Source organism: Hydractinia symbiolongicarpus, chromosome 3 (genome assembly GCF_029227915.1).
Source record: "Hydractinia symbiolongicarpus strain clone_291-10 chromosome 3, HSymV2.1, whole genome shotgun sequence".
Taxonomy (NCBI): domain Eukaryota; kingdom Metazoa; phylum Cnidaria; class Hydrozoa; order Anthoathecata; family Hydractiniidae; genus Hydractinia; species Hydractinia symbiolongicarpus.
In genome coordinates, this window is record NC_079877.1 from 27,075,010 (window position 1) to 27,136,190 (window position 61,181).

The 61,181-nt window shown below is 35.4% G+C and overlaps 3 protein-coding genes across 3 annotated transcripts; all 3 read right to left on the minus strand.

Moving 5' to 3' along the window:
- Positions 1–21,096: 21,096 nt before the first annotated feature.
- LOC130636567 (uncharacterized) lies at positions 21,097–35,006 on the minus strand. Its single transcript, XM_057446325.1, has 2 exons — positions 34,947–35,006; positions 21,097–23,438 (listed from the first exon to the last, which is right to left on the minus strand). Exon 2 carries the CDS (start codon positions 23,426–23,428, stop codon positions 21,563–21,565), a length of 1,866 nt encoding a protein of 621 aa, XP_057302308.1. The 5' UTR covers positions 23,429–23,438; positions 34,947–35,006; the 3' UTR covers positions 21,097–21,562.
- Positions 35,007–42,149: 7,143 nt separating this feature from the next.
- On the minus strand, positions 42,150–48,461 carry LOC130636568 (chymotrypsin-like elastase family member 2A). Its single transcript, XM_057446327.1, has 6 exons — positions 48,103–48,461; positions 47,721–47,846; positions 44,623–44,817; positions 43,514–43,696; positions 42,948–43,286; positions 42,150–42,427 (listed from the first exon to the last, which is right to left on the minus strand). Exons 1-6 carry the CDS (start codon positions 48,137–48,139, stop codon positions 42,189–42,191), a joined length of 1,119 nt encoding a protein of 372 aa, XP_057302310.1. The 5' UTR covers positions 48,140–48,461; the 3' UTR covers positions 42,150–42,188.
- Positions 48,462–54,647: 6,186 nt separating this feature from the next.
- Positions 54,648–58,124, minus strand: LOC130636569 (alkyldihydroxyacetonephosphate synthase, peroxisomal-like). Its single transcript, XM_057446328.1, has one exon. The coding sequence runs from the start codon at positions 58,063–58,065 to the stop codon at positions 56,254–56,256; it is 1,812 nt and encodes a 603-aa protein (XP_057302311.1). The 5' UTR covers positions 58,066–58,124; the 3' UTR covers positions 54,648–56,253.
- Positions 58,125–61,181: the final 3,057 nt, after the last annotated feature.

The following is a 61,181-nucleotide window of genomic DNA, read 5'->3' on the forward strand; positions in this document are numbered from 1 at the left end:
TATAGAAATTGCTAAAAACGTAGGTTTTCGGGTGCACAACCAGGGAATGGTCATGTACGAACAAAACAAGCTCGGGCTCTCGGCGTTTTATGACAGGAGGGTTGTGCACGACGACGGGATACATACATCTCCGTTTACACTTTAACCAACTTGCCTATTCAGAAATGTTGTAAGCACTTTTGAATAACTAAATGGTAGTTTTTCTAAGCATTGGTGTAATTTTACTCTATGTCTTGATCGCGTTTTGCTTTTCTCGTTATAAAAGGCTAATAATAAAGATGTCAGAGGTTTCACAAATATTTGACGACACCTCCGCAGAATATTTCGAACATGTCGAAAAACCTATCGATAAACGCCAAGTTTTGAGGGAAGCCCTGCACAAAGACAAGGACATCTTTTACTGAAAAAATGTACATAAGGCTTTGTTGACAAGGCCCCTGATGAATCAATCGAGAAGGTACATGCCGACTACGTTCAAAGAGACCTAACCGAAAAGGGAGAAAAAATGGCTAAAGCGTTAACTACCCACGTAGTCAACCTGTACGCGAACCTTGTTGAAAATTTCGTGGATATTGATAGTGTTTCGGACCTCCGGCAAGATATCGAGGAAGACCCGATAATCGGAGACGCAATGACAGACCTTGGAATTCTAGTGTACTGCACAATTGGCAGGTGTTTAGCGCCTATCTTGGTGCTGGGACATACAGCCAGACATAGGCCTAAGAAAGATGAGTTGTGCAGGGTCACAAGTTGGCGGCACTGATGAAGAATAGGAAGGAAGAAATGAAATAACAAGAGCGTACTGAAGAATCTACAGTCAAAACCTCTTCTGGGGCCAGTTCCGTATAGTCAAACGTCTACATCTACGGCGTGGGGACACTTGCCGTGCTCGCGATAGGGGTTGGAGTATGGTATGAATTTGGAGGTAAAAATGGTGGAGAACGTCACAATCCCGCGATTCGTCCCGAGCCTCAACAGTGCAAAGCTCAACTTTAAATTGGTATTTTTAAAATGCACTAAGTAAATGACTACAAGCAAAGCAACACCTCACATGACAAGCAACATAACTCCTCAGGAAAAGAAAAAATTAGATGTGCTCTACGAGACCTTGGTCGATCTAAGTTTCACCTTTGTGTATGCCCTTGCAGGTAAGAAATTTTTAGGCATTATGAAACCCTCTGAAAAATGGACACAAACAACGTCATGAAGATGACGGCCTATCTTGCCGCTGGGGTAGCTAGTCGCGAGATGGCTGTAAAAAAAGGGTGGATCCCCGCAAGTATCGTTCCGAAAAAAAAATGGTAGAAATTGTCAGGATCGATAAAGAAATTAAAGGGTTCCGACAGGACGAGTTTTACCTGCGTTTCTACACCATGTTTTCCCACGACATTGTGACGCGGTACATTGAGCTTTTAAAAACACCAAACCCCGTCTCTCAGGAAAAGCCGCGCCTCGTCAATAGATATCGCAAGGTATTGCGGTACCTAGATGGTAAGATAGTGTTTGTTACAAGACCACGTACTGCCTCGCCTGTAAGGGGTCTCTTGTCAACAACCATGGCAGTGCGTGTATTTGTTCCAGTTGCCTTTCGATATACCCGACAACACATGAAAAACAGGGTGTCTAATAAAATGCTAGACATCAAGGAGCCCCACACCTTCATCTTTACAGGTCCGACGAGTTGCAAGAAAACGCGACGCATTCTCGACCTGCTGGAAAATGAGTATAAGCGACACTACTACAACATAGTCATACTATGTCCGACTATACAATGGAAGAGCACCTACCTTGAGAAGTCCTCACCTTGGAGGGATGATTACATGTTCCTGATAAACCCCAAGGATCAACTTTTCGAATGGGTTCAAAAAATTGTCGTCATTGCTGGCGGGCGAAGAGACGTTGTTTGTTGTGACGACTGTATAGCTGATGAGAGCCTCGACAAGGGGAGACAATCCCTGCTTGAGCTTGCCATCAGTGGTAGGCATCGCAAGCATAGTCCTTGGCTATTAACCCAATGTTACACGGCTTTCCCAAAGAACCTCTGAAGGCAGAAAAAACAGCTCTTCATGTGGTACCCCCATGAACGGTCAGATATGAAGCTGATCGATGAAGAGACTAACATGATATCCGATTGGGAGGGGATCAGGAATGAATTGAAAAAGTCCAAGCATGCATGCCTGTACGTAAGATTGGAGCACCCTAGTAGCTGGAAAATTCTCGAGTGACCATACAAAAAATCCGATTCTACCTGAAGATATGACAAAGGTGTATTCTCAAAAGCTTGTTACGGTGCTTATCCTACACGTAGAAATAATATACGACGATTGTGAGGCCCCATGGTTTAAAAAAAGTCATGTTGTTTATTATTGTCAGATTATAAACATACGATTATACAGAAATGTTAAAGGAAGAAGCAGATATGAACTTTTGCGATCATCCTCGTCCCGATGAGGCATGCTAGGAGGTGGGAAAAATGGATACGACATACTTATTTCCGCTGAGGAAATCTTGGATGCTATTAAAATTGCGAGGCGTTGCGGTATTGAAATTCAAAACATAAAGCTTTTATCTAAGAAGGAAGGCACCCTTAACAACATCCGGACCGCTTTTAATGGTGAAGATATGGTGATGCAGCATCATGTTGATGGATATAGGATTGACTTGTACTTCCCAAAGTATAGGCTAGCTATCAAATGTAATGAATTTGGACATGTTGATAGAGATACTACGAGGTAAAGAGACAAAAACATATCGAGAAAGCCTTGGGATGCACCTTTAAACGATATAACCCTGATGCCCCCGACTACTCCATTTTTCACATCATTAACAAATTTAATCGCGATATTAGACAGTGAACACCCTACCCTGGTATGGTTTTATGGATCAATGTGGTCCAAAAAACTACGGCCTTAGTAAAGCATTGGAATAAAAATACTCTGGCCGAGCCCTCGTGTATTTAAAATGTCTTTAAAACTTGTTCAACGCCGTACCCACAGGAGCAATTGAAACCCTATTTGACAAGCAAAATAAACCTCGTTTCAAGCGTGCTGACCTGGGGAAGTTTTTAGGAATTGCTGACATTTTCAATATTTGGCCGATGAAAATACAACAAGACAAAATATACAGGGGTGTGGTGCCACCCCCATCCCTTTCAAGGGGAAAAATCCGCATGATGTATTCGTCACATTAGAGGGTACCCTGGAGATAGTTGCCAAATCAAAAAAGCCCAAGGTTGTAGAGCTAATCAAATGGCTTGAGAAAAAAGGTGTCGAAAAGTTGAAAGGTGAACTTAAGGAGCAGCGCCAGACCATCGAGGAAAGGGATATTGCCCTGGCACTCCTCAGAGATGATCTAGACGGCAGAGACAAGCAATTCGTGGCGCTGGGGGACAAACTTGAGGATAGGGATCAGCAACGCCTGGTGCTCCAGGACCAAGTAGGAACATTACAGCAACGCACCGTGCCTTACCTTGAAGACCCTGGAAAAGATAACGGTATAGTTGTAATCCAAAAAAACAACAATGATCCCTTTCCATGATTCGACATCTGTGGTCAACAGGGGTATGTAGCGCAAAAGATTCGGAATAAACTTGTTTACTATCCCAACGGTGAAATTGTGGTACTAGCAGAGCCACCAAACGCCATCATACACTACAACTGGCTTCGAGAGCGTGGATGTATTGAAGTCAACCCGGATTTTAGAATTGGCGAAAACTATACCCTTTAACGTCTCTTAGAACTTGCGGAATAGGCGACGCAGGTCTCCAAGGTGTGGACGCACGGCTTTGCTGGTCTCCAAAGTGTAGGGCACCACCCTACACTTTGGAAAAGGAAAATAGACATTTTAGACTCGTTTGACCTCCTAATAGAAAACCCTTGAAATAACTAATATGGAAGCATACGTACAACAAGAACAATTTAAAAAAATCTACAATATCCATGTACCTGTACTACGATGTTGTATCAAGGCAGCGTCAATGACTGGTTATTGACCACAATACTTGGAAATATTTAGGTTTCGAAATGGCCCTACTACAAAGGGTTTGAGCACCCCAATGACGAAAAGCTTTCAAAAAGGGTAGCATAGGACTCTACAAATGCTGTAAGCGTGTGATGGCATTTGTTGGTAGCCCGCCTAATCTCCACGTCTTTTGCTTCTAACAGTTTCGTCACATCTAACTTGAATTCGCTACCATTGTCACACTGGAAGGGTTTAGGATAAAGAAGAGGTCCCGCTTTATAAATGTCCTTGATCATATCCGCAACCTTGCTAGCTTTTTTCGTACGTATGGGCCTCGCTACCTTGTACCTCGAGGCTACAACAATGCCCGTGGGAATGTATTTGTAGATGCTACCGTATAGCTTGTCATTGTGCATATACAAGATGTCAAGCTGATGCATCTCGTTGGGTTTTGTAATGGTAAAATGGGAAAAATCGTTACGTTTTGGACCCCGAATATGCCGGAGCCAGAGCAGTTGACGAGCAGTTGGATAGACTCTTTGAGGATAGGAATTTGATGGCTTTCCGTCCGGTCCAGAGATGTTCCGGGGTAGTAAATTCTACTTAAATTCCTCGCCTCTTCTTGGGTAACGATATGTGCTTTTGACATGTTTATTACATGTCAAAAACGTTTTACAAATACTTGTAAGCAACAAACCCCAGAAGAGCCAAGGAGCCAACAATGAAGGTGAGTTACCGTCTTGTTGTTGTTTGAAAGGTGTGTAAAAATCTGACAATTTCGGACCCTTATCGTTCGATGCGATGTAGTACTTGTACATATCATCTTTCGAGCTCTCTAAGGCTTTCCACAGCCCGTCTTTTCAGCTCCTGTTGCTTGTTGAACAACTCGATTTTAGCCTGTCGATCCCTTCTCCATTGTTTCTGGGCTGCTTGTAGTTGTTCAACCGCCTTATTGTGCCTCTTGTGCTCTTCTTCGCCGAGCCCCGAAAGTTTACTAAACAGGAAGTTCGTGCCACTGAAAGCTAACGCGTTAATTGCAATACTCCACACTGTGAAATCTACCATCTAAGACCTTTAACGGGGTCGAAACCATTGGTCGAACTTACGCATTTCCGTTTTCTATGTGTATTATGGAATTTAAAGTGCGTGAGTCAGATCACAAAATAAACACACAAAAAAACGTGACTTCAAATTTTGATTCGGATTTTGTTGGTCTGTGTCTATTCATTTTGTTTTTTATGCTTTTTTTAAACGTGTTTTTTTTAGCTAGCTAGCTAGCTATTTTATTTTGGTAGGTACCAATTATTTGGAGTAGCTAGATATTTTTAATATTTTTTCAAGGTTTTTTAGATAGCTAGCTATCTATCTTTTGCACCTTTAGAGTCAGCGCAGCTTAATCGCACCATAAATTCTAGAACAACTGATAGTATATAAAAACGCCGGGGAAAGTCACAAATCAAGGTGTGACCCCGACGAAGAAATATGAAGACCGAAACATGATGGCCATTTTAGTTTTTAAAGTGATGGTGATCAGTGTTGTTTGTAGGTCTTTCACCTTTTTGTCTTCTATAACCCTTTTATTTTTGTAATATTTGCTTTTTGTATGTTCTAAAATGTTAAGATAAATATATTGATACTGTAGCCATTTAGCTTATTCCTATGTTTGGCTAAAAAGTGGGAGTAAAAAAATGCAGTTTGGCTACTGTAATATTCTTAAGCAATAATTCTTATGCTAAATGCAGTTAGCTAGGTAGCTACATCTTTCCTTATTTTCCTGAAAACGTTTTCTGCAACTAAAATGGCTGAGCAATTCCTTTAGCTGGAAAGATAACGACAAAGTGTTCCCTTTGTTTTAATTTAAACCAAAGTTGCAATGAAGTTTTTTGGAAAAATGGTATTACGCTTCTATATGCCTGTTCAGCTCTGTTTAACTGTACTAAGTGCTTATCCCAGTCTTCTTTTTTGGTAAAGGCTGTTACACCGATGGGCATGTGCAACACGGTTTACCTGTACTAATTTTTTTAAGATTTACGACATACTGTATACCTGTACTAAAGCGCTCCACCTGACCGCGTGGCACAGTTTCGGCTCTTATTAAGCGGTCCACAGAGTGTTCAACGCCGGGTCACTTTCCTGGATGTTAGTGGGTTAGGTCTGGATTTTATGATAAGAAAATCAGCGGGAGTAAGTCTGCCGTAAGTCCATTTCATAACTAAGGGACTAATTACATGGAGAATTTAAGCGCTGGCTGAAATTTCAACTTGTGTAGAGCTAACTAACGGGGCTAAGATTTTCGCCCCGATGTGGAAATGTCATATAATCGCAAAATCATTTTTAATTGGGGTTGAAAACAACCATGGGCATGTGCTTGATCTCCATGCAGTAGCAAAACTTTTTTTTGACGTGTGATAACTCATTACACTACAGCGAATTCGAGGACACTCGATCCGCCATCTTTGTTTGGGAAGTTGCAACCGTGTTCCGCTATAAGGCTCTTGTTGTGATATGAACGCAACTAAATTTTGTTAAGAGTTTGTTAACAACACGAGATCTCGACTTAATATCATGCTGAAGCATTTACCCGATCCCCGAGGAAATATTTCCCATATGAACAGCCCCTTAGTAACTTTACGCGAATAATTTATCGTCTAAAAGAACCTTTATGCTCGGATAAAAAACAAAGCTAGCTAGTAGCTACGTATAATGTAAAAGACTAGTCATACGTTGATAAGATAAAAACGAACAAGAAATTAATTGGCTAGCAATCGTCAGACAAAAAGTACTTTAGAAATTTTACGTGGAATAAAGGTTATTTTTAAAAAAAGTCATTTTTGTCAAAAATTATTACCTTAATGAAGGAAATTTTAGTAAATTAATTATCAGGAAATTATCGCAGAATTTCAAAGAAATTTTCTAATCGCATTAAAATAGCATTGTGAACTACTTTTGAAAATGGCCTCTAATTTTCAGATTTGTTGTTTGAAAGATTTTCTAATAGCTTTGATTCGCCAAAATTTATTCTGCGAAATATGCCTTTCAGTTTCAATTTTGCGAAATTTTCTTCCCTAAAATTCTAAGAATTGAAGTTCAATGTTTTAAGATTATAGGCTAAGTCACCCTCAGTTATTCGAATTTTTCTTATTGGGAGATCGTCGAGTAAGAACATTGATTTTCTGCGATTAAAACACTTTTTTTCTTCAAAAAATCAGGTTTCAATATTCATGGCTATTTACACTCTTCAAGCAATTTCTTCAAAAGTTCAATATTCTCCTTCGGTCCAGAGAATTGAAGCAAACAGGGGATCCTCAATCCCTTATCATCTCCAAAGTTAGTTCTTTTCCCTGTCACTTTTACTTTGCAAGTACACAACATCTCTGACTTCAAGATCAAGGATTCAAGGATCAAGGACTTCAGGATCAAGGTGTAATCCGAGCATTGAAGGCATATTACCGGTCAAATCTTGTGAAACGTCAAATAAAGTTCATTGACGGCGGTAAAGAGGTCCCTAAAATTAACATTCTTGAAGGGATGCAAATCTTGGTCAAATCATGGGACGCTGTTTCAAAAGACACCGTTAAAAACTGCTTTAAGAAGGCAGGCATCTCAAAAGAAGCACAGAACACGAGTCTCAATGATGCTGATGACCCATTTAAATCTCTTTCTGACAGCATAAGCGAGTTGAAAAAAAGAGAAGTTGACGGCGACATCTTTAACGCAGATGATTTTGTGGATATTGATTTTGAGGTATGCACGAGTAAATCAATTGAATTGACTGATGAGGAAATCGTGGAAATCGTACTTAATGAGGACAAAGATCAAAACGCGCCGAATCTCGAAGATGACGATGATGATGAAATTGAGGCACATGACATCCCCCCGAAGAAGCCAAAGCAGTCAGAGTTGGAAGAGGCCATAGAATTGTTGGAAAGATGGTCTTTGTTTGACGAGAATGGTCTTGAAATCAGAAAGCAGTTAAACATGATAACACGTACATGTCAAAAACACTACATCGATAGTAAAAAACAATGTAGCATTAAAGATTTTTTTAAAAGTTGAACTCCTTGTATTTACTAGATACACTTTCTTTATAACTTTCATATTTTAAAACCTGTTAACAATTTGTTCAAATTTATTCTTTCTTCAAAAAGTAAAAATTCTTTGTGTTTACACGCTCAACTGAACCACAATGCCTCAATTACTTAAGAAAAGTCCATCCCATTAAGGTTAAGTTGAAAATCTGGCGGGAAAACGAATTTTTCAGTTATTCGAACTCCGGTTATTCGAAGTAAATTCTTATCCCCCTTGAGGCTTCGCATAACCGGGAGTCTACTGTAGTTGTGTAGGTCACTTCTGGTTATAAAACGAAAAATATCGTTAAGAAAAATATTAAAAAATATCGGTAAGTAATAAGATTGATCCTTGCGGCACACCTGAAATAAATGGCTTGTTTAAGTTCTTTATTCATAAAAGGTGTTTTTGTCAAGTTGCCGTAATTTGAAGTAGGGTCATTTTTATTAAAATCAAAACGTGTATTTTTAACATCAGAAAGAAACTTTCTCTCATCAAACTTTCTGTAAATTCTATAAAAAATTTGTTTTGGTTTCAATCTTACCAGATGAGATCTTAGGAAAGTTGTAATCATCAGATGATGGTCACTGAGTCCAGTCTTAGTAACCATAGTGTTTTGAAAAGACCTTTGCTTATTTGTTAAAATAACATCAATTGATGTTCCTTGTTCACTTGCAAAACATGTTTTGTCTCTGACTAAGTTTTTTAGGTCAAAAGTATCGCAAAGAGAAGTTATGTAATGATAATTTATTATTTCATTTTTATTATGAGTATCAATGTTTATGTCCCCCATCACAATGATGTTGTGATCACAAAATGAGAGTGTTTTGTTTAGAATTTTCTCCAAATCTTCAAAAAAACTTGAATATTAGAATGACAGTGACAATAGTCCATTTTTCGTTTTTGATTTTGAGCTCAGAAAATATAATTTCATTACTTGTAAGGTTAGCTATGTTTATTTGTTTACAAACCACTCCCTTTTTTACATACTCCATTAGCCCACCCCCATTTTTATCCCGATCTTTTCTAGATCTTAATTCATAATCATCAATAATATATTGACTATTTGGAAAAGTACTATCTAATTTTGTTTCAGATAATACAAAATAATCTGGAGCAAATTTCACAAAGATTTCCCTTAAGTCAATTATTTTTTTCCTTAAAGTATTTATGTTCAAATATCCTATCAATAGATTGAAAGGATTTTTGATTCTAATATCACAGACATTTTTCAGAGAATTTTGTAAATTATATGTAGAATCATGTGATTGGTCAGTCTCAAATTGATCAGTTAAGTCCTCATTGCATTCAGAAGAAGTAACCCCATCTGGATGTGTTACACCCTGGGAGCAGGATGCCGTAAGTTCAGTGCTTATCTTATCAGAAATCAGTATACATTCGTTTCTATAAAATCCAGACCTAAAAATTATTTATATAAAATAAGAAATTATTAGCTAACAAAACTTTACCACTTTCTATTAGATATAAAAATATAGCCATATTTCGTTGTCTCGTTCTCAAGTATATGATTTAACGATTTGATAAACTCAAAATCAATACGAGTACAGAAAACAACACTTGAAATAATAACTTTTTCGACGCCATGACTGATGTACACGCGTGATAGTTTGATTATTTTTTCTGCAAATTCATTCACCGACGATTTATTTCTGTTTATATCCAGCAAGTCGTTTATTCCCACATGGACAACTACTATTTCTGGATTTTCATCTACTAAGGTTGGTAGAGAGTAATGACCCATATTCTTAATATTTGAACCAGGAAAAACTTTAAATCTTGCATCACCATTTCTCAAATGATTATTGAACTCTCGAGTATTTATGCCTTTTGCGATGCTATCAATGATGATTCTAATCTTCTTTTTATTTTTACGGGTTTCTTATAGATTTATTTGGTTGTGGTGGTGCGTAACTTTGATTATTCGTAAGTGGTTACGCGTCATAGTGGTTACTGTTGTTTTGTTCGTTCTGAAGTGTACTAAACCGATTTGAAAGACTGAATCTATTATTATATCGTTTCTCTATTTTTCCCGGGGGACCTTTCTTTACATCGTTCCATTCATTGGTTTCAGATTTGTTTTTTATTTTTTCATGATGATTTTTGTTTACGTCTTGTAACAAAACGTCCCTCAACAAACTTTGAGATTCTTTTCTCTCGTTTTTTAAAAAATCGTTTTCTTCCTTCAAGTGAACAACCAAATCATTTACCATATTGCTTCTTAATTTACCGACTTCATACGAGACGTATTCTTTCAGGTCCGATACCGTTTTAACTATTTCTTTTAAAACTTCAAAGTTATTAAGCTGTTGTAGTTCCTGAGCGAAAAGATCTACCTTTTCATCTGCTTCTTGGATATCATCTTCCACTTCTTCCCCATCACCACTCGTAAAAATGTTTTTACTTATCCTATAGCTAGGTCATCCTCGTCTGTTTATGAGAAAAAGTTTATCAGTATCGCAAAGTCGTTGAACAGTATATTTTACCTTTTCTGGACTGAATTCTTTCGACTTAACAATAATACTGTCCATATTTGCACGTTTCTTTCTTCCATGAATATTTTTAATAGATTGCAAAACGTTTTATTCTAACACTTTTATATCTTCGGCGTTATTCACTAAAATAACTTTAGCCGCCGTTATTCTTACCTCGGGAGATCCTCGCTTTGGAAAGATAAATAAATGTGCGTGCACAAGGTAAGAATATGCAGAATATTGAATGATTTTGACTGATTTTAATTTACAAATACTATCGATAAACAAATTTTACATACTTACATGAGTTTCTAATTTTTCACAGTTAGAAATGGTTTGAGTATTGTTTTAGTGTTTTGAATAAAAAGTTTTAAAAAATAAAGAAAAAGCTGTATCTGAAGGTAAATAAGTATGTAATAATACATTACTTTTTACTATCAATAATTTTACATTTTTTAATTGGATTAATCCTATAATTACCCATTATTTTGGTTAAAACATTGAGAGGAATGACTTAATATTTTTTTTTTCCGACAGTTTATTAATTTAAATTAAAAAAATCATCTAGTTGGCTGAAAATTGCCAAAGATCGTCAGATTAACTGTTGGCCATAAATACATAAACTCTACAATTAAAATTTTAAAACTTAGTTTCTGACTTTCTAACTTTCTTGATTTATTTGGTGTTGTATTTGCTGACGTCTGCTTTCAGTTGTTTTTGAAAATACGTTAATTTCGTTTGCGTGATATTTTTGGTGGATAAATGTTAAAGATGAGTGTCATTTGGCATATATAAAGCATAAATCGTAGCCTCGCGTAAATGAAACCACATAGGAGATCAAATCGTACCCACTCTTAAATATGACAGTGCGTTTATTTTTATGCCAGTACAATTTTCGATACTTTGTAATCTACCCATTGTAACCTTTTATAATCTGTTGTGGTAAACCTGAGGTAAACAAAGGGAAGCAATTAATGACTTTTTCTTTGGACGAGTGTATTGAATCTGGAATTTGTTTGAGACAGCTGGTTAAAAGTCGATACAGGTTCATCTGAACTTTGTACGGCCTTCACAAGAATGATTTGAACAATTTCATCCGGTAATTTATTCAATTTATTTAAATCGATCTCAAGTGTTACCATCGTGATCAACGTTTAAAGGCTTCTCATTAGGTGGTGGATTATCAGTTTCATCTTTATTTGTATCATGGTCAACGTTTGGCATATTCGCAGGCTTCTCGTCAGTCCAAACATCAGTTTTATTTGGATAACGTACAGGTATAATTTTAGTAGGCTAACATTATGTTTCTTCTCTAGTACAACACCACGTTCGTTTCGCAATGTATAAAAACCTTTTTTGAAATGCTTTCTTTAAAATATTGTCCTGTCCACTTGTATTTCCACCTTTTCAGTCTATTCCCTTTTGATTTTTTTAACCAAACCTTGCCTTTGGCTTTAAGCGAAGACGGCAATGTGTGTCGACGATTATAATCTTTTCGCTGCTTTTCTTGTGCTTTGGTTATGTTAATACTAGCTTCTTGGTGCGTCACTTCTTATAAGGATAGTGTCATGGAAAGAATCGCATTGCATGTTTTCGTGTTTAAAGGATTTTCCTTCTCATTAACACCATCAGCAGAATTTTAATTGTACTTAACATCAATAGAAAGGGTAGTTTTTCGATTGCACATAAAAAAAAAATGGTGAACACTTTGTTGAGGAATGTATACTCACTCGATAACGTAAGGTCAATCTGATTGCTTTGCATACAGCACTTTCACAAGAGAACCCTTTAGTATTCCGTTTTGATGTTGACAAAGACCATTCTTGCGGAAGATAAGTAGAGGTCACACGTTGATGTACGCCAATCGTTTCATGGAGTTTTGTAATGATCTTGTTAACAAGGCCGTTATGTACCTCCGATAGAACAGGAACACTTTGCAATTCAGGGGAAATCAACGTTTTTACCATGTCTTTGGCACAATTCACATCACTTTAGAAATTCACTAATATCTTCAAGCATGTTGTGCCAAAGAAATCTTTCTGGACGTTTTTTGCAAGTAGTATCTCGTCCCGGGTGTGACATCTTTGCTTTAGCTTTACAGCTATCCCTTGTACCTTGGTTGATATCGCTGATAATCTGTTGTCTTTTATCTGCAGATTTGATGACAAGCCTGAAACCTTTATACATAGGCTCTCACCAATTATGTCAAAGTTTTCGCACGCCCTCCTTTTCTTTGTCACCTTAGAAAAAAAGTTAGGTTAGAAATATCAAATTTTTGCGAAACTTATAAACTAAGGCGTATGCGAGAAAAGGCGTCGTATGATTCTTTTCTATTCCTATACAATCTATATAAAAATGCGCTTAGTGTGTTTGTCTGTGACAGGCAAGTGGATCTGTTCATTTTCCTTTGATATTGCCGAAAAAGTTATGTCTCAAATGTTAAATTTTCTGACGTAACGGCGCGACGTCAATAACACTACTTTAACGTCAATATCTATATAATAATACGCCAGTTCCGTGTCTCTGTGACAGGCAAAGTGGATGTCTTCATTTTTCTTTGATGTTGCCGAAAAATGCATGTCTAATATGTTAAATTTTCTGACGTTACGACGCGACGAAAATAACACTACTTTAACGTCAATATCCTATATTAAATTAATGAAGCCATTACAGTGCACCTAAAACTTTGAGGCCAAATAACTTGGAAACGAGGTGGTGACGTCAATGATTTTTCACCGCGTGGGTAACTAGGGACCAACTAGGACCAATTTGGGTAATTTTCCCAAACCTGGAGCCCCGAATCTGTTTCGGAATGGACGGGTTGATGACATCATCAAACAACCTTCAAACCCTAATATCTCTGCAACCGTTTGTCAAAAGTGCATGATCATATACATTTTCTTGATCAGCGTTTCAAGATCTATACGATGAAGGCAACAGGAGTGCAAATTTCTGAAAAAAAAATTGGGGGTCTAGACGAATTTTTTTAACCTTTATATCTCATTAATCATTTATCAAAAGCACGTGATTACATACATTTTCTTAATCAGCGCTTTAAACTCCGCACCATATAGAAGCAACGTAAAAACAAGGTTCTAATTTTTTTGCAGATGGGTTTCTGACGTCATCAAAATTCATATGACGCTTATTTTTCAATTTTATCCTGCCTCAGTGGATTTTTCCACGGGCTTTATCGACTAGTCTATATAATAATACGCCAGTTCTGTCTGTCTGTGACTTTTGCAAAGTGGATTATATTCTTCACAATTTCCTTTAACAAATTCTATAAAATATCGCCTATAAAATTGTTCTGTAATTTACCAAACTTCAACGTTAAAATAGTATTGACGTCAAAGGAAAGTTAATTAAGATTAGTGAAGCCATTACATTGCACTTTTAAATCTAAGGCTAAATAACTTGGAAACGGGTGGAAATAACTGACGTCATCTCCTGCGTGGTTGACTAGGGACTACCTGGGACCAATTTGGGTAAGTTGTCCAAACCTGGGTCACCAAATCCGTTTCGGAATGGACGGGTTAATGACGTCATAAAAAAACCTTTAAACCCTAATATCTCTGCATCCGTTTGTCACAGGTACACGATCCTATACATTTTCTTGATCAGCGTTTCAAGATCTATACGATGAAGGCAACAGGTATACACATTTCTGAAAAAAAAAATTTGTGTTCTGACATGTCTCTGCTGACATCATCAAAATTTAAATGACGGTTGTTTTTCTCTGTTATCCTGCCTAAGTGGATTTTTCCACGGGCCTTTTCGACTAGTCCTATATATTAAATTAATAAAGCCATTACAGTGCACCTAAAACTTTGAGGCCAATTAACTTGGAAACGAAGTAGTGACCTTAATGATTTTTCACCGCGTGTGTAACTAGGGATCACCTGGCATCAATTTGGGTAAGTTTCCTGAACCTGGGTTCGTTTCGGAATGGACGGGTTGATGACGTCATTAAAAAACCTTTAAACCTTGATATCTCCGCAACCGTTTGTCAAAAGTACATAATCCTATGCATTTTCTTCATCAGCGTTTCAAGATATATACGATGAAGGCAACAGGTATAAACATTTATAAAAAAAATTTTTCGGTCTGAATGGGGCCTTTGCTGACGTCAGCAAAATTTTTAAACCCTTCCTTATATCTCATTAACCGCTCATATCAAAAGCACTACAATCTCTACACAATAGATGCAACGTGAAAACAAAATTCTAAATTTTTAATGGATAGGTTGCTGACGTCTTTAGAATTTTTATATTGCCTCAGTGGATTTTTCCACGGGCCTTATCGGCTAGTTTTAATGAATAAATAAGTAAATATTAGTTGACTAGGACTTTGTCCGAATTTGTTTAATTCGATTTCCATATGATGCACCATCTCCCTCAACACAAATGAACGACATGTGTTTCGAATAAAACAATCCGCAATGATAATCGAATGTTTCGAGTTTGATTTGCACTGCAATGACATCATTAAGGAGTTTTTATCCAGTCTATAATTTTTCAGGACCGAGTCCTTGTTAACTAAATAGTGGAGTCACTAGAGAAGTCACAATTTTCTAGTTCATTGTGACTCTGAGTTATTTTTCTCTGGTTTATAATGACTGGGAGTCGCTATTTTCAGGTAGACAATATAATTTGCTACATCGGGGGTTGTGTAATCAACAAAGCAACTAGCTATAATCGCACGCGAATAATCATTGTAATAACAATGTACCAGTACAAGTAAATTTCATTACTTCATGCTTCAGGCAACAAAGGATGGGCAAGATAGCGATGCTGGAAAAATGTGTGTTCATATGTGAAATTTTCTATGGGCGAACTGCTACAATTAAAAATACAATATTCATTCTTTTTAAATTATTATCCATTTTAAGAGCCACATCATCTAGTATATTGAGTATTTGTGTTAACTACCATTTTTATTATTTTTAGATATCTCACCATGGCGATTAGTTTTCCTATTTTTATTTTGTTACTTTGGCCATCTGTTAAAGCAACACCAGAACGCAATCTTCAATCACTTTGCGATACATTTGCTGAACTTCAAAAAGAACACAGAGAGGCCGCAGGGGCGTCAACAGCAGAAGTTTCACAATTCGCCGTAGCGTATATATCCAACAGCGCTGGCGATGTAGATTTAAAGCCAGATCCAAAATCATTTGATACAGATAACATGGTAGACGGAGAAAATTATATTGCTGGTGTCATTGATCAAGGTGAGAGAATGGGAGCAGCAGCAAGTGGTGGGTCCATCGAACACACTGAATCTAAAATTCTTTCTGGTATGCTGACAAAAGCAAATGATTTCACCAAAAAATACAAAACCATTCCAAACATATACTTTCTGACATTCAACTCTCCTTGCTGCACTAACGATGACACTACTGAACCGGAAATCTGTGGACCACGGTCATGTGCGAATAAAATATACAATTTCATTAAAGATCATGGATCGAGTTTCGACAAAATGTATTTAGGTTGGAATCAGATTTACTCTGGAAGTTTTAAACCAATATCGCAATCGTTTTTTTATACGATGCATACTATATTGCAAGCAAACACAGATACCGAGAAAGTTATTTTGACGCTGAAACCTCAAGGCTATGTGTCAACAACACGAGCTAAAAATAATTGGAAACAAGGAAGCGTTGTTGAGTGTTTAAAAAAAAAAGTTCAACATAATGTGTTCAAAGATGAGAGCCAGTTTGAAGAAAATGTGATCAAGATGGTCAATAAAATCATGTGGGACTGCGCTACAAGCACAAAAGGCGGGAAAGACGGCGAAGTCACTGATCCAAATTGTTGGGGAAGTAGCGGTTTATTGGAAAAATGTAGAAAAATGCGTGAGCAAGTTGTCGAATGCGTAAAAGCTCAGGATTTCAGAAGCAAAAAAATGGGTCCACCTCTATCACCGGTGGATAGCACAAGGGTTAGCAGTTCGGTTGTTGATCTTGAGGGGATGTACGATATCCCACACTCACAATATGAACAAAATAATTGTGATTAAACAAGGGAACACGAATACGACAAATGTTGTCAACCCTTTATGTGAAATTAGTGAATTAAAATGTCATTACAAAAATTTGATATTTATGATTTTAAACTTTGCAAAAGACACTGGCTTAATTGTACTGTATTTATTTAAATGAACGCCCTTGCTCAATAGGGCACCTCATCTGAAAAGTAGCGTTTTCCCTTTTAATAGCAAAACGTTAATGAGACCTCCCTCGAATAAACGCCCCTTCTATTTACAAAAATGCGCTTATTTAATAAAATATGTTGAGTGTGGAGCTCCTGGGAATTATTTAATCAAGCTGGAATCCTTTATAATTCGCAAAATGGTGCCCAATAGCGACACCCACGAAATGCAGTATATAAAGTTATCTCTGCGCAAAATGTTACCACAGTAGCAATATACATGAACTGCGAACCCGTGAATTTATCCACGGACCCCCAACTAGTCTATTATAATAATACGCCAGCTGTGTCCGCGTGTCTGTAAGAGGCAAAGTCGATTATAATTTCGACAATTTACCATCCAAGCGTCTATAAATCATCCCTAATGACTAAAAATGTAGTTTTTTGGTAACTTTGTTTTAAAAAATGCATTCAATTCAAACAGGTATAGCGCTTGTGCCCTTCACTGCATTCGCGACATACCATATACCTGCATGTGAGATGACAGCGGCATGAGGGCTCCACCTGGCTGCGCGGCACGATTTACGTACACGTTTACCTGTACTGAGTGCTCAGCTCGGTGTTACGTTTAATTTTTAAACTTTTACAGGAACTTTTTCAGAAAAATAAAGCAATGTCGCATAATAGCTTTTGCTATGGCGGGTAACAACAACAAGTAGTAAACAGGGTTTTTTTTTATTTCGGCTAAGTTGAAGAAATTTTTTGAAAAATACATTATACCCGAAACAAAATGTTGTGTGCGCTTCACTCGATTTACGGCATACTGCATACCTGTACTAAAGTGCTCCACCTGATTGCGTGACACAGTTTTACCCGGCGTCCTTATGCCAGATCCCCCGGCTAGTATCTTTAATAATAGCCGTATTCCGTCGATGTGTTTGTGCGCGAGAAAAAAGTCGTGTTACAAAAACACGAAATGCGATAAATAAAGAACGAACGAAAAATTTATCCACCGGCTACCATAACAAACGCGATATACTTTTATAGGCTCTGTTGCAACGTGAGAATCTCCGTGGATTTTTACCGTGCTAATGATTATCCTCATAATAACAGTCGTATATCGTTTGTCCAACATGGCTGCGCATAGCTTTATTACTGGTACACCGCAGAGTAAATAATTTGCTGATAGGGCACCAGTGGATATTCGCACGGATTAGCGACTAGTTTTTTCGTAAGATCTTCGTCCATTACTATAAACTTGGCAATTACGGATAATTCGGTCACTGAGCCACTGATGAGGCGACAGAGTTTTACTATCTTCAAACAGTGATGAAGATTTGCGTGAAAAAAACACGACTTGTATCTTTAACGAAGAAGTTTTAAACGATGTAAAATTAGCACAGAATCTATGCCATCTATTGTACCAATTGTGTTAAAAATGCACAGATTTTTCGAAAAGTTTCCCGAATATAACAACAAACTCTACCTCTAAAAGTGACAATAAAAAATATCGAGGCCAAGCACAAGTTTGGACAAAGAAAAGCACGCTTTTAAAGGTTTAAAAACTTCTTTAAACCTCCTTGCTCTTATATAATCGTCCGAGTTCATCCCATAATATATGGATGTTTCTAAAATAAAGGCATTAGAAATTTGTAATATTTTTTTAACAATTGGTAGTGCTTAACAAACAACCAAGAGATGTTAGCATTGGTATTAAAATCCTTTTTATGGCAAAACCTGTCCAGGATAAACAGTTCCATCAAATAAAGTAGGAGCTATGCATGCTCATTGAAATGTTTGTCCCAAACAAAAGAATTTTGAAGACACATGTTTTCAGTATCCAAAAATGTTATTTTATAAGAATTTAAAACTTAGAAATTAAAGGTTTGTATCATTTAAAAGAAATTTTGCAACAGGACAACTACATGCGCAAAATAAGCATAAAAGATGCCTATTTAAATTTGCTACTGCATACTGGTCATCACGTCTGGTTTGTCTGTGTGGTCTGTTTTTTTAAAATCAGACCACACTTTCTTCAGAATACCCCTCAAAACAGAAAAGGCATTTCAAAATCTTCATTGAATGGCTTCTGTGTTTTCTGGTGTTCAAAACTATTTAGCAGGAATTAAGTCATCCCGATATGAACATCGACATCCGTGTTACTAAGAACGTGATGCAATTCAGCATGCATGGAATCTCCCATATGCGTTTTCTAGATTTTCCCTAATAGGAAGTTTACAGGCCACGGCAGAGGGAGGAAGTGCGCTTGATTTTGATCATACCTACCTGGCATACCCAAATGGTAATTTTCAAAGTTTTCGGAGAGTAGGCTAATTTAAAGAAATTCAGTATCTGCGAAAACACAAATCGTCACAAGAAAGAAAATTCACCATTGTCGCTCAAATCATAACTAAGTTCGATTAAACTTGATTGTACTTGTATAAATGTGTGACTGAGGGGCTTTTCTTTCAGTTTGTAGATCATTAACTCCCTATCCAATGACCCAACTCAAATTTATCATCGGTAGCGTTGCTACTATTCAACGCTATCGTGGATTCCAACGGATGCAGCATGTCTTTATACTTTATCAGTCATCCACTGAGAATGACGCTCCGCAGGCTGATAACTAAGATAAAATGAATGTACAACAGACCACGCCGTCTGTATTGCAATCTTGACTTTTTATTACGTTTTCTAAAAAAAGAAGTCAATAGGATAATACAAATCTCGTGGCTAATAGACCCTTTAAGTCTAATTTTTTTTAGCAATACAGTACTAGAATTACATCGTGAATCCTAACCAGAACCCTTATATCAATTTAACAAACACAAAAACAAAGTAACATTTTTCTATTTGGCAACTTCCATTGATAAAAAATTGGAATCCTATTTTGAGAGTTGCCACGGCAACCATGTTGTTAAATGTGCTCCCAGAAAAAAACTGAATTTGCGAAGGGAATATCTTGGCAAACAAAATTAATGAAGAGAGCAATCCGGAGGCAAACAGGTTCTCAGAAAAATATTGACGTCAGATTTTTATCCATACCAAACAAACTTATTTCATGCTATATTTCATACTACATTTTTTCAGTATAGCTTAAATTATTCAAAAGGTATTTAAGGTGGTTAACCTCCCCAACCTCCACCCTGAGGATATTTGATACCATAATACCCCCGTGAAAATAAGGGTAAAAGACAAAGCTTTTTTGATCCTTCCCTAAGGATTTCTGAAATAGTAAAAAACCCTTTAAAACCCGATGAACTACCGTGTGGCGCCATACCAAAATTTTTTGACTATTTTAAAAATAACTAAAAATTATGAAATGTTACCAAATTTCAAGCTCTGAAAAGGTATGCTTCAGAAGTTATGAAAAATTTGAGGGGAAGAGATAAGCTCTTTTTTTGGTTAAACAACCCAGGTTCTAGGGTTACAACTTGTAATAAATGGCGTACAGCGTAGTATGTTTGTGTTTGGTTCAAGCCTAAACAGAACAGCTACATTCATGAAGATATTATACAAGTTTTTCTATTAACAATAGATAACGGATGATAGACAAAAAAAATAATGTCGTTGTTCAATGCCCTAACATAGAAAAGAAATATATTATAATCTATCAAGAGTACTTTTGCAAGATATAAACGTAATGGAATAAGGAATTTTCCGAAGTATGGCCACACATTTTAAAAATGCACGTAAGAACTCTATAACTTACGTGAGTACTTAGTCAAGAAACGTTGATTTCTTGATTTCTTAACAACATTCACGGACCGTGGAAGATATTATCAGGATAACGAAGTTTAGCTATAAAAATTACGGAGATAGAGAGTTTGTTAAAAGAAAAATGGCAGAATCTTTACAAACACTGATGCCATATTAGTTGTCGATACTTTTTAACTCGTGTTGCTTTAGAAAAGTAACAAAATTAATATGGGTTATATTGTTGTTTATGTGTGATCCAGCTCTTCCTATTGTATATTTTATCAAATTTTAGAATCAGGTGGCTTGAAATAGCAAAAAATAACATTCAAACTATAACTATAAATATAAATTGATAGAAAATATATAAATATATCTTGCACTATCTACGACAAAAATTATAACATCAAACTCATGTAAAGCGAACTATGTAAGCCTCCCCCCCCCCCCTAAAAAATGCTCTACAAATTTAACTTAATTCGACACTGATAGTTCTGAAACCTGTTAAAAAGGGTCTGCTTTCGTTTTTCATTATGTTTTTGAAAATGGGGGCAAAAAAAGCCGGCAAAAACGGGTGGCAAAAAGGGGGTGGTTAACACTATTAGGGATGGGTTTTTATTGTGTTAAAAATGTGGGGCGGTAGAGGGAGGCGCTTTAAAACTTCTCACAGGGACCTACGCTAACAAGGACTTTATAAATTATAAGATAGGTTGTGTGAGCTGTTCTAGAACGCCCACACGGGTTATAAAACACAGCGTCTAACTTTACACCCCAGAGGCGTTTTAAAATACCCCCATATATGTATGTTATAAAACACCCAATTAAATTGCGTGGCCATCCAGGAGTACCTTGCGGGTGTGTTAGAGCATCCTAAAATTAAGAAGGTTTTTCCAAAACCCCTCCTATAGTCAGACAGTTCGATACCAGAACACAAAAGTGTTCTCTTGATTAAACACTTTAGATAGGATTTTGGGAGCTCCATTGATAAACCAACCCAATAACACATGGCGTACTATCAGGGAAGGACGGTAACAACATTCTTAAATATAAATACATGTAAATATATATATAACAATAACAAAAAAAGTAACAGAAACCACCCTCCACTCCTCTCCCACCAAAAACTAAATAAAGCAACCAAACAAGCAAACGTCTATTAAAGGCACTTGATCCAACCAAATGGTAACTACATCATAAAAAATTCATTTTCTCCAATGCATACGAACCACGCCTTTTCGCCTTCATCAAACATTCCGCCGATGACGTCCTCTTTTTGATTGAACCCGATGTTTTTTTCATGCTGTTAGTCTTACGGAAACGCTCCGAGTTTCCAACATTGTTTCTGAGACTGTTATCAAACGCTACATACGAACCATAATTATCAGTAATTTTTGATTGCAAGTTTCTGCTTAATAAATTTGCACATGCGTCCTCATCTTTTATTGACTGTGTATACACTCGTCTATTATATGATTTCATGTTACCCTTTTTCATCCTAACAGCAATTGAGGAGGCAGATTTAGATGATTTGTCACCAAGTTTAAAGCACTCCATAGAGAACGTCACACGCGAGCTCGCATTTGAGGTCTTCTCTTCAGACTCAATATTTGGTGTAACTTTAATTTCTAAATTTCCATTAATTTCACACCCTAATGGAGAACCCTTCTGTTTTTTCTCTTTTTCTCGCTCCCTCCGCCGTTGTTTTTTGTTCCAACTTTTCATGTGGTGTTTAAAACGCTCATCTATTGAAATAGTATTCAAGTCTCTACATACAACAGACGAAGGAAAGCTCCGTTCAGTCTTACTTAAATCTATTTCACTTTTCTTGCTTTTCTTACCCTTTTGACAGTGTTGAATAAATTTAGTTTTGATTGGATCGTTTTCCTTTGCTACATTTGCATTATCAGTGTCACTCAGGAAATCTTCAAGATTCAAAATGATTTTTCTTCTTCGCTTTTCCGGAATCGTTTTATTTATTTCAACGTCACACGAAGTTTTATCAAACTCGTTTAAGGACGTGCAAACATCAATATGATGATCCATATTGTCAGATATCAACTCATAATCGCTGCTTTCAGAGTCAACAAAGTATTTTTCAACTCGTGTTTTTCGTTTACTCGATGTATTTATCCGGCTAGCGATACTGTCGCCTTCTTCAAAGCAACGACGTCGTCGACAAGTCATCTTTCGCAATTTGTCGTAGCGCCTTTGATTTTTCAATTTCGTGACAATTTTCGGATCAATTTTATATCGATATTTATCTGAAGTGGAGTTTTTAATTTTGTTAACACAACCTGCACCGCCTGTATTATTCTCTTCCGCTTCATCCGTGGTTACTAAATCAACGTACGTTGTATCAGGCGGGCCTGCCACTTGCTGACTCACATCGTCCTTTTTCACAAATAAACAAGAGCCAGTCACCATCCTATCACCGTCGTCATTGTTAGATTCCGTCTTATTATTGCTACCTTCCTCATTCCTTTCAACAACAGATTCTGTCGTACTATTATTAGCTAACAGTTTATTATGACTGTTGGAAAAACGTTCTTCCTTAAAATTATTACAAATCATTCCGATGGCAGTATCATGCGGTTCTTTCTTGATTATTTCGTAAGTAGAACACTCAAAACTTTCTTTCTGCAACAACATACTAGCAGGTACTAACGGTGGAAGGAAAATATTCATGTTTTGACCTGTTGTGAATTTTACACGAGGACCTTGTTTTGGTAATTCTGGTTTCCCTTCATTTGATACAACAGTGGCAGTATTTACAGAACAATTGCCTATGTTGTTTACTGCAGTAACGTTGTTGTTTAAATCCATGTTATCCTGAAATTCTGTTTTTATTTCTTCCCGTGATGACTTACTGCACGAATTGTTCAGATTTGAAGGAGAGATATTTGATAAAAAGATATTACCTCCATCATACATGTCCAAATTACATGTAACGTCAGCCAGTGGTTCCATTACATCCGGCAAAGGACATGGAGTTGCTGCCATGCTAAAAGCAATAGAGCAGTCTATGTCTGGACCTTTAAGGACAAGCAGCTCACTCATGTTTAGAAATCTAAAGAAAACATTTAAGCATGATGCTTGTGATAATTAGGTTTGAACAAAACATAAAATAGAAAATTTTATTGAATCACAAAAAGTAAAACATATTCCATGCCTAATAAGTACATCCGTGCAATTATTTAAAACTTTGCTGAGATCCGTCTAGTTAAACTGTGACCTCGGATCAATTATAACAATAGAGTAAATTTGAAGCAGAATCCATTGTAAATTACAAGGTTGAGCCAGATTATCGCAAATATTTGCTTGGGAAAATAGATTACATACATAGCATGCTAAAACACATACAAATAATGACTGATTCTTCAATCTGAGATGACTTGCCGTAAAAGCGCAATTTTATCGGAATTAAATTTCGTGGATTGTAAATTTTGTTTCGCGGTGATAACATCGCGCAGATTAGAAATTTTATTTGCAAAAAAGGCAAATCCACGAAATTTAGTTTTTGCGAAAAAATTATTCCTCGGGGTTGACAAAGCATTCGCGAATATTAAGGCGGGAGAGTTAAAAATTTTAGATAACAATTTTAACCAATTCTGTTTTCAACTTTAAGTTTATCCGGATGGTGTGTATATATAGGTGAAAAGATGAATTCACCGATGTATACACACCAACCGGATAAAATATCTGAGTTCATCACTAACATATTGCCGCAGTGGGTTCGTCTGCGGCTACCAGCTCTGAGGACCGCGGATCGAATTCCGCTTACTGCTCGACAACTTAACCGGACGATTGGTAAATATACAAAAACATGATATGTGTCACTAAAGACTTCATGTTTTTGTTACGTTTATTCATATAATACTTCATACTGGCGGTTGGACAATAGACAAGAAAGATAGATGTCATACAGTCTTCCTTTTTTTTAGGTTTATACTTCAGTGACATACAAAATTCTGTCCTTTACTGCTAATGCTACTCTATTCTTTCTGGTCTTACGTCTTCTATTTAATCCTAGTTCTTTTGTCGCGCAACACAACGAGCTCTTCGTCATCTTCTAGTAACACACGCAACGTAACGTTATCCTTGCGACATAGACGGTATAACATTTTAAACAGGAGTAAGTCAATTTGCGCATTGGTGAATTGTTGATATCTGTTGACATTCTATTGTTCATCTGCGTGTTTCCACGCAGATGTTTGAAATAGTCGTCTTATACTATGAAAGTGAAGATTTTAGCTACAATTTTGAAGTTAGCAGAGTTCCAGAGTAGTAAGCCTGCTTTGCGCCGGACTTAGATTTAATTAACTATTCAAAAACCTCCTTCGTTTCGCGTGTTACGCAACCTGGCGTTCATTTTTAGGCCGGGGTATCCACATACGCAACCACAACACAAGGCCTCGAGGACGGACTGGTTTTACATTGCTTTTACAAACTTAATCTTATCCCAACCTTTTCCCATTTTCTTTGAAGCACTTATCTACACCTTAACGGTTCACCCCTTCATATTTTTTAATCCTTGCAAAAGAATGCAAAGGTCAACACATTCTGTGATAGTTGGTCATCACATAACTCCATAGCTAGGTGTATGCTGAATATATTATCACGTTATCTAGTTGTGTATCTTAAACAAAACAATTTTAAGATTTTAGCTAGGCACGTACATTTCGAGGCATTTTTCTAAAGATGGGTAGCTCATACCTAGCCATTCCCATTCTTTTAAAGTTTTTATTCAGTTGGCTAGCTCTTGAGCTACCTCTTGTTAAAAAGTGAAAGTTTTGCTAATATATAAAGTTTTTAGCTACCTACAACAATTTTTAGGATGCTAAATGTAAACGTTCAATCTCCTGTTAACAATGGTCTGTTTTGCATGTGTTTTTATTTAATTTCAAGCTGTGAAAAGGCTATTACGCCTATAATACGCATGCGTGACACAGTTTTCCTCTACCAAAATAAGATAATGTTTACTAATTGTTTTGGTCATTGTAACAAAGGTTGTAAACTGTGCTAAAAGGGTATTAAGCATAAATGCACGTGCAACATGGTTTACCTGTACTAAGCTCAGTCCAGAGTTAGCGATCGGTTGTTTCTGTTTAACGGACGCTGCGTAACATCTAAACGGATGTGCAACAGCGCTTACTTTAACTAAGCTCTCAGCCTGAAGTATTTTAACTTTCGCAGGGAACATTCTCCGAAAAATAAAAAAAGGTTGGCCGACTGTTTTTGGCTATGACGGGGTAGCAACGAGTTGTTAACTTTATTTCAAAAGTAAATATCAACCGAAACACTTAAATGTTGTGGCTGCCTTACTATATTCACAACATACTGCATACCTCTATTAAAACGCCCCACCTGAATGTGTGACACTGCGGTTCTTATTAGACGTTCCACTTGGCATTCAAAGGCAGACCACACAGTGAAAGTTATGTATATTTAAAAAGGTACATATCAACCAAAACACTTATGTTGTCACAGCATTACTAGGTTTACGATAAATTGAATACCTGTACTAAAACGCTCCACCTGAGTGTGTGACATTGTGGTTATTAGGCACTCAACTGGGCTTTCTAAGTCAAACCGCAGTTACCTGTGGCTTAATCCCTTAATGTGTTTTACTGAGTTTTGTTACTTTTCTTGGTATCTGTTGATATATGTATAAAACAGCACAGCATCCCTTTTGAGCCAAAATAATATTGATCGTATAACATCTTTCATGGTCCCTTTTTGTGGTTCACAAAGATAAGGTAGCAGGGGAGTTGATCGATTTTCATACACGGTTTGTTTAAGCATTTGGTTGAGCCTGAAATTTCTTAAAAATTCAATATCTTGAGCCTGGAATGTTTCTTAGTTTTCCTAAAGTCTGAAGGTTTCTTAAAAAAATCTTTTATTTACAATGTTTTTTATGGTACAGGCTATGATTAATGAACGACATATGCTAGGTTCGCACAGTATCATATGGACGTTCATTCATTCGTTTCTTATTTCTGACATTACATTAGTTTGTTTAAAAATAGATGCATGTTTGAACATCCAATTTACTTTTGCCCTCCCTTTTTCTGTTATATGTATAATTTTTTTATTGTTGGAGATTTTCTCAGCCTGTTCTCTTAAAATTTTGACTTTCTAAGCCTAAGGTTTCGTATATACTTGTTTCTTATAAAAAAAACGTGTAGCGGTGACGGTTCAGGTTCCGTCCCAAGGAAAAAACCTACAAGACCGTTGGGGGTTGATTATGGCTGCTTTTCTTTACCCTTCTTACATCCCGCTATCATTTTCGGAATTTCATTTCGGCTTAGCCAAGAAGACTGGTTTGATCCATCTATGTTCGTTCATAAATTAATGTGTAACCTAAATGCAAAACGGTATGCGTACGTATGACTATTTGATTTCTCTAGCAGCGCAGATGTTAAAGACGCATGTCTTCTTGTTGTCTTTTTGCATCGTCCGGAAATTTTGTCTGTTACATGACGAAAAAATGATCAAATTTGACATTTTAATGTCAATGTAAGTTAATTTTAGAAGAGTTTCAAAAGTTCTCTATAAATCTTTTCACCTTTTGCAAATATCTTTACTGATTTCCGACATAGATGTAAAGACAACCATAAGGACGGGTTATACTTCAAATTTAGTTTGCACTACGATCATATATAATTCAAATGACGGACTTTTTTAATTTTTGTTCTTCTGGTTAGGTGGATTTTTCTACGGGCTTCATCGACCAGTCTCTATAACAATTCGAAGCTTCCATCTGACTGTCTGTGCTTTTTGCAAAGTCGATTAAATCTATACCAGTCGATAAAGCCCGTGGAAAAATCCACTTGTGCAAATTAAAAATGAAAAAGAAGCGTCATTTAAATTTTAATGACGTCAACAACCCATCCACAAAAAAATAATTTAGAACCTTGTTTTCACGTTGCCTCTATTGGTAGAGCTTAAATCCTGATCAGGTTTGGGAATATTATCCAAATTGGTCCTAAGTGGTCCCTAGTTATCAACGCAGTGAAAAATCATTGACGTCACCATCTCATTTCAAAGGTATTTGGTCTTAAAGTTTTGGGTGCACTGTAATGGCTTTATTAATTTAATATAGGATATTGGCGTTAAAGAAGAGGCGAACAAAAAACTATTTTGTGGCAGCCAGAAAATAAATTTTAAGCGAGAGAAAAAAAATTATTAGGTATCTAAATCCTAAAATCAACTAAGGTAACTACTATAATAACAAATAAATAATTATATTTCATAACTAAGTGTCTGACTATCATCCTAACAACATTTTTACAAAATCTTCATGGCTGTACAGGGTTAAAATAAGTAGGTTTTGGATGTACTTACCGGTAAATATACTTCTCTGAACTTAAGAAATATCTATTATGACTAACAAAAATATTTTTTTAATGTTTTGAGTGCCTTTTCCACGACATACTACGAGCTTTGAAAGATGAATTTTTTTATGTTGAGATGGCGCCAAATTTGAATAAATATACAGACCCGAAAGATTCAACAACAAATCGAACGCGCAATATGATTGCTTTATCTTTGTTCACGAATCTTTATTTTCTTTATCTTTACTCGTAAAGTAAATATCAATTTGTTCAGTACGTTCAGTAGTATAAAATAAAAAAAAAATTTCTTCAAATGTTGTTCAACATTTTTTGCTGTTTTGCTCTTTAACTTTTTTTACTCATTATTTCGTGCGTATTGACCTGGACCATCACAATCAAGAGAAATATATTCTATTATTTTTTAATTTAGCCACTGGTGTTTTTAAGAGACTGTTTTATATTTTGGGTCTGGTGCAATGTCGTTCTGATGTGTGATGTCAATGATTTAGGTGCAAATTCTTATAACCCTACAAATATTTTCAATATTAAATATTCTTCGTCTTTTTCTTCGGACTTTTTTTGTTATGATGGCTGAAACAAGTAAATTTTATTTATTATAGAGCTGACTGTTAGTCGGTCTGGTCTTAAAAATCAACACAGTAATCATAAACTTTTTATTCCACAGCCGCGCCGTGGGTAGTTCGCCTCTCCTTTGTGTTATTGACGTCGCGCCGTAACGTGATCAAATTTAACACTTAAGACTGCGGATTAAAAATGTGGATGTCGAAACATGCAGCTCGTTGCCATATTGTGGATTAGATAGAAAGTTTGATTAAAAGCATAACTAGAAGACGCTGATTAAATTGTGTTTGCATAAAAAGCTGGACAGCTTACTTTAGTAGCTAAGTCCTAAGGCAAAATTGGTCGTTAAGTTCGGTTCGTCCTTGGGGTCCTGATTTTAACCGCCTTAGTACCTAGTGTGAACGTAAAAAGTACTCGCTACTTGAAAGCTTGTTAGACGCCAATTTTGAAATCAAAATGTTTTGATATGCTGACATCAAAGAAAGTCAACATATTTCTGCATTTCCCCCAAACACTTCTGCATTATATTCTGCACAATATGGTGACAAAAAAAGTTTTGGAGCTAATATATACGTTGGCAGATGTTTATTAGATCAGCGTTTAATTGAGGCGTTAACATATAGGTAGGGATTAACACTAGTTAGACGGCCAGTGGGAACCGACCTTTACTAGGTATAAAAAAATGTGTTAGAAATCAACGCAAATTAAGCCTAAAATTGCGAAATGGCGAAGAACATAAAGACTGTACTGTACCTAAATCGCAAACATTTATGTCGCAGAAATGAATTGCGCAGAGAGCAGAATTTTGAAGTTTTCGTAGAAAGCCAGTGGTTAAAATACTCACATGGAGCAACAAAGACAAAAAAGGTTTAGGGTCAACATTTGCTGATTCAAAATCTAGAATTGAATTATTTTACTTAATGTTTGCATCAATGCACGGCTTTTTGGAACGTGTAGTTAAGGAGATACGGGGTTGGAATCCGCAGTTGCAACTGGTGTTGCTGATCAAAGTTGATTTGTTTTTATGTGGCAACAAGGAGGTGTTACATTTCATGTTTAGTACTGTGGTTCGTAAGTTCGTGTTTTGTACTGTGTATCAAGTGTTAGTATATCTTTGTATTTAGGGAGTTTATATTCAGCATTTGTACGAAGTAGTATTCTTTGTGTAAAGATCATTAAAAGTGCGTAAAATGATAAAAATTTAGCGTAAAATTTAACTCTCCTTCATTTGTGTAGACATGTGTTATCCTCAAATTTTTTTCTATTTGCACAAAAGAAATAGACGAAGTATAACTAACCTAAGTACAAAGTTAGCTACAATCAAAACAATAAAATTTGCTGAGAATTAAAACTTCAAAAGGCATCATTTGCTTTTTCGACCGCTTCAGTTATCCTTGCCGTCTTAAAACCATCAAAAAATAAACCATTGGAGCTTTTCAAGTGTTCGTACATGCCAACAATCCATTTAGCATGTGGAGGTTTTATCTGTCTTAGTTTCAATGAAATTGCAACGTCAGCTTTTTCTTCATTGAGCTGGTTGGCAACCTCTTTATCGTTGCCTTATCTTCGCCTTTAAGTGTCCATGATGACAAGACTGATTTGTTCCGCTGGGTGACCGTGTTTCACGAACAGCTTTAAAAGAGAAAACATTATCTTCTTAAATAAGCCGAGGGATTTTTCCGTATTTCACAATGGTTTCCTGAAAACTTGGTATCAAAAGTTTGTGGAAACTTGTATTTTGACAAACAACGTTTTGTTTTTCCACCACAAATTAGCTGGATTTGAAAACACACGCCGCACATGAATATTGCAAAAATTGCGCTGATCTGCCGTTTATCGGTCTTGATAGGAACCGTTTTAGAACCTATTACCCGGGGTTCACATAAGAGAGTGATGTTTGGTCGAGGTTACAATGAGTTCTTTTGGAATGCAATTATCAAAAATAACACCAGCGATTTTCTTTTGCAAAGTCAGCTATTCTTCTAAAAGAAATTGCTCGAAAGGTTCAATTTACCACGTCGTCGTCCTTTCCTTTTCTCCCAGTTCATTACGCCTCGTGTCCAGTCCTCTATTTACTCTACGATCTTTCAGTATCCTTTAACAATGCTGGAAGATTTGATTTCACTAAACCATTGCCAATAGCGATCACGATTCGCCGTCTCATAGCAGTTCAACGGCTCTGGTACCAATCATAATCGCTTTTATTTTTTTCATCAAATCATCGGAAATCAAATTTGGGCGACCATACTTTTTGAAGATTTTATTCGAGTTCTTTTCACTCTTATCATTTTGCAGTTTTAATTTCCAGTTTTTAACGGATGTTCTAATGAACGTGAGCTTTCGATAAACTTTTTTTATTAATTTATTGATTTTATTGATTATTGCACGCGACTCTCCCTTTGAATTTTCTCAGGGATATCTTTGTTTTGATGTCGTTTTCCATGATGACAGTTCTGATTGAGAAACACCATCATCCGATGCGCTTGAGAACTGCATATTCTGTCTTCTTTTTTGATTTCAAAAAGGAATGAGTAGAGATCACGTTAGAGTATGTCACTGCAATTATTGTTTCCAGAGGTTTTTATATTTGTAAAAACACAACTTGGACGGAAGCATGAATGGGATAGACTGCATGAAAAGAATTGGCAACAGAAAAGCATCATTGGATATTGATCCTTATGCATGTGCAGTCAAAATAAAAAAAAAACGATTCTTTGAAAGTATGACAACAGTAAGACATTGAGACAAATTGTTTATTTCTTCAAAAAATAGAAGGTCGAAAAGACATTAGACATGTGAAGTCATGGATGCACAGACCAACTCCGAGATATCTCTACAACTGGTAAGATGACATTGGATATAAGGAATGGATTTATTAACAGTTTATATGCTTATACTGAAGCTTGTGTAGATAAAAAGATGATGAAAGCAACGAATCGAATACTGATTTCAACATAAAAACCATTGAAGGGGGGGGGGAAAGAAAATGAAGATGAGAACGTTAACAAGAATGTAGACGAAGTCATTATTTTGGACTAATTTTTAGCCTCGACTTTTTCTCCCTAATACGGTATACATCATAGTAGAGGTAATTCTTTTAGATAAGTATATATTAAAAGAAAAGAAACACAATTTTTTGATTTTAGTTTAGATGTTTTTTTTAAGTAAATTAGCGTTTCAGTTCGAAGTGTTTCAGTTCGTCCACCAACTCAACTGTGCATAGCCTCAATCGCAGCGAATGTCCTAAAATCAATTTCTTGTTTCAATTACAATTACGGCGAGGGAGTTTTTGTGTATTTAATTTTTCATTTGGACTTAAGAAGCCGTGCGAACACAACAACCGCACAGCAAGACAAATCTCAATCCTTTTGCTGAACGCTCAACAGAAAGAATGAAACCAACCGACCGAGGTGCAATCTCACGGCTTTCGCAAGGAAGCAACGCGCTTTTATTAGACCAGTGAAATCTAACACGAGGCTGGCTGTTTTTTGTCTGATTTTTTTATATCTTTTCGCTAATAATAAGGACACAACTCCAAAACTTAGCCTAATTTTGTTCTTATAGTTTTTCTTAAAGTTCGATCTGAATTTTAAGTGTTTATATAAGAAATGAGGGTGCTTTTTCTGCTAAAGAAGCTTCGTAATTGTCTGTAGGTGATTTGCAAGCAAATGTAATTAACGGTAGCTTAAAACGAGAGTTGTAGATTTCATATTATCCAAAGCATTTACCACAATAGTACCACAAAGTCTCCCGTAGTTCGGTAGACACACTCTTTTTTTTTTCTCCCTAGACTACATTTTTACTCGACATTTATAATCTATAATTTCTCAGATATTAATATCAAAAAGATAAGCGTCGGAATAATTCTGTGCACTTTGTCACAACGTGCCACACAAATTTAGAGCGTAGTTGTTTTGCGTTTGTTCTCCTTCTTCTACGATTTTATTGTTTGGTTACCTGTTTTAGTCCTTACGTTTTCAGAGATACAAAATATATTAACATTCATTTTTTCGTTATTTCAAACCACCGAGGGTTAAAGTCAGAAAATTGACCTCGTCCTGTGATGACGTCGTAAGCATCTAAGGCCGAAAGGAAGGAGCCCAAAGAGAAAGCTCGTTTTAAAAATGTTTTGACTAGTACTCTAATAATTAGCAATTATAATTAAAAAATTTTTTTGTTTGATTAAACGGTTTTCTGTATCCTTTTAGGTAATATTACTTTCGCTCGTCACTTTAAAGGAGAGGCGAACTGCGCTGCAGCATCGCTGCTAAATAAAAAGTTTATAATAAGTGTTGATTTTAAAGATCAGATCGACTGGCTTGGTCGTCTGCTCCATAATAAATCCCCATTATAAATCAACATTGTTTACCTCCTCCTGAGTGCTGAATTATTTATAATTGAGTATTTTCTTCGCATTTAGTGATGGTCACGGGTCAATGTTCAAAAACAATTAAACAAGAAAAAGTTGAAAATCAAAATAGAAAAAATGTTAAGCAAAATGTGACAAACATATATTTATTATGTTTCACTGCTGAACTTACTGAACAAGTTTGCGAGTAAAGATAAAGAGTGTAAAGATTCGTGAATAAGATGAAGCCACCATATTGCACGTTCGATTTGTTGTAGAATGTTTCCGGTCTGTATATTTATCTAAATTTAGCGACATCTCATCATAACAAGCTTCATCGTTCGAAGTTCGCAGTATGTTGTAAAAAAGGGACTCAAAACATTACAAAAAAATTATTGTTGTTGGTCATTACAGATATTTATTAAGTTTAAAGAAGTTTATAAAATGCTGTTACTACTATCGTACGTTAAATATTCTTAACTAGTCGTTAGCCCGTGGAAAAATCCACGGGGTCGCCCGTCCTTTAAATTAACCCGTTGCGGGACACGGCTTTCGCGGACACACAGACAGACAGACGACGGCTATTATTAAAGAGATTATCTCAAGCCTAAGATCTTACTTTTGGTGTTTACAAGTAGTACATCCAAAACCTACTTATTTTCACTCCATGAAAATTTTGTAAGGATGTCAAATCCAGTTATTTATTTCTTAATACAGTAGTTATCTTAGTAGATTTTAGGATTTAGAAATCTATAATTTTTTTCACTCACTTAAATTTATTTTTTGGCTGACACAAAATAATTTTTTGTTCACCTCTACTTTAACAAAATAACCAAAACGTTCTGTTCGCAAGACCGCAAAGTTATATCCTTTTTTGTTTGGTGAAAAATTCACTTTAGTTTATGACAAATTTGACAGGTAACAACCACCAGCCTTCACAGAACGACCAGATAAACCAGCGGCGAATGGATAGTTTATACAGAACGATCAGAGAACCGAGAGCGAACCAACAGTAATGGTGATAGAACGACCAGTCTAAATTATTAATATTAAAGAAAAAACGTAAAAAAGAAACGTAAAAAAGAAGACATTTAAAAACATTGCAAAAATAACCTCGCTCTAAATCTGTCCACGCGTTGTGACAAAAAACGCGGATTATTTCGGCAATGATACGAAAAATTAAATTAAAAGTAAAAATTAAAAGCAAGCAACTGGGAGCTGAGCCATCGTTTGCTTTCAGTGCAGAAAGTCGTGAGATCACACCCGACCTTGGTATGTCAAATTTGTCCTTCCTGTTTAACGTTCAGCAAGAGAGTAGGATTGGTAACTTAGCCAGATGTCTAGTTAAGCCGTTCTTGTGCTCGCATGTCTTCCGTAGCTCAAACCGGAGAATAAAACACACTAGGATTATAAACTAAAAAGGCTATCCTGTGTGAAAATTTGTAATAACTAAAAACAAAAAATATAAACATAAATAAATATCGCAGGAATTCAATTTCGCCATCATACAATATAACTTAAGTTGCGGGGATTACCTGTTGCAACATTTTCTAAACGAAAATTCACAGGAAAATACAACTTTTACTAAAATGTGTTGCAGTTTAGGTTTTACCTTCTTTTGCGCTAAGGGTTATGGCGATGGCGATTCCGACGACAATTTAGGAAATGAACACTCCCAAGGTTAGTGTTTGCACCCACCTGCACGGAGTTCCAAGTTCTTTCACTGCCAGTTCTCTCGTTCGCTGTGGGTTGTTTGGTTGTTCTGTTCGTTTGCAGCTGGTTTTATGTTGTTCTGTGAAGACTGATGGTTTCCTGTTTAGACCTTAAGGCGTAAATCTCATTTCGGTTATCTTCTTAGCATTCTTATATAAAAAAACGCGTGCATGGGCACTAATTTTACATCGGAATAAACCTTTTGCCATAAGTTGAGATAAATCATAAAGGCTCGTTTCCAATTGACTGCATTTTCCACTTGTTCACAGATACTCACGAGATTCTTTGTTATAACGTCAAACGCATATTTATTTTTGTCACATGTCCAGCCTTTTTCTTATATATATTTTTATTTTTTTTATGCTACATTAATATATGAATTGTAAAACCAAGGAGGTAAAACTGAGGCACAAGTTTTACAAAAACGGAATATTCTGCAGAAATTTCTCCATCTTTTCTTGTCATTTTTTAGGCATTAATCGCATTTAGTCAGCAAAAAAAGTGGGCTTAAAAGCACAAAAATAACTTGATGTAGTGTCTTTGCTGAAAACAGGAAGAAAAAAAAACGATAACAAATATTCTAAAAAACATCACTTACTCTCTTGCTCTGCTTTCTTCCTTTCTGCTAAACTTTTGACGATCAAAACATGCTCGGATGCGTTTTATGCACTCTTCGGCACGGAGTTTTTTTCACATTTCTTAAAAGGAGCTTTACATAGAAACATTTTAAATTCCCTGAGGAGTGTTGCTACTCACGGTTGAATGATTCTTTTTTTAATGAGTTTTCAACAAATATCGCGAGCGTCGTAAACAATAGCTATTTTTAAATTCACAAGAAAAGGTGCAGGTTTTGACATGCAAATTATATGCAAATTCTATAAAAAATATCGTCATTTTTCTTGTGGTAATAATGCAGATTAATGTAAAATTTAACCTTTTTCCCGAGAATATATTCGAAATCAGTATTCTTTCGATCTCACGGTGGTTATGAAAATCACGCTCCTGTACTGAGCGACTGAAGGGTTGATTCCACGACTCTATAATTTAGGCGAAAGCATTTCACTAGAAAAAATTCTGCTGGGAATACCCAATAAATGATAAATTTCACAAAAAGTTGCTCGTTTTCCATTCATAAGTAAAAACACTAAACAGGCAAGTTTAATGTCAGTTGAGTACTCCTCATTTTCAGATGTTGTCGTCGAAAACAAATACAGTAAACAAATCAGATTTAGTATAAATGCACGCGTCTATTTTTTTACCGTTTTCTATCTTCTTCCCGCTCTTTAAATAAAATTAACAAACTGATATTATATGTTCCTGCAAGAATGAAATGAAAAACAAACTTTTGACAAAAACAGAAGTGAATTCTCTTTTTGTTGATTTTTGTTTCATTCTTTAATCTATTTAAAAGTTTTACTTAAGTTAAGGCGGATGCAAATGCGCCGAAATTTTCGTCAAAAGTCCTCAAAATCGAAAGAAACAGAAAGTTTCGACGCATTCGAGATAAACATATTTTCGTTAAAATTAAAAAGAAAGAAAAAATCGAGATTGATAGAGTTTGATGACGTTTGTTTTCGAACAAGCCTTTCATTCGAGTTGTTTTCTTTAATTTTTTTTCTTTTATAACTGCGTTGAGTGCAAAAACATAAAAGATGGAGATGTCTTTCGAATGTTTTTCGCATGCGACTGTTAAGGGGTCATAAGTGACTTAAGATCCACGAACCTAGAGAAGATCTAGGAACAGCACTCAAATTAAAAGTGAATGTGAGATCCCTTTGCCGTTTGTTTCCTTAATAGCTCTTTTAGTTTTTCTGCGATGATATTTACTGAGTTGTTACATTCATCTATTAGACGATTAGACAACTATGCTCAATTTGTAGATCCCATATATTTCAGAAACTTAGATATTGGCCATTGCTGGAAACTTAATTTCTATGACATCCCTTATAATCGGGGAATATTATAAATTTTGTTGGGTTTATCCTTAGTAACTCACTACACAACTTTATTTTATCAAGAAAAAACTAGAAAATTAAAAAAAAAAGGTTGCGAAGCATTCTCGCAAGTTTCAAGCAAAATTTGTTCATCAAGAACCAGAGGCGGCAATGTTCGCGGGATATGGGCTTTGAAGCTGTTAGCACCCTCTCCCTCCCTGCTGTAGTCAGTATTGGACAAAGCTTAGGATCATTTGACACTCAGTTTTGCGAAAACGGCGTACTGATTCTGTAGAGTAATTTTTGTTTTGCCGAAATACAATTTTGCTACACTAGAATTTAATTTCGAGGAGCCATCCACATTCAGGAAAATTGCAAGAACTTATTGAACATTTCAAATCACCTGCTCTGGTATATTGTTTAGGAATTTTTAGGAAATGTGACAGGACTACACACTTTTTTGTAAGAACAACTGTATAAGGACAAAGCCCAAATATTTTCCGATGAATAAAAACAAAACTATTTTCACAACTAACAACCTGAGTCAGAATTTTGTTAGTAAATAAGAACAAACCAGAATCTGAATTTTCTTGCCCTTGTTTTAAACTACGGTAAAGTTTTATAAGTGAGAACAAAGTAGGGCTTAATTCGGAAGTTGTGTAGGCATTAAAACAACGCAAGAATAAATCAGACAAAAACGGTTGCAGAATATAATAGAAGAATATTTATCTCCCCCTCCCTCCCCCCCAAAAAAGAAAAATACCTATAAGACCCATAAGAAAACGACAAAAACTATTTCAAAACATCATCTATGTTACAGACATAATCACACAGAAATTTTAGAAGTTACAACAATGGTTTTTATACATAGAAGTGCACGCACAAGACCTAGTTTCATTCAGTTTGTCTGACTTATTGCAAACAAAAAAACGTGTTTTTATAATAAGAAACATGATCATAAGAAACACCAGGCTGATATTACAAGAACTTTTAACTGTAACTTAATAAAAAAAACAATTTTAAAGCGACTGGTTTTTGCTGAAAAGTATTTCACAGTCGAATGTTCTTCTACAATATTTTCTTTCGTTTTCTCAATTCCTTTTAGAGGAGGAAAATTAGTCCATTAGTTTATTTACTTAGTAATATGCCACAAGTACCATTCTTCTTATAAATTTATTAAATATTTATTAAAGCCTAGTATATTTATTATTGCTAAAAAATGAACTCTTTCCAAGGTTATTTATTTATCTATTTTGTTCCAAAAATTCAAAATTTTAAAAATAACTCCTGCCAAAATATAAAAAACTCAAGACAGTAATAATGATGCACCACAAAAAGATTTTCTGGTACTGAAAAACTTACCAACATACTAATCTACCATACTGAACACAAAAGTTACGAAAAACACGAAATTTGATTAAGATTATGGGGTTTTACATTCTTAAAGGGTCATTCAAGAGTAGTTTTTACGTATCATAACTTAGCTATACCACATTATTGTAAGCTCATAAAACACAATGCAAAAACATAGGGTTAGAAGCGTAAATAAAATGATAAAGCTCTAAAAAAAAATTTATCTTTATAAATATTTTTATACATGTCCAAGCTTAATCTCCCAAGAACAATAATTACATTGACGGCCACCACCATTATCGAACAAAAGTCCACTTGGTCATTCGCGACTTCACACGTCGTGCATAACTTACTTCTTGAAAAATTTATTGCGAGGTTCGAGTGTTGAAGAATTTAACAACATGCGAAAGTAGGTAGCTAAACAAAGTAGAATTTTTAGGTAAAGGCACCGTTTGATAAAATTGTTCAGATTTAGAACATATATCACTAAAAAGACGCTAGTAGAAACAGTGCAAAAGTTTTTAACCACAAATGAGGAAATACCTTAAAGAATGAAGAGGTATATTTTCCCCATGTTGTTTTGGATTGGTGACTTAAATTTATTTCCACGATGCAACAAAAATAGAAGCAACTTGAATTTTAGGAAATATTTAAAAAGAGTATAAAGAGTTTTGTTAATACTTGTGGATTGAATTTTTTTCTTCCGACTGTAGCTAGCTAATGATTCGATGGAAGGATGATAGCAAAAAATATTTTCCACGGTGGCCACAGGCACCAAAAAGTAATTTAGTTATCTAGGTACATCAAACCAAAGAAAAAACGTAAAAATAACTTTCAAATTCACTTCTCTTCCTCTGTATGAAAAGGATACCACAAACATGCCAATTCAAGCTGTTAATTTGGTACCTTACGAGGACGGGGTGTAGGGGGGGGGGGGGGGCACAAAGCCTATTTATTGGCATTTTTAACTAACCTTTATTACAGCTGCTCGGTCCAAACTTATTTGATCTAGTAGACAAAAAAATCACCTACCTTTTTGTGAAAAAATATCAGTCATATTTTCTTACACTGATTTTATATAATTTTAATTCTATCGAAATTTTGAGAATCTCAATAATTCTTTTGGTAGCAAACGTGCTCCACAATTTCGCTTCGCAAAAACTATTATGTTAAGTTTGGACACGTCATTAATCCTATTTCCCAATTTTTTCAGATTTACCCGAAAATCGAGAAAATATGGGGTGATTTTTTGCATTCTTTATAAGCAAATTATATAAAAACTTGAATAGCCGTGTTTAATAATTTTTATATGGCTGCCAGAAACTTTAAACAGGATGGTAAAATTCGTTCTAAAACAAGCAATTGAATTTCAACAAGATAGTGCACGGCGGGCACAACGAGCCGTCCTTTTGACCCTGAAAGTGCGTGTCAGAGGAGAAAAGAAACTTTTGAAATTTTTGGAAACTTTATTTTGGTCTTTTATACCAAAATTACAAAAAATCAGCAACACTAAGTTTCTGCTGTTATTTTAACGAACCCCGCTCCCCCTCCCCCTCTCTCCGCCTCCGCATATTCAGTGGAGCGCACGAAGTGCTATAAAGCATCATTACCCCGGACAGTTATTACTTACTCAGCAATTTTGTTTTACGGAAATAGTTTCCGTGAAACGTGCAAAATTTATATTTAATTTAAATAAAAACATATCCTTACAAAATTAATTGTCGGTAAGGTTAATCGGGCCGAACTTTAGACTTTCGTCAATGTTTATATTGCATTAAAAGGTGTAGCTACCTAACTGCATTTAGCATTAGTTGGATTACTTGCAAATTTTCTTACAGTCAAATTTATTTGGCTACTTTTACTGGGTAGGATTGAAAGGTCTTGTATCAAACTGACTGTAACTCTAAAAAAAGCCATAAATAACGGCAGCGTTAGCTAGCTGCCTTTAGGATGCTCTCTCAAAAGCTACGTTTGTATATGGCTAAAAACGTGACAATATATTTAACATGTGAGAACATAAAAAGTAGACTAGCAAAAACAAACCTAATAAAAAATGTAAACAAACAGAGCAAATGCAAAAAGTCCTAAAAGTAATGTTAAATAAAACTGTAATCATCAAAAAAAAGAAAAAGTATTCTCTTAGTTATCTCAAGAATAGCAAGAAAAAAGAGAAAAAGTTATAAAACTTTTCTTTAAAAACGATAGAGCTGCTTCATTTTTCGAATTTTGACTTTTGGTCTTTTTTTCTAAAAATCGAAACAGCTTTAATTCTGCATTGATCCTTAATTTTAACATAGCTAGAAAATATTAAAAAATCTCCCTTCCATAATGTCATGGGTTTGCTATTTCGTACGTGGTCAGCATGCCCTGCTTCTGGCCGACAGACATAAAACGGATATTAAAAAATTATTTTCAATATTAACTCTTATTCTTATTTTCTACTTTATACATTTTTCCTGAACTTTTAGAAGCAGCACTTTCTCTTCTTGATGACATTTCTCTGCATTCACCGACGCCATTTTCATCGGCGAAAATAAAGTTTTTATACCCATGGCCTCAGATTTATAATTTTTTTATGAAAAGGAAGTTTCTTTTTGGATTTAAATTTAACCCATCCTGTTAATTTTTTAATTGTTGCACAAAGAAGCCCACTATTATGTTTTTATAATAATACATCATTTGTATAGTATAATATAAACCGTAATAAAGTTAAGTAAAAGTAAAAGGCGGAAAACCTCCTAATCAGTAATGATTTAATCTGGAGATACTATCAATGTACAACGTCAAAGACGGACGGTTTATATACCCCTATTTTTTAGTACAATCTCTTTGTTTTCTACAAGAAAGTAAGACCACTCAGCTTATTAATGACCTCCTGAATAGGTATAGACCTAACTTTAATTGGTACATGCCAAAAAACGCTACGGTGGCTTGCTCACGATAATCTCACAATTAAAAATAGCTATAAATAGACTCTCCGTAAATGAAATTGGCAGAACAAGCCTCAGCAATACGGTAGAAAGGCAAGCTGGCACAAGTGAACGAAAGTTTAGTTGATAATGTAAATGCTGGTTACTAAGTTGTATTTTAGATGAAGCTGATCCACTTGACGTTCCTGTTTGCATTTGCAGCTCTTCTCTAATTTTAAAACGTTATTTAGCCTTCTCCCTTTATTTACTACTTCTCTCCTGTCCTTCCCCATCCTGCTCCCAAAAAAAGAAAAGCCTGTTAAACGATTACAGCTGGTAGTCATAGAAACTTAATATTATTCGTTGATTGGACGAATCCTGCATCAATATGGTGCTTTTACTGACTGATTTGATCGACAATAGATTCAATCTAGTGGTGCAGATGACAGCGTGGATTTGTGTGACGTCAAAGGACGTCACGCTGCATAAATACGTCGAACTTTTTGTATGACAGGAGGACAAATAATATCAAAAATAGAACTGCGGTAAAAATTGTATTATTTATTTAGCCTTCTATCTCCATCTAATCTATTTTTCACTAAGCCGACACCACTTTTATTTAAAACCACTACGATTGAATAAGCCCCCACCTCAACCCTTATAAATACCAGAATTTCTCTTTTTAATTAACTACGGGGGAATAAATGTATCGAGATATAATTTCGTACCGCGAACTTATATCTGTGTTATCTTAATACTATGCAAGGCACTTGGTTTCAAAATAAGTCAGTATAACTTTAGAATTAACTTAATATTGTCGTATTAGTTGTTAAAAAATATTTTAATTGAGTTTTAGGTTCGTGTGAAGCATGGAGAGATGATGGATACGAAGATCAGTATCTAAACCCAGAGGAACATGTTATGGAAGAGAATTCAAATGATGGTAATAATGTTATAATAGATGACAATGACATGTATGATAAGTGATGTTTCTAAATTAAAAATTTCTTGATTTTTTTTAACTCTAGATATGTGTTACGACTCGCCAGAAGAGTAACCAGAAGATGCATTTAGGCCAATCCGACAATATAACCATCGTCGAAGACTCTTAAGCCCTCCAGATGTCGTTCGAAGTCGCCGCCGTGTTGGTTAAGGCAACAAGTATAAATTATGCACCTTATAAGGCGATGCTTCGTGTTTGAAGAGAAAATCATGTCAAATTAACATTGTCGTTTTTGAATTCTTTATGTTCCATTAGTTGAAATACAAATTTTGTACGTATACTTTAGGCAGTAATTTTCGCTATTTCCTTTTTTAGCGAGACTAACAAAGAAACAACCTTAGCTTAACGATTACCCTTAGCGTTTGCAAATCCATGATTCTGGGACCATCCTTGTTGACATAAAAGTAATTTTGACATCGCGTTAGTATTAATAACATCTGAATGCATGACAACTTACAAAAGTAATCGTTTTTATTCTTGTGAACTCTAGCAGACGCTACATCTGTACTTATTGCATTTTTAACAGAAAAAATTTTAAAAAACTTACAAATAAATGTAAATCTGGGCTATTGAAAAGCTCCTCACAGCTTTTCTTCAAGGTTAGAGCAAGAAAAAGAACTTTCTTTTTACATATTTTTTTTCTAAAATAGATTGTCAAATAATTTGAAAATAACAAAACTAAAACTAACGTACATATGATAACAATTCACTACGCTACCAGATGTCGAAGATGTGTCATTACCAGATGTCGAAGATGTGTCATTGAAAAGTGTTTCTAGCATCCATCTCTTATAATTTCTTACGTTCGTATACAAACTGTACGCATCAGGTCCCCCACATTTGAAACCGCTGGATATTATACCATTTATATACCATACACCTAAGCAGAATTAAGAAGAAATATACATTACTAGTCAGAGGCCTGTGAAAAAATCCACGGGTTTGCCGTCCTTTTGTACAGCATTGCGTGGGTCTCGCTACTTGCGGTACCATTATACGTGACAAACAAACATATACGGGTATTATAATATGGATGAAGCTAAATAAGCAAGCTGTGTAAGAATGGTAACCAATGGATTTCGTTATGGTTAGTTTAGTTATTTCTTCATTGTTTATTGGCAGGCGGCGCTAAGCAGAGGAAGGATTGTATTGGAGACGCGTTTAATGAAGGGGGGTTATATAATAGGAAGGCGTTTGTTAGCAAAGGCGGTTATTGGAGAGAGGCATATGCTACCGAGGGCAGTTATTAGATGATGGCGTTTAATAGAGAAAGGCGTTTATCAGAGAGGTCTTTCGTCAGGAGAATGCATTTATTAAAGAGGTGAGTTATTAGAGATTTGATTTTATTGATGGGCGGCATTTATTGCAGGGAATACGGTAGAAATTACGTATAAAATTACCATTTTTTTTACAAGCGAGGCTACCTCCACTGTCTTTGTTACAAGGACTTGTTGTGGCATTCGAATCACCTGCACATATCGTCATTGTGCTATTTATAGTATTATTAAACGAAACTTCTTGATTGCATATGCTTGTCGAAACTGTCGTAATTTCGGCGTAATTCAATTCTTCTGGATATAATTTGTTAGGGATGCGCTTAGTATTTAAAAATTTACGCAGTCCCCACCCGACAATAAAGCAGCTGTAATTGTCTGGGATAAGATTGTGCTCGTCAGGAAGACATATAGCATCTTTGTTATCATCCTGTAGCGTTATTGACTCATCTGTCTCGATAATGGCTAAGAAATAATCAGAATTTTTTTTTAGTCCCTATCAAACAGTTTTTTTTATTTCATTAAAAAACAATAAAATTATATGACCTTAATATAAAGATTATAACGTCACAACTATTCTCGACCCCAGAAATCTTCGAGATAAACCTTAAAAGCAGAGCTACTTTCGAGGTTTTAATCACAAAGAGCTCTGGGAACGAGAATGCATAACAACAACTTTGAACAATACATACCTACATCATCAGTTGCCACCACAAAATTTAGGTCCGCCCTAGGGTAAAAATCCACTTTATAACCTCTGTGTCTCATGATTTTCCTGATGTTAAGCAGCTGCTGTTTTACTCCTAAAACTGATTTTTTGAAAGCACCGGCTACGATAGAAAAATTACTTGGTTCTGTGCTGGTGTAATTATCATCTGAAATAAAAAAGAAGGTTAAATAGCAGCCGTAATCTTTTCAAAATGGTTGCATCGCAGCTATATATCAGGCCTCCATAGAGTATTTTCGTTACTTTATTCTAACAGGTAAATTGCACAAAAGACCGATATGCAATAAGTATTTACGACAGAAGGACAGACAACTTCTCATATAAACATCTGGGTTATACTATTGATTCAAGCAAAAATGAGGATAAACAAACCCAACCCCAAATTTGCTATTCTATGAAAAACGTGTCCCTTAAATGACTAGACTATCTATGGTAAAAGAAGACGAGCTTTTTTGACGCAAGAAGATTCCAGAACATCAACCTCGTTTACAGCGCCTGTTGTCTCTTTTCTCCGTCCCGATGTCATAAAAGATACAAGATGTCCTGGGGACGAGGTTGGCTGAACAGCACTTATACATAATTACAAATCTCATCACACTGCAAAAAAACGTGCTCTTGCAACATCTCGACAACAATGGTCGTGATTTTATAAAAACCAAAAAACTTCAATTGAGTTTTTATTATTTTACTTCAGTACTAGTCGTTAACCCGTGGATAAATCCACGGGTTCGCCCGTTGCAGCTAAGCTACCATTTTGCGTGACAGACAGACGGACGGACGGACGGACAGACGGACGGACGGATACGGGCATTATAATATAGATAAATAATCACGTGATGGTTGCTGAGAGAGTTAAAGACTTTAAAAACTTAAAATGTCCTCTAGACTTTAGAATAAGAAATAATTGGAAATTACGAATAGTCTCATCATTATAGGATTTAAAATTTAATTTCGTTCGCCCTGCTTCGCCACTTAAAAAGAGTAATGAAATCAAAAAAAGTACTGATAGTCCCTGAAAAGATACCACGTTTTAATAAGATCGAACACATTACAATACAAAAACAATATACGTACCAAAACAATGGGCGGCTGTTATTAAGAGATGCTTAGACAAAATCGTGGCGCCGCATTCGTGGTAGTCGTTCATACGCAAGCTGACATGCCACGGCCACTGTCCTTCGATACCTGCTCTCCCTCCTACAATTCTCCTGTGACGTCTGCGTTTCAAATATATGCTGGGCTCCCTACCACAATGTAGGAGGCTGCTATCTGGAAGGTAGAAAAATTACCTTAATTGGTAGAATAGCTAATTATCTTGCAAATTGTAATAAATTGATAAATTTTATTACTGGGAGATATCCCAGTCTTGTTATGGCCGGCGTTCCTCCGCAAACTTCGGACTTTATCAACCCTTTACGACTCAATGCAGTTTATGGCTACTTTCTCGCGATTGGTATTTTTTCTTGCAATCGTTAACGCACTCTTTAAAAGGTTATTATTGTTAATCGGAAGTTATAGTTAAGCTGGTGTGACCACGACTTTTTAAAGGTCGTAATACTACGTATAATTTAAATACACGTATACAGTTTGTGGGTTTCTTGTTTAAAACTATTGCCAACCTTTAAAACCAAAGGAACTGCATGTTTCTTGCGTAACTGTATTGAGGAAAAGCATGAAATATATATTAATCGCTTGATTTCATTGATAAATTGGTGAAATTTCTAGTACCTTGTTAGCTGATAAACTTTATTGTGCTTTTAGAAAGCAACGAGCAGCTTGTTGTTCATTAGCTAAAAGTTTTTTTATGATTCATTGAAAGGCTTTATTTTCTCTAGAAGGGCTAAATTTGTGCAAAATAATTGAAAAATAAATTAAAAAACCAAGGAAGAAAGATGAAGCCACCATATTGCACGTTCGATTTGTGATTGAAGGTTTCCGGTCTGTATATTTGTTCAAATTTTGCGCCATCTCACGATAACAAACTTTATCGTTCGAAGTTGGTAGTTTGTTGTAGAAAAGGGACTCAAAACATGAAAAAATATTGTTGTTGGTTATAACAGATATTTCGTTAGTTCAGAGAAGTTTAAATGAAAGTTATAAAAAGCTGGTACTACTATAGTACGTAAAATATTCTTGGGTATTTCAAGTAAAAGATGTTATTTTTGATGTTTACTAAAAAGTACATTAAAAACCTACTTATTTTCACCCCATGCAGCCATGGAGTCTCTGTAAAAATGTTGTTAGAAAGATATATGAGTAGTTAGTTGTGAAATATAGTTTTTTATTTGGTATAGTAGTTATCTTAGAAGATTTTAGGATTTAGAAATCTATAAATATTTTTCTCTCGCTTAAAATTTATTTTCTGGCTGCCACAAAATAGTTTCTTGTTCGCCTCCCCTTAAATGAAGATGGAGCATACAGTTTGGTTAATAAATCTTGGAGTATTGAATCCAATTCCTTACTTGATTCAAGTTAAAGATTTAAAAGATCTAATTTATTATTGTTTCTAATTCAGTCTCTAATTACGTTCGTCTGAGTTATTCTTATCAGGACTCTCCATTCATTCTAAAGGAAGTTCTGGCGCTAACTACATTTTGGCACAGGATGGGTGAAGGGAATGTAATTGTGAATATTAAATGAAATCATTGTTGCTTGTCAGATCTTGTTAATCTTAATATACATTGTTGCTCTCTTTAAAAGTCGACTGGGTTTATATCGGATAATAACCGCTGTGTTAAAAACGGTATGGGTAAAAATGCTAGCAACTAAGTCAGAGGTGAACATAGCTAAGTTCAAAGTGAGTGGGTCTAATATGGCCAAAAAGAAAAATAGTTTCTTGTAGATACATTCTTTAAAAGGAAAAACAAAAAACAAAAAATTCCCTCCGCTTTAACTATCACAAAAATAATGACATTTTATAACTACCTTGCTTCCAGGGTTGCTGCGCGAAACGTAATATGTTTTGGTATATTGACTTGTTTTTTTCTTGTTATTATACTGCAACAACCCGACTTTGTTCCCAGGTCTCTTTGTACGCTTTTTGAAGTATTTTGATATCACGTGTTTAAATTTTATTTGCGCACATGCGCACTTGAACATCTCTTTTGATTTCGAAGTACAAACACAAAATACAGTCAAATCCATAGATGCAATTAGAAAAAAAAAATTTTTTTCTGTTTTAATTATAAAATTGACAACGGTTAGGTAAATGCTATACGATGTCTGTGATGTCACGTGACTATGAAAACAATCTGCAGTTTTTTTAGTAGTGAATTATTTCTGATATTAACTATTAATTAAGCAATATTCATATTCCATGCCTTAACAAAACATTCCTTTGATTTTTTTTCATTCCATTCCTGCAGAAAAAAATATTTTGAGGTTAAATTCTGTTTTCCTTCGTTTTGAATATTAAAGCCATTGGGAATACTGCAACGCTTAGAATATACGCCCCGGCGTTTATCAAATTGTCGATTCTTAGAGGAGTCTATTCAAGGAGTTTGAAAGACGGGGGCATTTTACAAACTTTTATAATTTATTTTTTTCATGTCAATCGAAAATATACTTTCACATTTTATCTACATCATCATCAATATCGTCATCGTTAATCAATAATTGTGCCGCATTGATCATATGATCTTCGGGTATTTTAAATTGATTTTTATGAAGTTCCTTATTCAACAATTGTGTTGGAATTTGCATGAATTGAATTTGTATTCTGTTTTAAATAAACGCTCCTCGAAAGGGAGGGAAGTATTGGAAAGACGGCGGCTATTAAAAGCAAGTTGTTGAAAGCAGAGTGCGTTTTTTCGAAGGAGGTGTCAAAAAGAAGATTGACGTTTATTGGAAGCATTGCAGTCTATAAAAACTTACCAAACCCCTGCATCCCCTGTGTGGGTAGGAAACCCAAACAGGGGATGCAGGAACACAGATTGCTCAATCGTTTTAAACCCCGTTAAAATTGAGTTGAATTAGCAATTATAACTTATGTACTGTGGGAAAAGATATGATACTTTGAGCTGTAATCAACAAGGCACTTACTAGATAGGGCGGTTAATAGATGTTGGGCGTAATATAAAAAAGGCGGTAAATAAACAATCCAAATAGCGGAAATTTTCGGCCGAAACATTATACAATTCACACTTCATTTATAATACAAAAGGTCCACCCACCTTTTGACGTTTGGTCGCACAAATTTGCACAATGTTTCACAGCCAACGGATATTCGCAGAAATTTGGGAAAAACTTTGGTACTTCATTGCAAAGTTCAAGTCGGGTTAGACAGCTAACCAAGTGGGCTAAAAATAAATGTTGTATTTATTTTAAGTTGACTAAGATTATTTTTTTTCGTCGTTTCGTTTCATTCCTTCTCTCCTTATCAATCCAAAAGCATTGGGGAGCTTAGTTTATTGTTATATTCATTCTACTGGGACGCTATAGGTTAGGATAAAAATTTCGTATAGACTTGCGTCTCCATGAGAACCGCACAGTAGTGAAAAATAAATAACACAAAATACAAGAATAAACAAATAAGTCAATAAATAAACAACTTACTGCACATGAACAAGATAAAGAATTCTTGAATATCCATTTTGCATAAAAATACGCTGCTTTTTACCCAGCTCAACTTGTTTTCTGCACTTAAAAGGTGTAATTTTTTTCCATTAAAAACTGTTCATTACTCACTCCACCTATTAAATTAACAAATAGAAGCAAAGAGATGCTATATTGAATACATTTTATTCGACACGACATATGGATCAAGGTTAAAAACCTGTTGTTTAGTCAAGATTAGCTAGTTATATGAGAAGTGAGAAAAATGTGAAAATAAGCTTCATCTTTGAGATGGCGCCAGTCAACTCAACAAGATGAATTAGATGCTATTCTTGAACGAGCATGAAAACAGCAAATATAGAAAAACAGACCTGACGGCGATGAGAAAAAACTTTAAACAGAATGATTTTGTTGTCGTAGTAAAAATAATAAAACTGCTACGATAACAACGGCGACGACCAAGAACGACGGCATCAACAAAAACGCAAAACACAAGACATCAATACACGACGTTGGCGGCAAATGAAAGACGACAACAAATACAGCACAACGAAGACGGCAAATAAATGAAGAAAAACAACAGAAGTACAACGATAACGACAGCACAACGGCGGCGACGACGAATACATGAGAAACAACGACAACTACATAACGATAACGTCGACGACAAGAACAATGACGCAACAACAATAACTATAAAACGGAAAACCTGCGCTAAAAAAACCTTTCTAAAGTTATTTAATTCGATAATCCGATATTTTACGGATAAAAATAAATTTCCATTTTCTCAATAACATACGGTTTGCTCAGAAGGAAGACGTCATTAATACTTTTTATTTTCTTTGTACAGGAATAAAATGCTGATCTTTATAATCTACCGATTATATAATAATGAAAAATGATGATGCACAAAATCTACTAGTATTAAATTCTCTGAGCATACTCAGTCTTGCTCTTCCTCAATATTTTGTTACTCTTAAGTAGCTACCATTCATTTTAGTGAAATGCAAAACCTCTCACTGGTGTTTGAATTCGTTCCATCTGTAATTTTTTAAAGTAACCGCTTAAGGACCTATTATAAACTTCAAAAAAAATGAGAGGTTAAGTTAGAGAAAAATACCGTTGGAGACTCCTTTTAACAAAAAAATTCGAATACTTATCTCGCTGGTGTAAACCACGCCTTTAAGAGCACTTTAGTCAATTGAGCAATCGAGCAATTGAGAAGTTGGCAAACAGTAACTTTTCCAATGTAAATAAAAAGTTAAATATGGCATATGTTAAAATTCCGGACATGTTTCTGTATAAGCTGATCAAAAAAACTATTATTTTAAATGTAACAAAAAGAAATTCGAAACGATGCTATAGCTATCAAATTTCCTACAAAAAAACAACAAAATTATAGACCTAACATCTGAGAGATCTCTTCAACGGTTATAAATAAAACCTTGTTCTTCCCCAATACGAAAAACAACTTTAGGTCATTTCCATAACTTTTTTCTCTCTGTGCATAACATTTTAATGGCGGTATATTTATTTTTATGCATTTATGCTAACCTTCGAATATAATATGAACAATATTTAAGAATAGGTCAATAGACTTAGAGCTATTTTATAATTTTTATGGAGGTCATTAAGAGTAACCTAAAATATTAAAATCATGTCGTAAAAAAGACACTTTGTTTATAGAATAGTTATAAAAAATTAAGACCTTATTATAAAAAAGCGTGGGCTGAAAGTTGTTACCGAGATTGGCACTTTGTTTAAGAGAAATAAATACAGTTTGCTAACAAAAAATGTAAATAAATAATGTGTTAAGTTTAAAATACGTGAATATTATTGAATTTTCTGGTATTCAAGTCAATAAGACTTGTTATAAGCCTATGGAAATTCACGTAATACATCCGGCGCATTATTTTTGGCTTACGAAAAGTTTCGCAATAAAAAAATGACACGCTACAGAAGATGGCGGGAAAGTAAGCAAATCTGCTTCGAAATGGCTGCCTTAATCATACGAACTCTTTCTTTCTTTCTTTCTTTCTTTTTATTTAATAATTTCTATAAGAATAAATATTACACAACTTGTCTTCCAATAATTCTGGTGCTAGTAATTATTTATTGGATTCAGGTTTTTTTTAGGAAACGCACAAAAAAATTGAAAACTTTTTAATGTTAAATTTGGATGTACATATGTGCATATCTCATTCACGTTCTTAAATTATCCTTTGGCGGCAGGTGTTGTTTAAGAAATTAAACATCATAGCCAGTGGGCGTATTGATGTCTTCATAGCCAGTGGGCGTATGGGTGTCTTCATAGCACGAGGGCGTATGGATGTCTTCATAGCATGAGGGCGTATGGATGTCTTCATAGCCAGTGGGCATATGGATGTCTAAATAAGACCTGGTATGGTAGCATTAAAATTTTATAAACGCTAGCAAAATTTGACCTCGGCTGCTTATAAAAGCGTAATCACTCACGCATTTTTTTGTCACTAATATCAGCAGCCCATGAACAATTTATGGGTTCATTTGGTTTACAATAGAGATAAACAAACGTACAGCTTTTTGTCTTCTACTGTCGTTTCGTAATAAAATAGTCGATAGCCTGTAGAAAAATACACGGGTTCGCTGGTCCTTAGATCTTCGTCCGTTGTGCATATTTTCTGCATTGCTATTTTTTACATTTCGTCCCCCTGTTAACGCGAAGTAATTAAGTTACTGAGATGGGGCTCGAAAAAAAGGAACAGGACAAAATGCGGGTACTATTTTGAAAACTAGTCGTCAGCCTGTGGAAAAATCCATGAGAAATTCACCGTCATATATATTTCCTGCATCATTATTTGTGCATTTTTTTCGACTCTTAGCTTGAAGTTATTGAATAACTTTGCGCCGAGGTCTGAAATAAAGCTGCGTGCAATCATTGGTTAGGCGGGGTACAGCTATAAAAACGTTGGCTACTACGCGATGAAGTAACACAACAGATGTGAAAATACATCTTTCAAGGCATAATGTCTTTGCGGTATCTATTGTTTGGATTCTGCGAAACTTGAACTTATATTTTACATCACAAATATTAGTAATGTACTGCAAAGTTAAACAAATTTTTTTCGAAATATACAGTCGAAAGAAAAAGAATAAGGTTTTGTTGAACATGAAAAAAGTAAGGATGTAAATAAGACCTTCAGTGCAACTTGATAGTTTCACTCGGTCTTCCATTATGACAAAAGTGCGGTTTTTAGACTCTTTTCCAACTTTCAGATTAAGCAAATTTAACAAATCTTACTAATAAAATTCTGGTCTCGGTAAGAGTCATTAATTATCGCATGCTTGATCCACAATATTGCACGAACTCGTGATGGCTACCTCCCTGTTAAGATTTATCAAAAAATATCATAAACAGAATTTTTAAATCTATTACGTCAAGATTAGCAACATCTTGTTTTCCAGTTTTCAACATATGTAAATTTTGTAAATGCGAATCAATTAAAATGCAGCCAACTGTTTGCGACCATATACGACGGTTTTTAGTTTTATACGCATTTAGTTTTGTTACGTCATACATTGTAGTGAAGCCATTGCATTGACAATTAACGACGATTTTTTTACAAAACTGTAACGACTGTACTGCCTTCTTCTGCGATTGTTTTCAAGATTAAGACAACATGAATAAGGTAAACTGCTCCAGTTTTTGTGCCAACGAATGTCCTCGTCGTCACCATCCAGTTTTACTGACTCTGATTGATGCAAATTCTCCACAAACACTTGAGACGTTTAAACAGACACTTAGGGCGTATCAAATCACAGGATTCCAACTTCAATATAACGTTCCTGATCCTAATCCAAACTTTAGACATCCCATATTTTTTTGGGCTGCAGTACTTGGAAAAGTGGATGCTGTTAAAGCATTGCTGCGTCCTCCATTCAATGTTGACGTTCTGATGAAATCAGACGAAGATGAGACCGCTCTACACAGGCTTCTTTCTCTGTGGAAGGATAATACAAAGCTACACATCTTAATAGAACTTATAGAAGTTCTCATTGATTGCATTGAAGTAGCTGATGGTCACGAGAGAACACCTCTGCACGTTTGTGCAAACTTGTTGTTGAATGCTACAAAAAAGGAAATAAACTTTTGGAAACCGATCATCAAAAAGATGATCCGAGAAACAGATAACAGAGAACAAGGCCGATGTATTTTAAATCGAAAAGACGAGGGAGGTAATACGATATTACACATGTTATCGAAACGAGAGGAATTACTCGATATAATCGAATATGTTGTATATCGCGGGGCAGAAATAAACGTTGCGAATGATAGCGGCGAAACACCACTTGATTTATCATGGAGGTATGCGTTATCAATATACAACTTCCTGCATATGATGCAATCCGTGAGGAAAGATTGGAATGAACTTGATAGCATTGAAAAAAGAACTCGAGCTTCTATAAATTTGTCGGAAACAAAGGATTATACAGAGTTCTTTGAAGAGGAGGATAACATACATTCGGATAATAGTGAAGAAGAATTTGAATGCAAACGGAAAGTGAACGACAAAAACGGATACTTGATTGAGAAATTAAAAAGCCTTTCGACAAGCTCCCCGAAACCATGTATCGAAAACAAGGGAAAAGTAAAAAGAAAACGACGCATAATACTCAGTGATGAAGATTCCATAGATTGCTGCAAATCAGAGATACAAGATGTATCTGCACTGTTAAAACCTGAGGTGGAAAGCAGTTCAAGCGTGTTTGACCAAAAGCACAACGAAGTGAGCAAAAATTCAAAATGGCGATGTGAAGAATTGCAACAACTAAACGTCCAGTTGGAGGAACATCAAAATAAAACTAAAGAGCAACTACAAAAAGAAGTAAAGGAGGTGATGGAGAATATTCGTGCCTTGTACTCGTCCTTGTCCTCAGATGAAGGTACGGAAAATTTGACTTTTGGTAAAAAAAAAAAGAATTTCGTAAGGTTCACTACATGTACAAAGTTCTGCCTGCTTTAAGAAGATTTTGTCACTTAAATCTAATTTGACTTCCCCAATCTAATGTGCGTAAAATAAATTATTTTACCGGTGCCATTTCAGCAATTAAAATTCCTAAATTGTTTCCCTGGGTCCTGGAACCTACGCTATGTTTGTTTATTATACAGTAGCCCCAGAAAACCAACACTAAGTTCAATCGCAAAGTTTAATACCTCTTAGGTCTAGAGACTAAATAAACAGGAACAGATTTCAGAAAGAAAAAACTAGAGCTGCATAATGCAGAAAAATTGCTGCATACTGTTACACATACCTTTTACTAACTCGCAAATCAGAGCGCGGGGAGAAACACACGAAAATCTTGTGCGGCGAGTCATATGACCAGCGAAGAGCAGTTTCTACTTCCCCTCCCGATGTGAAAAAAAAACTAGAAAGCACTGTGGATGAGGTTTTAACTTAGTTAAAGTAGCTACATTATTTTCTTTTTCTTATATCAACTTTTGCCTTGTCCTAAATGCTTAAAATTTCCTAGCGAGTTTTATCAAACACGCGTATAATATGCAAATATTTTGAAAACAAAAATGACAGCCTTTCGCGTAAATTTCATCCCCGAAATATTTTTGTTTGATAAACAACCATGGAGAAATTAACGGCGTCACTTGTTTGTGTTTCTGAGCAAAAGCATGTCGTCGTCACTCTGCAGAAGTCAAAGGTTAAATGGCGCATTTTTCCGGTTTTTTGTCAGCTAGCGTATTAATCGTCAGCCGGCATATTTAAAAATCCAAAATGGTGATTTGAAAGCGACGCGATGCTTTAAAAGAAAATTTATTTAGATTCGCAAATTTGATAAAAAATACCAAACAGATAATTTTGCATTTACGATTTAGAAAAACCCATTTTCACTCGCAACAAGTAACACCGCTAGGATTATATATCGCACAAATTAAATCCAGGCTTAATTTGATTACAGATAAGTCGCCAAATTAATCCAAAATAAACATGCAACTTTTGCGAACTGTCAGATCCTACACTATGTCGAAAAAAGTTTTCCATGCATTTGCTTTAAAAACCAATAATGTAATTTTAGATGGTGAGGACGTACAAGAAAATTACGAGGCACTGGTAACGAGAGACGAACTAATGCCATCTGATGATGTCGATAGAAAGATTAATCTACTGCAAGATATTTTAAAGAGAATGATAAGTTAAAAAATGTTTTTTTATTGTTTTAATATAACTTTTGCAAGCTACAACTCTGAACATATTTTTTTGGAAAGTGGGCGAAATTTCAAAGATTTCAGACAGAAGCAATTACGAACGTCATTTCTATCTAACACGCACGCACTCCGAACATGTCAAAGTTTACGTGGCGATGTTTACAACGGATTTAGTTCTTAGGATGTTAGGTTATTTAGTTAGATACATAATCTGGCCAAGTAATACTGTTTGCCTATTTCGAGGAGCTAACAAACAGACAATTTCCCAAACAATATTTTCAGGGTTGTGGGTAGCTTTTGTAGCCAATCCTATTTTGTAGATAGCTAAAGAAAGGAAGACACATCGTAATTCAGTATATTGTTTTGGCAAGTAAAATAATGTCTCTTAGAAAAATTAAAAAATCATAAAATGACCATATCTGAACTAAACATTGGTAAATATGAAGTGTAAATATTGATAAATTTAGAGACGAAAGAAGAAAATATGTCATAATATGTAATAATAAATTCCAGACTACAATAATTCAAAAATTATTCAGTGACAAAAATATTCGCGCAACGGCAACTTTTTGGAAATTTTCAGTCAGGTCCTACAAAGCGCCAAAATATCGCAAAAAGCAAGTCATGCTGGCGTTAGCAACAATTAGCAGAGCTTAAGTTCAAATTGTGTTATGTAATATAGAAACTAGCGAAAATACTACTTATGACAACGAAATTTAAAATATGCTAACCATTTTTCGCACTGTTATTAGATACGTAAAACTCAAAAACAACTTGATAGAAGAAGCAAATAGCAAGGATGTCCACCACACTGATAGAATAGACTGCAAAAACATATTTAAAAAAAAAAGAAAGAAATCTCCGACATATCAAAGAAATTGCTGATATTCCGGACTTTTTCCTGGACAATATATAGTAAATTTCTGACAATTTTTTGTTTAACCAAAAAAAAAAAAAACGAAGATGTAAAAGAGCTGTAAAAAGAACAAACGTTGGGGTAAAAGGGACAATCAACACCACAGTAAACCGTATATACGTATTACACTCATCTGCTATATAATCAACTTATACAACCAACACGAACACTGTACGCAGTCTTAAAGAAACTTTCGCGGTCAAGGCCAATTAGTGGGTTTTCATAACCATTCGTGTCATATACGTTTAGGGGGAAGTTTGCGTTCAAGTTTCACTTAACTTGAAATAATGTTTCTATAAGGAGGCTTTAGGTTATACACATGATAATATCCGGTCTGAGTTTCAATTCACTTAGGATATAATAGAAATTTTACTTCGATCGTAAAAACCACATGAACACATTACACGAAATAATAATAATCAAAGTATAGGCTTAAATATTCTTTAGTTTGTCAATTTTTAGGGAGGAATTATTCTTAGAACATCCTCACACACGTGTATTGTATTTGTCTGAAGTGAATTGGAAACTTGTAAGAAGATCTAGACACAGATATTGGCATAGTAATCAAAGAAGGCGACAAGTTTAATATTGCTGGTTTGTGTAGATACGCAGTTGAAAAAACGAAAAAAAAGTTTATAATAATTAGTCTTTTTATTTCCCTTTCTATGGAAAGTCAACCTAACGATTTTTTATAAAATATTCTTAATATTTGTGTAAATCTTAGCCTCGCATTCTTACAAAAGAATTTTCTTATAAAAAAAATGCAATTTACTTTGGCCATAGAGATATGCTTTGGGTTAAGATAAAACTTCCCTTGGAGGAAAGAGAAACTTTCATGAAAACGCGGTCCTATTCTTGTCATCTCTAATTCCCAATTTAAAGCTTATGGAAATTCTCCCAAGTTATATATAAAGAAACGTCCGCAAAAGTTTCTTTGTTTACGGCAACACCACAGTTGTACAATAACGATAAAACAAATACAGTAGTACAAAACAAAACAAAACAAAACAAAAAAACGAATTAAAGAACCCATTAAAGATTATAACAAATTGTTTACTCCGAAAATATTCTGCGGATCGATCGCGTTCTTCAGACCCTTTAATGCATTGATCCCCGCATCGGTTAAAGTTTTAGACAGAAACTGTTTTCTAATCTTTCCTACGCCGTGGTGATGGGATATGCTACCTCCGTTCCGCAAGACTTCCTCTCTCGCCGCATTTTCAACCTCCTCGTATATATGCAACGGGTTCGGTAAACCGTGATACAAAAACCCAAAATAGAAATATATGCAAGCGCCGGCGTCGTACGTTTGAGTGACGCGGCACGTTACAAATGGACGACGTGTCACTCCAAAATCTTTACATTTTCGAAAGATTTCAATTTTAACATTGCGACACAGATCCAGCACACGATCCCAAGGAACGGACGTTTCGAATGACTCGGCAATGTAACTCATTTCTAATCCAAAATCACGTAAATATGCTATCGCGTATGTCAGGGTGTATCCGCGTTTTCCGTTCGTTTCTCCTGCGGGTATACCACCATACTTCTGCACAATATGATAAACTTTCTGTTGTTGTTCCTGGGTAACCTCCTTCGAGCCTTCGAAGAGTAAGGTCGTGACACACATCTCCTTTGGATCGAACCCTTTTATTCGTGTAATGTAAAACGCTTTAATATAATCCATGATTCGTGTCCAAAACGGACTGCTTCCTGCTTTTAAAGCTTGACCGAACAGAAACTGTTCATTGTCCATTAACCGAATCGAAGCAGGCGCACATTTTTTCAAAGCGATTTCTCTTAAACAATGAACACCGGACTCAAAGTTTGGAAACACGACTGAACCGTACGTTTTCGCTTCCGGTAGTGGACGAATTCTTAAAGTTACTTCTGTGACAACACCAAGAATTCCTTCAGAACCAAGTATCATGTGGTGAATATCTGGGCCTGCTGACATACGTGGAACCTGACATCTTTTTTCCATCAAACCTTGCGGCGTCACCATACGTATTCGGACAACCAAATCTTCAATGTTCCCATAGACATTCTTCTTCATACCAGACGCACGTGTAGCTACCCATCCACCAAGTGTGCTGAACTCGATCGAGTCAGGTTCATGTCCTGTGCAAAAGCCAAATTCGTACAACTTTTTCTCCAAGTCCTGGCCAACAATACCAGCTTCAACATGAGCCAATAAATTTTCTTCATCAAACCACAAAATTTTATTCATGTCAGTCATGTCAAGAGACACGATCATTCTCGTTTCGTTCTCGGGGCACGCAACGGCACCGGAAACAGTCGTTCCTCCACCGAACGGTATCACGCAAACATTAAACTTCGTAGCAGCTTCTACAATTTTGACGACGTCGTCATGACATTGTGGCCACATCACAATATCAGGAATGCGAGCTAACTTATTGTAACGCAAATCGAATATTTCAAAGATCGTCTGACCATGCCCGTGGACAACTCTGTCCTCCGTGTCGAAAGACGCGATACCAACACCTTCAACTAGCTTCACAAAATCCTCATTTACAATAGGTTCCGGATAATCCTCAATATTCATTCGTTCACGAGAAGGACTTTGTAACGACAAATCTGCATCGCAGCGATCTTCAAACCAAGGTCCCAACTTAGGCAACATCTCATCTGCCAAAGCTGGGTATCGGCTACCTTTAAAACGAGCAAGTTTTTGCTGTTCGTTGACAATTTCAAATTTACAATCACTATAACCCCACCCTTTCCAACGTAACACTTCCTGCCGTTTACGCGGGTAAGCTTTAAACTTGTCTGTATTTTCATGAGTAAAGTTCATTTTTATACTCTCTGCAGTAAAGTTGTTACTAGCCATGTTTTTTTATTCTAAATAAAAAATAAAAAAAAAATGCAAAATGTAACATACAAGGCAAACAAATGGGATAACTAAATACAGTCACATAGAAACAACAATGGAATAAGAAATATATAAATTTAGGACAAGCTTGCTTCGCCGGTTTAATAATGACACTGAAACGCACAACAACAATGAGGCCACAGCTGCTTGTACTACACATGTAAATAGAGTGGCCCTGAGGGACAGAGAATAAAAAATAGAACTAAAAATATGTGTCAGATAATATTTACAGGGAACCTGGGGTATAAAATGATGTTGAACTTGTATTTTAGACCCTAAAAAGTTTGTTAATAAGTCTTCACAATAATTTAATAAGTATTCACATTTAAAGAAATTCAGATTTAATTATTCACAAGGTTAAAAAAATTGCAAAATGTTTTGAATCAATTTTATAGGAACAACGGTGCATATGTAGGATATATACCCAAGTGCTGCAAAGATGGAAAGTTGCAATGGTCGCTTACACATACTTTTCACACTGGTGTGAACTCAAACATAAATTCATATTTACAACAAAAAGTCAAAAAAAAAACAAGTGCAAAAAAGAAAGTAAAAGATGGCAAACGAAACACTGTTTTTTGTCAGCAGCAACCTTATATAACAGAATTTTTCGTAACAGAGAATGACCTATAGTCAGACCTACCCAGTCCCACAGTATATAGACTAGTTACAAGTTAAATACAGACTAAATTCGAATATATACATAATTAAACGGTTTAACGTATATGTATATGTAATCGCACGTTTACGAGTGCAATTAGGAAATAATCGAACGAGTATTTTTTTTCGCTTTCAATTTTCCGAGTCTGTGAGGACGAGGATAAATTTAAAAAGCAAAAAAATTACGAGTTCGATTATTTCCAATTGCACGAGTAAACGTTCGATTACAAGCTAATCACACAATGAACTATTTTTCTAAGAGTCATAATCATGATTAACAATAACAGGATGTTCTATTTAGAAAAAAATAAAAAACATAATAAGTTGAGTTCGAATTTATAACATCATAAAATATATATTATAATACCCGTATACGTCTGTCCGTCTGTCTGTCACGCAAAATGGTAGCTTAGCTGCGCATGTAGCGAGACGCACGCAATGCGGTATAAAAAGGACGGGCAAACCCGTGGATTTTTCCACGGCCTAACGACTAAATTATCGGTGCTCCTTAAAAAGGGCAGTAAGATTCTAGAGTGCAATTAAGAAGTAATTGCACTGCACATAGTGAAATTACGATATAATTTGCACTGTAGAAGAGGCGCCAAAAATAGGTCATCGTGTGATTATACATAGAATTGTGTTCCATATCCTTTTTTAAAAAAAGTTCTATGCCACTAAAATCTATATGTCAACTTTCCTCAATTCTGTACCGATTATATAATAATATGCGGTATATAGCTTGCCATTTAGTTAAATGCTAATTAATTATTAGCTGTTCTCACAACAATCAGTCATGTGAACTCTTCAATTTTAGGGCTTTGATCACTAATATTCACGTCCTTTGAAGTTGCTAATTTTGATATGTTATATACACCACCAACTTACTTTAATAGCTTTACTATAAAAGTCAGAAGAATCGATGATGAACAAAACAAACTTCAACCAAAGTAAAAGACCAAGGAACTCAAATAATCATGATATAAAGGATTCTTGTATGGACCATTGCTGTTAATCTCAATACTTGATTTACTTATTTTATTCCTTAGTATGAAGGTGTCATCATAGTGAACTGGATTGCATAGTGGAAGAACCACCTCGCAATCTACAGCTAACAATCTAAGTTTAACAATGGTAGCAGAGGGTCAAAATACATATTAGAAGTTATACCAAACAACAAAAGTGCAAGAGGTATATAAATTACTTAATATTGTTCGTCATGAGTGGTATTTAACCACATTTGATCAATCAATCCTGATAAAGATGACGATTATGCAGCCTGGAAGAATGATGTGGAAGTTTGGTAGGCATTTACCAAAGAAGAGCCTATTTATCATTGAAAGGCAAGGCACAGGAAGCTGTAAGAGGAATGGCATTCAGAGTAAATACACTGGATACAGTATTTCTAACCGATGAGACCACTAGAACCGAGTATATCATCCATCCAAAGGGTTTGTTGAATATAGAAAAAACAGTGGTGATATGAAAAACATTGTAAAGAAGTCAAAATATTTAACTAACAGATAAGTACAGGTGTACAGGCTTTCTTTCTCCTACAAGCAGCCAATTAACCTTCAGAATTTGAAAAACTAGCTCGAGCAAAGTTAGAAAATACATACAGATGATATAAAAGATTCTTCGGTATTTGTTCCTGTGAAACAAGAAAGAATCGTTTATAATATAGAGAAAGAGAAGGAGGAAGCCGTGGCTTTCAAAATGGAAGATGGATAGATAAATATTAAAACAGAGGAAAGAGTAATGCCATATTTGCAATTCAACAAAACATTTTGCAATGGAACATCCTGACTAAGAAAGAACTGAAGAATCTGAACCATCTATGGCATCCATATAAACTGGGAAACCTGACTAACACGGTATACTCTTAGAGAACCTGGGATAACGAATCTTATATCTGGACTGGCATGGATAGGAATTTATCACAAATTTCAGAGACAAAAAATGTACGGAGGTTGACAAAAGTGAACCTCCTGGAAACGCAGTGTTTCGTTTTGAGATGGGATTAAGAGTAGAAGCATAAAAATGTGTAACCATTCCATTAAAATTTGAAAAGAGATAGAGAAAGTTAAAGGTTAAAGTTGTGAAAAACGTTATTCCTTTTAATAAGTAAACCTCCTATGTCTTCCATTAGAAATAAAATTTTTAAAGCATTTTATAGAAAATAACAAGATAAAGTTGAAATGTAATTAATCTGGTCACTACTGCACACCTCTGACAACTTTGGCTGATGAAAATTGTATAGTATATTCCACATGACAAGACTAAGAAGAAGGAAGTGGTAGTATGCAGAATATTCCAATGTGGATTGCTTACTTTGGATCTCCGTAAAAGTTTCACAATAATTGTGGTGGTGAATTTTGCAATGATGTCATTCCAGAAATGGATGAAAATTGGGTATT

Excerpts from the sequence above, each read along its gene's own strand:
- LOC130636567 (XM_057446325.1), bottom strand. The coding sequence starts at position 23,428 with ATGAGTGAGCTGCTTGTCCTTAAAGGTCCAGACATAGACTGCTCTATT.
- LOC130636568 (XM_057446327.1), bottom strand. The coding sequence starts at position 48,139 with ATGGATATTCAAGAATTCTTTATCTTGTTCATGTGCA. Across the intron at positions 47,847-48,102 it reads CTTTATCTTGTTCATGTGCA|CCCACTTGGTTAGCTGTCTA; the intron begins GTAAGTTGTTTA and ends ATTTATTTTTAG. Across the intron at positions 43,287-43,513 it reads GGTGGCAACTGATGATGTAG|CCATTATCGAGACAGATGAG; the intron begins GTATGTATTGTT and ends ATTATTTCTTAG.
- LOC130636569 (XM_057446328.1), bottom strand. The coding sequence starts at position 58,065 with ATGGCTAGTAACAACTTTACTGCAGAGAGTATAAAAATGAACTTTACT.